Below are 71462 nucleotides of genomic sequence, written 5' to 3' on the forward strand. Positions count from 1 at the left end.
TCCTCGATCAAATAAAATTTTATTATATTTGAGCATCAATTTTGTAATAACTGGTGTACAAAATCACGAGATGCTGAATCTATTCCAAAGCGCAAATAAACATAATTGTAGTAGAATTGAATTATAGCTGACAACTCAAGGAAGAAAATATTTTATATAAGTAAAATTTTCCTTGATTTTATATTCCTAAATATTAAAAATTCCTATATAATTCATATAAGTAAAGAAACTCTAATTGATTTTGAAGTCCAAAATAGAAGAGAAATGATAATTTAAGTTTTAATGTACGCATGTTGCACGTGTCTCTAAGAGCAATACAAGTACATAAAATTGAAAGTTCTAAAATAAAAATTATGTTGATCATATTTAGGGGGTGTCTACTTTAGTGGTTCTTTATTAAATTTGTTCTAGTACATGCTCCATTATAAAAAAAAAAAGTGTCCTGAAAATTTTAAAATTATACTAATCATTTAGTTAACAAAAAGTATTCCTAAATCTACCAAGATGTTCGAAACCCAAAAACTTGTACGATAATTATTTTAAATTTTTTTTATCGATAAATATTCTTTCGTACTTTTAATATAGTATAGATATAGATAGATAGATTTAATATTATCTAAATGGTAAAATTAAAGAAAATAGACATAGCGGATAGGATAATTTCTTTACAAAAATTAGGAAATAATAAAGAACACTTCTTCAATTGTAATGTAAGAAAAAAACCTTGCAACACTCTGTCACCTCGTACGATCTTCAATTGCACTCCTCATATAACTATAAAGAAAAAGAAAGCTTATCTATAGGAGCGGACAACTGTATACGGTCGAAACCGATTTCGGCCATCGTACAACTGGTCGAGATGGGAATATAATGGACCGAAGAGCGTCTTCATAATTTCGGGATAAGATCCGAAGCCGGGTTACCTAGTTTCAAGTTTCAGGGACCGATCAATACCGAGCTCGAAGTTATTATCGAGCTCGAATCCAAATCGAACCATGATGCGAAGCAACATTATCGAGCTCGAGAGCCAAAGACCGACCAATGCTGAGCCTGAATCAATACCGGGCCCCGAGTCAAAATCGAGCTCGAATTAATATCGAGCTCGATTCAGTATCGAGCTCAAATCAATATCAAGCCTATATACAAGAGTCGTTACAGCCGCACTAAATGAGAGAATTCTCGGCAGGAAAAAGGAAAAAGTTTATTTATCATGGTTTCCCACTATGTATTTTTAATTATATCTAAAGTAGGATCCCCCACTAAAAGAGGGATGGCCATTATCTCTGTAAGGGGGAAATTGAGACATTAAGACACCATAACTCATATACTGTGCATATGCTACATATTGAGAGATTATCATTTTGAGCTTTATACATTATTTTCATCTTGCTTACTCATAAAAAATTCTCCCTTTAACCTTGTTTGTATTTTCATTCTTGATAGTCAATATTCGATATTTCCGCTTATGCGATTTGCGTCAAGTTATACCGCGTACCCTTAGAACTACGTATAAATTCAACTCTATCCGTTTTTTGGGTAAACAGTTTGGCGCCCACCATGAGGCTAAGGATAACAGAGGTTATTTGACACAAATATGTAAAATATACCATTTTACGCTTATTGTTGAAAGTGTCTTTGATTTCGGATTAGCAATAATGAACTCTCAATTAATGGCCTTACCTATCGACAACGAAGTTGGCCTTCAAGGTGAGAACAACAACTTGACGCCCAGGGCCGAAAGGTCGCTTGTCGATGTCGTTGGGGGCCGAGTCGAAGTACCATTAGACGTTAATTCGCATGTGGCTATTGAGGCAAACCAACATTCTGAACCTGAAAATAGCATTCATGACGGTACTCGATCTGCAGCTCGAGACACCCATAACGTTGAGGAAAACAGAATCAGCTTGCGTATGATTTTCGAAATATTGCAAGCTCAACAGGTAGCGATAGCTCAGTTGCAGAGTCAAACCCAGGTACCGAGCAGACCAGAGCCCAGTCCACCCCGAGAAATCACCCACAGAACGGAGCCAGCTATAGTAAGGTCAAATGAGCAAGAATCGGGGACTAATCCCGAAATTGCTAAGATACTCGAGGAACTCACAAAACGGATCGAAGCAAACGATAAAAAAGTGGAAACATATAACTCAAGGGTCGATCAGATCCCGGGGGTACCACTAGTATTGAAAGGGTTGGATTCCAAAAAATTCGTGCAAAAGCCTTTTTCCCCGAGTGCAGCTCCAAAACCGATCCCCAAAAAATTCCGCATGCCAGAGATTCCTAAATATAATGGGACGACCGACCCTAACGAACACGTCACCTATTACATGTGTGCCATAAAGGGTAACGATTTAGAAGGTGACGAAATATAATTTGTGCTGTTGAAAAAAATCGGAGAGACCCTTTTGAAGGGAGCAATGATTTGGTATCACAACCTGCCACCAAATTCCATCGACTCATTCGCCATGTTAGCAGATTCTTTCGTAAAGGCACACGCAGGGGCCATAAAGGTCGCAACGAGTTAATCAGACCTTTTCAAGGTAAGATAAAGGGATAATGAAATGTTAAGGGAGTTCGTGTCTCAATTTCAAATAGAACACATGGAATTGCCACCGGTCACAAATGATTGGGTCGTTCAAGGTTTCACCCAAGGGTTGAATGAGCGGAGTTCGATAGCATCACGTCAGTTGAAACAAAATTTGATCGAGTATTCAGTTGTAACTTGGGCAGATGTGCACAATCGATATCAATCAAAGATCAGGGTCGAGGACGAACAACCAAGAGCCCATTCTGGTTCAGTACATCCAAACAGGTCGGTAGTTAAGAACCTGAGGGACATCGATAGGGAGCCAAGGTCGAACAGATACCAATATCAACCATATACCGCAGATCGAAGGAACAATGGTTCAGGACGTAATTCTGCCAGGAACAATCGAAGAAGTGATCGAGGACAGAGTTCTCGGGGACTTATGAGAAAAAATGGTTTTGACAAGTAAGCTGATCCCACAGAGGCACCTCGGTTATCGGAATATAACTTTAGCATCGATGCATCGGGCATTGTATCGGCAATTGGAAGGATCAAAGATACTAGGTGGCCCAGACCCATACAAACCGATCCTTCCCAAAGAAACCCAAATTTTATGTGCAAGTATCATGGCACGCATGGTCACAAGACCGAGGATTGTAGACAATTAAGAGAGGAGGTAGTCCGTCTATTCAATAAGGGCCACCTTCGAGAGTTCCTCAGCAATCGAGCCAAGAATCATTTCAGAGAAAGGGATGCCAACAGAAAAAATGAACAAGAGGAACCCCAGCATGTCATTCATATGATCGTCGGTGGGGTCGACACTCCACAGGGATCCATGTTCAAACACACTAAGGTATCGACCACTAGGGAAAAACGAACCCGAGATTATGTGCCCGAAGGCACTTTGTCATTCAACAACGAAGAAGCAGAAGACATTTCTCAGCCCCACAATGACGCTCTGATAATTTCTATCTTATTAAATAAAGTTCAAGTTAAGCGTGTTTTAGTAGAACCGTCGGCCCCAGGTAAAGCTAAGTTCATTTTATTTATGACTGACTATTTCTCTAAATGGGTTGAAGCACAGGCGTTCGAGAAAGTGAGAGAGAAAGAGGTTATAGACTTCATCTGGGATCACATCATATGTCAATTTAGGATACCCGCTGAAATAGTGTGTGACAATGGAAAATAATTTATCGGCAGCAAGGTGACGAAATTCCTCGGAGACCATAAAATAAAAAGGATATTAACAACGTCGTGCCACCCTAGTGGGAACGGACAGGCAGAATTGACGAACAAGACTATCGTTCAAAACATAAAGAAAAGGTTGAACGACGCTAAGGGGAAATGGAGAGAAATTTTACCCGAAGTCCTTTGGGCATATCGAACAACATCAAAGTCCAGTACGGGGGCAACCCCATTCTCCTTAGTATATGGTTCCGAGGCCTTGATTCCAGTCGAAGTCGGGGAACCCAATGCAAGGTTTTGATATACAACGGAAGAGTCAAATCACGAGGCTATTAATACTAGCCTCGAATTATTGGATGAAAAGCGAGAAACCGCTCTCGTCTGATTGGCCGCCCAAAAATAGCGGATCAAAAGATACTATAATCGAAGAACCAATCTTTGCCATTTTAAAATCGGGGACTTAGTGCTAAGGAAAGTCACTCTCAACACCCGAAATCCAAATGAAGAAAAACTGGGTCCAAACTAGGAAGGACCGTATTGGGTACTCGAAATTGTCGGTAAAAGATCCTACAAGCTCGGTGTTATAAACGGCAAAAAACTACCAAGCAATTAGAACGTGTCGTACCTAAAACGATACTACTGCTAAGGTATGACCCTCCCATGTTCGTTTATATTTCAAAACTAACCCTTGCAGGAGTTCGACCAAGAACAGTAATGGGTTATTTACCACAAAGCCTTAGGCCTGAAAGCACGCGTTGCACTCTTTTTCCCTTCGACCGGGTTTATCCCAGATGGTTTTTTCGGCAAGGTTTTTAATGAGGCAACCGTTGATCGTGCTAACTTAGAGAAATTCAACAGTATTTGAGGCCTCTTTACAATCAACCTCGAATATTGGGGGGGCGTTACCCTCAAATATGCCAAGTTCATATGTCAAGTTCGATGCAAGGAAGTTACTTCATAACAACAGGGTTTCGATAGGAAAAATTATAAGAGCCAAATGGTCAAAATGAACCATGCTCGTGTAGTTTGCTCAATCCCTGGTACAAAACATGAACACATGTATAACGACATAAAGAGAAATTTCTTCTTTGCCGATATCTCACGTCTCAGAACCCATTCGCTATTTCATGATCTATTACGCAAACAGGCTTAAGGGTTGACCACTACTCTATAAATCGGGACTGCCAACCGAAAAATCAACGAGGCCAAGCCCCACATTAAGCCTAAGGGCTACTCTTATTTCGAGTTCGAGCAATCACTCACTCGACTACTAAGCCTACGGGCTAACTATTATTTCGAGTTCGAGTAATCACTCACTCGACTACTAAGCCTACGGGCTAACTATTATTTTAAGTTCGAGCAATCACTCACTCGACTACTAAGCCTACGGGCTAACTATTATTTCGAGTTCGAGCAATCACTCACTCGACTACTAAGCCTAAGGGCTAACTCTTATTCCGAGTTCAAGAAAAACATTCACTCAACTATTAAGCTTACGGGCTACCTTACTTCGAGTACGAGCAAAGCACTCACTTGACTAATTATGCCTAAGGGCAACTCTTACTTAGAGTTCGAGCAATCACTCACTCGACTACTAAGCCTAATGTCTAAAAATTATCTCGAGTTGGAGCAATCACTCACTCGACTATTAATCCTAGGGGCTAACAATTATTCCGAGTTCGAGAAAAACACTCACTCGACTATTAAGCCTACGGGCTACCTTACTTTGAGTTCGAGCAAAACACTCACTCGACTAATTAAGCCTAAGGGCTACTCTTACTTCGAGTTCGAGCAATCACTCACTCGACTACTAGGCCTAAGGGCTAATAATTATCTCGAGTTCGAGCAATCACTTACTTGACTACTAAGCCTAAGGGCTAACAATTATTCTGAGTTCGAGAAAATTACTCACTCGACTATTAAGCCTACGAGCTACCTTACTTTGAGTTCGAGCAAAGCACTCACTCAACTAATAAAGCCTACGGGCTACCTTACTTCGAGTTCGAGCAAAGCACTCAATCGACTAATAAAGCCTACGGGCTACCCTTCTTCGAGTTCGAGCAATCACTCACTCGACTATAAAGCCTACGGGCTAACTATTATTTCGAGTTCGAGCAATCACTCACTCGATTACTAAGCCTACGGGCTACCTTACTTCGAGTTCGAGCAATCACTCACTCGACTACTAAGCCTAAGGGCTAACAATTATCTCTAGTTCGAGCAATCACTCACTCGACTACTAAGCCTAAGGGCTAACAATTATTCCGAGTTCGAGAAAAACACTCACTCGACTATTAAGCCTACGGTCTACCTTACTTCGAGTTCGATCAAAGCACTAACTTGACCATAAAGCCTACGGGCTACACCGCTTCAAGTTTGAGCAAATACCCACTCGGTTATAAAGGCTATAAAGGTCTGAATTCGATCAAATTGCCTAAAGCCTCGAACTTATAAAAACTTTCATAATACATGAATGAAACAAGATCTTCACAAGGCAGATAATAAGACAGAGACAAATCGGGAAAGGAAAATATCTTTATATATATACAAAAGTGTTTACAACGTCCGAGCAGGACCCTACAAAAAAAAAATAGAAAAAAGTCTAAGTATCCTGGTTATCTCCGGGGGCGGTCTCTTATCCATCGGGATCCTCCCCGCTCTCAGACCCACTCTTGCTCTCATCATTATCATCGTCATCATCGGAAGCCACTCTTTAGCCCTTTTTATCTCTTCGGTGAGATCGAAACCTCGAGCATGGATCTACTCGAGGGTCACCCTCCGAGATTGGTATTTGGCAAGTTCGGCAACCCAATATGCTCGAGTTTTAGTGGTCTCGGTTGCCTCTCTTGCTTGTACCTGAGCAGCTTCAGCATCGGCCTGATAGACTGTCACGACCCCAAATTCCCTCCGTAGGAGGTCGTGATGACACCTAATCTCTAAGACTAGGTAAACCTATCAATGCGGAATAATCATAAATATCTGAAATAAAAAAAACTACAATTCAAATAATTACAACTCCCAAAACCCGGTAGAAATAAGTCACAAGCTTCTAAAAATTTATTCTCAATATTTTTATGTATCAAGGTCTAAAGAAAAATAAGGAAGCAACATAAAATGATAGAAGGTGACTCCGGAGTCTGCGGACGCTGGTAGATATACCTCGAAGTCTCTGTGCGCAGGTAACTTACTGACATCTAGACTGGTAAGATGTACCTGGATCTGCACAAAAAGATGTGCAGAAGCGTAGTATGAGTACACCACAGCGGTACCCAGTAAGTGCCAAGCCTAACCTCGGTAGAGTAGTGACGAGGTCAGGTCAGGCCCTACTGGAGAATAGATAATGACTTGGAAAAATGTTTAAACAATTTAATAAGATAAAATGACTATGAAAATGAATCAAATAGTATGTCACATTTAATGACACCAAATAATTGTAAATAATATCTCGTGGAATCAAAATAGAATTTTCTTTCAACTTTATGAAAATCACAACAATTAATCGAAGGCAACTATGGCCATAAATCAATATCAACAAGGGCACTACCGAGGTACCGCCTCGTAGTCCCAAATCATAAATAAATTTACAATATCTCATTTCCTTATCTCACCGTGGGAGCCTTCACAATCTATTTTAAAGAAAATATTTTTTCCGAAATAGCATCCCGCGTTTTAGCAATCCTTATCACACCGCATGACTTCTAGTAATTTTCCCTACTAGCCACGCGTATCAAGCCACCCTTATCTCACCGCATGCATTTCAATACCCAGACCTTATATCACCGCATGCGTATCAATATCACAATATATCACAATTTACACCTCAAGTGCCCAAATATTTTAATTTGCCAAAATAAATCAACGATATTTTTCACAATAAAGAGCTCACGGCTCATGCCAACATAAATCATCAATAATATTTTTCCACAATAAAGAGCCCACGGCTCCGTCACAATGAGTATAAAAATCTTACAAAAAAATATTCAGGAATAAATAATTTAGCAAAATAATATTTCAAAATCTTTAATACGTTGCTTCAATACCAAATTTAAAATGCCAAATACTTCATATTAATAATATTTAATTTAAAGAAAATCAATTTCAAATAATGCACAGAATAAAAAAACCAAGTTTCAACCAAACAGGTAAAACAATTAGCAGGAAAATGTCAAGCAAATTTAAAGTATACAAATCAAATCAATGATGGAGAATATAACAAGATTTAATAAATTAATTAATATGCAACAGTGATCTTCACAATTTAAAAATATAATCCTTCACATTTAGTCCGAGTACAGACTCGTCACCTCGTGTACACGACTTTCATCACCTTACAATTAATACCAATCCTAGGAAAAAATTTTCCCACACAAGGTTAGACAAGTCACTTACCTCGACTTGCTCCAATTTAATCAAGTAGTATGCTTTTTCCTCGATTTTCCGATTCCGGTCGACTCATATCTAGTCATAATTAATTCGATACAGTCAACAAAAATTATAGAATTAATTCTGTAAGAAAATACTATATTTTTCAATAAAAATCCGAAATTAACTCAAAAATGGCCCGTGGGGCCCACATCTCAGAATCCGGCGAAAGTTATGAAATATGAACGCCCATTCAACTACGAGTCCAACCATACCATTTTTATAAAAATCCGACATCAACTTGACCTTCAAATCTCAAATTCCCATTTTGAAATCCCTATGCCCAAATCCTCTAATTTCACCTCAAAAACATGTAATCTATTCGAAATATTCAATGATAATCCAATATAATTGACTAACAATGATCACATGTGACTTACCTCAAGTTTCCCCATGAATTCTCTCTGAAAAATCGCCCAAATCCTTGTTGAAAATGTCCAAATGACAAAAATATCGGAACCCCTCTGTTTTTGTAATCTGGTCAGTGCTTTCGCACATGCGAACAAAATTCTCGCACATGCGGTCCCGCATTTGAGATGAAATACCGCATATGCGGAAATTGCTTAGCCCAGCTGCCTTCGCTTCTGCGAGCTTTGGACCGCATTTGCGCCTTCGCAGGTGCGAAAAATTCCATCGCACCTGCGGACATGCCCGCACCTGCGCCTTTCCTCTCGCTTCTGCGTAACATGAGCCGCATCTGCGGCTCCAACTGGGCAGCCCTTCGTCCGCTTCTGCGAGCCACAGCTCACTTGTGCGAGTCCGCACCTGCGGTCAGTCCCTCCGCAGGTGCGATGATACTAGAAGCTGCAAATTTCAGAATTTGCCTAAGTCCAAAAATTGATCCGATTTCGATCCGGATCGCACTCGGGGTACTCGGGACCCCGTCCGAAAATACCAACAAGTCCTAAATCATCATACGAACTTAGTCGAGCCTTCAAATCACATCCAACAATACTAAAACACGAATCACACATAAATTCAAGCTCAATGAACTTTGCAATTTCTAATTTATACAAATGACTCCGGAACCTATCAAATCACGTTCGATTTACCTCGAATTTTGTGCACAAATCATAAATGACATAACGGAGGTACTCAAGTTTTCAGAATCAGATTTCGACCCCGATATCAAAAAGTCAACGCCTCGGTCAAACTTCCCAAAATTCAACTTTCGGCATTTCAAGCCTAATTCCACTACGGACTTCCAAAAGAAAATTATGATCACGCTCCTAAGTCCAAAATCACCATACAGAGCTGTTGGAATTATCAAAATTCTATTCTGGGGTCGTTTGTACATAATTCGACATCCGATCACTATTTGAACTTAAACTTTTAATTTTTCATCAAAATTCCATATCTCGAGCTAGGGACCTCAGAATTTGATTTTCGGGCATACGCCCAAGTCCCAATTCACGATACGGACCTATCGAAACTGTCAAAACACTGATCATAGTCCTTTTGCTCAAAATGTTGACCAAAATCAACTCAGTTAAGTTTTAAAGCTCTAATTCAACGTTTAATCCATTTTCATACAAAACTGTCCGGAAATTTTTACGGGCTGTGTACGCAAGTCGAGGAATGATAAATAGTACTTTTTTAGGTCTTAGAACACATAATTAATTATTAAATTTAAAGATGACATTTTGGGTCATCACATAGACGGCCACGAATGCATCCGCATTGGCCTTTGCTTTTTCGACGTCAAATTTGGCCTTGGCAAGTTCGGAGGCTAACCGAGCCTCGAGCTCCTCTATTTTTCTTGCTTGAACCGAGCCCTTCTCCTTCATGCTTTGAAGTTGGTTTTTGGCCGATGATAATTGGGCTCGAGCAGTTTCTTTTTCTGCGGCGAGACGGTCCATGCCATCTTTCCATCCCAAGGTCTCCGCCCTTATCATATCGAGCTCCTCACGAAGCTTCCCAATCACCTCAAGCTTCTGGTGCAACTATGAGATCGAAATATTAGTCGCCGTTCCAGAATCGAGCCCATGGGTTTTTAAGATTATCATTACCTGCTCGGTCAGGTCGGTCTGGTCTTGATGAGCCTCGGCCAATTCAGCTCGGAGGTCCTTGATTTCTTCTTCCCTTTGCCCGAAGAGGAGTCTAAGAGCGTTCCTATCTTCCGTGACCCGTCAGAGGTCGGCTTTGTACCGGCGCAGCTCAGCTCGAGACCGAGAACACACTTCTCGATAAACCGTTGTGGCCTGCGAAGAAAGAAGAAAAGAAGTTAGAAAAGAAAAACAAACGTGAAGGTGGTACCAACGAAGTGAGTTAAGGCTTACCCGATTCAGAGCATGTTGCACTTCGTGGAAAAGACCCAATGCATCACTAGGACCGGCAGCTTACTCGATACCGGTAAACAGATCACGAAAAGGGTCCTCTCTCTCGTGAGGCCCGTCTACTTCGAGGCCCCCCAAAGCTTGGGCCTCTCGAATCGCCCCTTCGGAAAAGGCAGGGAGAGTAGGCGAGTCTCCGATTACTATTGCCCCAAGCGAGTCGCTTGGGACGTTCTCCTCGGTTCGGAGAACTTCAAGATCGGCCCTTTCGGATATACCCACTGGTTGTCGACTTCAGTGGGAGGCATCCTCGACCTCCATTAATTCGGGGACATTGCCCGAATCCTTCTCCGATACTGCCTCAGTTCGAGGTGGAGACACACAAACCACCATCGATCTAGCTACCATTAAGGCATCAATGGTTTTCTTCACTCGGGCCACCAGTACGGAACTGTCGTCTTCTTCTTCCTCGTTTTCATCCCTTAGATGCCGAACTGATTATTCGGTCAAAGGGATGGTATTCTTCCTCGTCTTGTGAGCCGTCCTCGTCTTCGGTTTTGGATCTTCGGAAGTAGAGGCCCTTTTTCTCTTATTATCCTTTACCGGTTTTGGAACAAAGGCCGAAGCCTCTTCCTCACAGCCTCTTCCTCGCCGGACGGGGGCCTCAAAACCGCATCTTTGCCCAGGCCTACGCATTAGAGAATTGATAAAGTGTATGGAAAACACTTCGTTCGAACTATCAAAATACGAGAAAGAGGCTTACCATGATTTTTGGCCTCCCATTGGCCCTTTGACAAATCACGCCATGAGCGCTCGACGTATGTAGAGGTCGAAGCCAGGTCCCGTACCTAGTTCTTGAGGTCAGGAACTGTACCGGACATCCAAGGAACCGCTGCATCACAAAAAGAGGATATCAATGAGAAAAAAATGAAGGGGCAATACAATAGGAGATAACAACGGAGTTACACTTACGCTTCATGTTCTACTCCTCGAGAAATAGCATTTTCTCGGCCGGTATTAGGTCCGAAGTCTTCACTCGAACGAACCTACCCATCCAGCCTCGATCTTTGTCCTCGTCTATGCTCGAGAACAGAGCCTTGGTAGCCCCGCGCTAAAGTTTTATTAACCCGCCTTGAAAGAGGCGGGGGTTGTACAATAGAATGAGGTGCTCGAGGGTGAAAGGCATCCCTTCGATTTTGTTCACAAAGAAACAGATCAAAATAACGATCCGCCAAGAAGAAGGATGAATTTGGCCTAGGGTTATTTGGCATTGATGGAAAAAATCAATGATAGCAGGGTCAAGAGGACCTAACGTGAAAGGGTAAGTATACACACTTAAAAACTCTTTCACATGAGTAATAATATCTTCTTCGGGAGACGAGATTACTACTTCTTTGTTCTCCCAGTTGCAATATTTCCTTATCTGTTCGAGATGCCCCTCAGTTATCGAACACAGATACCTCGATACTGGCTCGCATCGGCCGGAAACCGACAAGCCCTTGTCGACCTTAAAATTGGAGGTAAGAACACACGTCTCGAGAACACACTCCTCAGGCCGTGGCTCCACCGGTGTTTTGTCAGCGGCATGCTGTGAAGAAGAAGCTTTTTCTTTTTGAGGAACGGTTTTTGATGTTTTCACCATTTTGGTTTTGAAGATCGAGAATAGAAGGAGATGACAAAAATGTGGTGTTTTGAAGAAAGGTTTTGCAGTGAAAACCACAGAAGGAAGATTTTGCAATAAAAATCACAGGCTTGCAGATAAACTCAGAAGATGCGAGAAAGAGCTTAGAAAATTTGGAAACTGGAGATGTAAAAGTGATAAATGGTAAAAAGAGAAGCTATTTATAGATTGGGGAATGGCGGTTCAATATCAGCAGTGGCCGACCACCGTCTGACACGCATTTAATGCTTTGGTAAACGGAACCGACGGGACATCTATCACGTACGTCATGGTCGGGTTCGATGCAAACGTCAGTGTATATCTGATCGAGCCATTGGGAAATCATATCGTTTCTCGCCACATCCTTCCCGAGAAATGAGGGGACTATATGTATATGGTCGAAACCGATTTCAGCCTTCGTACGACTGGTCGAGATGGGAACATAATGGACCGAAGTGCGTCTTCATAATTTCGGGATAAGATCCGAAGCCGGGTTACCTAGCTTCGAGTTTCAGGGACCGATCAATACCAAGCTCGAAGTCATTATCGAGCTCGAATCCAAATCGAACCATGATGCGAAGCAACGTTATCGAGCTCGAGAGCCAAAGACCGACCAATGCTGAGCCGGAATCAATACCGGGCCCCAAGTCAAAATCGAGCTCGAATCAATATCGAGCTCGATTCAGTATCGAGCTCAAATCAATATCGAGCCTATAGATAAGAGCCGTTACAACCGCACTAAAGGAGAGAATTTCGGCAGGAAAAAAGGGAAAGTTGATTTATCATGGTTCCCACTATGTATTTTTAATTATATCTAAAGTAGGATCCCCCACTATAAGAGGGATGACCATTATCTCTGTAAGGGGGGCATTGAGACATTAAGACACCATAACTCAGATACTGTGCATATGCTCCATATTGAGAGATTATCATTTTGAGCTTTATACATTACTTTCATCTTGCTTACTGATAAATCATCCTCCCTTCAACCTTGTTTGTATTTTCATTCTTGATAGTCAATATTCGATATTTTCGTTTATACGATTTGCGTCACGTTATACCGCGTACCTTTAGAACTACGTATAAATTCAACTCTATCCGTTTTTCGGGTAAACAACAACAATAATAACAAAAACATACCATGTAATCTCGTATAATTAGATCTGGGGAGGGTAATGTGTACGCAGATCTTACTTCTATCTTGTAGAAATAGAGAAATTATTTACAATAGATCCCGACTCAAGAAAAGCATAAGCTCAACAGTAATGGAAAAGAAAAACAATAGTGTAGAAGCCATGAGAACGAAACAATAACAACAACAACAAGCTATTAGAGCGGGTAATTATCTTTAATTTATTTCCTTTTTATCATTAATCTGCTTAGATTGATTCCCAGGAAAAAAAAATCTACAGAATAGATCAGTTGAGAATTGAGCATAATTCTCATTTGTTAGTAGACTCACTAACCTTCTGTGTTTGGTCACAACTCACAAAGAAATCCTAGAATTTTGGGGAGCGCGGGATCCCAATAATAAACTTTAAGACTCCCTCCAAGTTTGAGATATTTCCCTCCAAGTTAAGCGCCAAAAGACATTTTTACCCACTCTGGTCTGCTTTTACCAAAATGTCCCTGTAATCCTTTCTTTTTTATTTCTCAAGATCAACGAAAGTTAAAATATATTATTTGAATTTATTTTATAATTTTCGGGCAGATGGGCAGCTCTTCACTTTCACCTATGTCATCTGTGAAAAACAATTGATTCGAGTTTGAAAATCTAGGTATTTGCTTCAGAATATATTATTTGTATTTATTTTATAATTTTTTATTTATCACATATATAAAATCTTAGTTAAAGCTATTGAATTTAATTGAACTCAACGTGCACTATAACTCATAATCTTGTTGAAAATGTACTAATATTTTATTATGCCAAAACAACGATAACAACTACACTTAATTGTACACATATTTAACCTAAATTAAAACATCCAAAAGAAGAAAAATACCTGTTGTACTTTCTGCCGGAAACAACTAACCAAAATGTTTAACTTTTTTAAGATCCAAGATTCAATATTTTTGCTACTTCCATTTATAACAAAATTAGAAAAGGGAAAAATATTCTTTTCTGCATCATTGAGGATTCAAAATAGTTATTTGGACATTGATGTTGAAAAAAGTACTCCTTGAAAATTTAAACATATTATTTGAAATTGATCAATTGTGTATTAATATGTCTATGACTACTACTTAGTAGAAAAATCAAAATTTGTGAAGAATAATCATTATTTCCTTTTAAAATTTTTTTAAGAAAAATATTTCAATACTGAAATTTAGTTCTCGTTTGGCCATAGATTTTGGCTTTACTTTTTTAAAAAAAATTTAAAATATTATTTGTTTATGAAATATGATCATGTTTTGGGAAAAAAAATTTCAAATTCCCAAAAACTAGTTTAGGACAGTTTTTAGGTGAAATTTGTTCTTCCACTCACAAAACTTCAAGTTTTCTTCAAATAAAATGCATGTCCAAACACAACTTCAACTTTAAAAAATTATTTTTCAACACAATTTTAATTTTTTAAAGTTTCAATTAAATTTATGTCCAAACGCTAGTTTAGTGTTTTGAAACATCAAATATGGCCAAAGGGCTTGCGTCAAACCAATTGCAAAATAAAAATTTGGAAAATAAACTCTGCCCGCTGCCCGAACCGTATGAAGAAGAAGTTGTGCATTACCACCACTTCAAGAATGAATCTGTTACCAGTAACGCCTTCATAATAATAATACGAAGTACAAAAGGGGCAAATCAACGTAAATATAGACCAGAGGTTTCTTCTCAGGTCAAAAGCCCACCTTATACCAATAAAGCCCGAATCAGAAAATTCTTTGAAATTAAAAAAACAAAAAAGAAATTATATATCTACACAATACAGTGAAAGAGAGAGAAAGAAATAAATAAGAGAAGGCGAAATATAGAGATTCGTCATCTGCTAGGAGTATTTTCTTTTTTTTCTTTCTTTCTCTCTGCGAAATCAACAATTCCGTTCGATCCCCGCCCTTCCTCCTCTCTACACAATCACACCTCAAAGCTTATTAATTCAACTCTTCGATTCGACTCGGAGCTTTGACTCAGCTCTGCTTTTCGATCTCTCAACTCAGCTCTCTCCCAATTTCAACTGGTATGTTCTTCACATTCTAAACCCTAACTTTCTGTTTTTTTTTTCCCAATGATTTAATCTTTCAATTACAACTGTACATACTGTTCTTTCAAAACCCTACATTCTATTTTTGTTCTTAATTTGATGGATTTGCGTTGATTCTTCGATTGTTTAATGTTTTTTGTTGTTTGTGGATTTCTAGGGTTTTTTTCACCTGCGGAGATTGGAATTGTGCAAGCTGAATTACTTGAATTTGTTTGGGAGCAGCATGAGCATAGACAACCCTGGCGAAGAAAAAGATTATTAGGGTTTGGTTCTGGCGACTGTGTTGCGGTTTTGGCGGTGGGATAGAGAAGCTCTGAGCTTTCCATGGGCGATGGAGGCGTTGCATGTGTGCCTATACAACAGCATATTATGGAGCGTTTCTCAGTTTGTGGAGGCAAGAGTAAGAACAGCAGCAGCAGCAACAACTTCAGTACTCCTCCATCAGCAAATTCTACTTCAAAAACTGTGAGGAAGAAGATGAATGGTAAGATGACGAAGACGAAGAAGGAGAAAGGAGTAAACTTGAGTTCCAAGAGTAGTGGTATTAATAAAGAAATTGAGTGTAATGGTGACGTTGGTAAAGATGAAGTCGAGGAAGGTGAATTGGGTACTTTACCTGTTGAGAACGGAGAATTTGTTCCTCCTGAGAAGCCTTCTTCTCGAAAATATGAGATAAAGAGTGAAATTGAGAAGGGGGAAAGTGCATCTGATGTTAAAAGGGGCGATTTTGTCAAAGGAAGGTGGCGCAAGGCGGAATGGGAGAAAGGTGACTATATTTCTAACAGAAAAGGGGAGCTTGATAATCCCGGGTATGAACCAGGTGAATTTGTACCTGATAGGTGGCGGAAAGGTGATGGGGCAGCTGCAAGAGATGATTTTAACTATAGCAGAACACGCAGGCATGATTTTGCCAAGGATAAGGGTTGGAAAGGGGACCATGAATGGACAACGCCACCTTTAGCCAAGGACAAAGGATGGAGAAACGACCGTGAATGGACTCCACCTTCTGCCAAGGACAAAGGATGGAGAAATGATCATGAATGGACGCCACCTTCGGCCAAGGACAAAGGATGGAGAAATGATCGTGAATGGACACCACCTTCTTCAGGTAAGCATTCTGGGGAGAAAGATGTTGGTAATAGAAGTGGTGGAATTCAGCATGTGAAAAGGTTATCTAGATATGAACCTAGCATTCCAGAAAGGAATCCAAGGATTAGTTCCAAGATTGTGGGAGAAGAAGGCTCTTCCAAGATCGAACTGAAGAATGGCAATACAAGAGAATACTTTTCAGCTAATAGGTTGAAACGGCATGGTACTGATTCAGATAAAAGTGACCGTAAGTACCGGGGTGAGTATGATGACTTCTCAAGTTCAAAAAGCAGGAAACTTTCTGATGATGGAAGTCGAGCTGTATACGCGGCAGAGCATGGTTTGCGGCGCTCTACTGAGAAGTTGCACAGGAATGCACCTTCTAACCGGAGCATTCCATCTGACAGGTATTCTTCCAGGCATTATGAGACATCTAAAGGTTCTTATGACGGACATAATAGCAGTCCTCGTCATTTGGAGAGGTCCCCACGTGACCGGGCCCGTCATCTTGATAACTGGGATCGGAGCCCAGCCCGCCATCTTGATAACTGGGATAGGAGCCCAGCCCGCCTAGAAAAGTCTCCCTATGACCGAGGCCGTCACCTTGATCACAGTCGGTCTCCTTATGACCGGAGCCGTCATTATGATCACAGAAGCAGGAGTCCTAGTTATTCAGAGTGGTCCCCACAAGATCAAGGCCGCCACCATCATCGTAGGGACAGGACACCAAACTTCGTGGAGCGGTCCCCACTTGATCGGAGTAGGAATGTTTATCATCGAGACAGTGGTCGGAAAAGTGGACCAAGTGATAGAAGGGAAAATCAATTTGAAGGCAAAAGGCATGAAGGAAAGTGCAGCAGCCAAAAGGATGTGAGTGTGAAAGATCAAATTGTTAAGGATTCTGAGGTTGGAAGCTGTCCTGAAAATAGTAACTGCTCAATTGTTAAAAGTGGCAATCATCCGGTAAACAATGAAGGTCTGCCTCAATGTCCTGCAGTGAATACCTTGGAGCTTCCACAGGAAAATGGAGCTGTTGAGGAGGTGGCTTCTATGGAAGAAGACATGGATATATGCAATACCCCACCACATGTTTCAACTGTGGCAGAAGGAGCCACCGGAAAGTGGTATTACCTTGATCAGTTTGGCGTGGAACAGGGGCCTTCCAGATTATGCAAGCTGAAGTCACTGGCGGAAGAAGGATATATTGTGTCTGACCACTTTGTCAAACATGCAGATAGTGACAGGTGGGTTACTGTTGAGAATGCAGTTTCCCCGATGGCAACTGTAAATTTTCCATCAGTTGTTTCAGATGTTGTTACACAGTTGGTGAGCCCTCCCGAGGCTCCTGGTAATGTGTTGGCAGATAGTGGTGATCTAGCTCAATTCGATGATCTGGCACGTGAGGATAGCTTTGCCCCTTTGTTAGAGATTGTATCATGTCATGCGGATAGTTTGGCTGCATCTGAGCCTTCAGACAAACATCGTATTGATGAGAGAGTAGGGGCACTATTAGAGGGATTTTCTGTAATTCCTGGCAGGGAACTTGAGATTATTGGTGGTGAGTAATTCATTCCAAGAATTATCTCTCTTTTCACAACAGGGCTTAAGTTTTTTTTTCTTATAACACTTAATTTTTTTTCTTTTTCTTTTTCTTTTTTTTGCAATTCTTTGCTGCAGAAGTGCTGCAAATGTCCTTCGAGCATGTGGAGTGGGAGAAATGGGGAAGTGCTGAAGGTAAGTGGTTCTTTTGTTTCTATTTCAACTCTATATATGGATGAAGGTGTATTGTTCTCCCGTGTTCTCGATAAAGGAAGTTATTTGTCATCTTTTAATGAAGCTTAGGTGTCGGAGTATCTAGCTCGTGGGGCATTCAAAAATACGTCAGTAATATGATAAATATCTTTGTTATGGATAAAAGACTCGTTATATACATTCTTTCTGGTTTCTGTATCAAAACTTGGGCTATGCGATTGGTTTATTTTGTTTCTAAATGTGTTTTCGCTTGGATATATCTGGAGCTTGGTTTTTCCATGACTGGTAGCTTTAACATGACATTTTCTTTATATGCTTTTGGATTGCTTTAACCGCAGGGGTAAAGTTCTATTATTTTGTGTGCATAGGCTGTATAGTTTATTTCCATCTTGTAGATAAGGAACTTTATGATTAAGTATGTATTGGTTTCTCTTATGTAGGCGAACACTTTGTTCAAAGTTCTGATGAGTGCTTGTTTAGTTCGGAGGCGCAGAAGGAATCCACAGAACCAAGGACCAGTGTACCGTCATCCTGTGACAGGGAAAATGATTTAAGCTGCAGTGACACTGCTGAATTGTTTTCTGGTCTGTGGCCATGCAAGGGTGGGGATTGGAAAAGAAATGACGAAGGTACACAAGATAAGTTGTGGAAAAAGAAGCTTGTTCTTAATGATGGCTATCCTCTATGCCTCATGTCAAAATCTGGGATTGAAGACCCGAGATGGCTGCAGAAAGATGAATTGTATTATCCATCACACAGCAGAAGGCTTGATCTCCCATCATGGGCTTTTCTCTCTCCGGAGGAGTTGAATGATAGTAATGTTGTCGGAAGACCCAGTCAACCTAAACCTCCAGTGTTAAGGGGTATTAAAGGAATGATGCTTCCAGTGATCAGGATAAATGCATGTGTAGTTAAGGAGCATGGGTCATTTGTATCTGAGCCTCGCACTAAAGTTAGAGGGAAGGATAGGCATCCTCAGAGGTCATCACGACCATATGTGGCGACAGGTGATACTAAGAGGTTGTCAGAAGAAGGCATGTATCACTCGAAAAGCAGGCAGGACCAAGAATCACATGGTTCCCGTAAGAGCAGCGCGCCCTTAAATATTCCAAAGGATCGTGTTTGCTCAGCAGATGAGTTACAATTACATTTAGGTGAGTGGTACTACCTTGATGGTGCTGGGCATGAAAGAGGGCCTTTCTCGTTGATTGAGTTGCAGGTATTGGTTGATCAAGGTGTTATACCAGAAAATAGCAGTGCTGTCAGAAAGGTGGATAAGATCTGGGTCCCAGTTGCTTCTAGTGCAAAGACATCTGATCTTTCAAAGATGTGCCAAACACCTAGTGAGACTCTTGGAGCTTCTGTGTCAGAGTTGACGAGTTCTCTACAAAGTGCACCTAGTGGTGTTCCCTGCACATTCCAAGGCATACACCCTCAGTTTATTGGGTATACCCGAGGAAAGCTTCACGAGTTGGTAATGAAGTCTTACAAGAGTAGGGAACTTGCGGCTGCTATTAATGAGGTCCTAGATCCCTGGATAAATGCAAGACAACCAAAGAAAGAGAGCAATCCAGGTATGTGGTCCATGCTCCGGAAGATTCCCTTGTTTGCTTTCATTGTAAAGTGATTGGTTCTCTATAATGTCTAATTCATGTACCCACTTTCTGTTACAACTTTGCTGCATGTATGGGCTGCTTCTTTCCTCAATTTCTTTGGACCTCATCCTCCCCTTCGGTCCTTCCTTCATGTCCTTGTATGCATTTGTGATTTGAAAGACTATTTTTGTTCCGAATTATGTAAAAAAGTCACAAAGCCAGCCTGGATTCAGAATAAGACATGCTTGTGCGATTCACAAATTATATTCTAATGGCAGTTACATATTCTTTATAATGTGGCCTATTGTGACACAAAAGACTCTGATTACTGAACTAATTCTTCTTTCTCTGTCTGTTTTTCTCCCCTCTTTGTATGTTACTTCTGATTCTCTTAAGTATCTCTACCTGACAGATTTCCGTGCCAGCAAAAAGGCGAGGTTTCATGGAAGTGAAGAAGAGTATGAAATGGAAGAGGACATATCAGGATTCCAGAATGATGAATGCCAATTTGATGACTTATGTGGTGATGAAACTTTCAATAGAGAAACCATTACCAAACCTGGAATCGAAAGTGGAAGCTGGGGTCTACTGGATGGTCGTGTGCTTGCTCGGATCTTTCATTTCCTTAAAGCTGATGTTAAATCTCTTGCTTATGCTGCTTTGACTTGTAAGCATTGGAGATCCACAGTAAAGATTTATAAGGGTATCTCCAGTCAGGTTGACCTGCTATCTGTTGCTTCCAGTTGCACTGATTCCACAATGCTGAAAATAATGGTATGCTTTTGCTTTCATGGCATTGGACTGCTCATCTCTTCTCCTACTAGCTCCCTAACAACAATACCAACAAGTGGGGTCTGGGGAGGGTAGTGCATACGCAGCCTTACCCCTACCTTGTGAAGGTAGAGAGGCTGTTTCCGATAGACCCTCGGCTAAGTAAAGATGAAAAAGAAGCAGTAGCAACAAACATTAAGAAAGTAGCTCCTACTAGCTCCCTAATTGGAAATATTTTAAGAAAGTAGAAACTTGTCAAGAAATTATGATTCCTTCAAGAGTAACACATTTTTTGTTTTTTTTTTCCGTCATTTTGCAGAATGGTTACAACAAAGAAAAGATAACTTTCTTGGTTTTGCGTGACTGTACTGGCATAACTCCCAGAATGCTTGAGGATGTTCTTCATTCATTCTCTTGTTTATCCTATATAGATATTAGAGGTTGCAGCCAACTTGAAGATGTTGCTGTTAAGTTTCCAAATGTTAACTGGATTAGAAGCAGGAGCTCAAATTTGAAAGTAAAGAGCCTCAAGAACATTTCTGATAAAACTTCATCATCCTATAGAACTTTTAATAGTCAGGAGAATCAGATGGATGATTCAATTGGACTGAGGGACTATTTGGAAAATTCAGAAAAGAGAGAGTCTGCCAACCAGTTGTTCCGCCGAAGCTTGTATAAACGTGCGAAGGTTTTTGATGCTCGAAAGTCCTCCTCCATTCTGTCTAGGGATGCCCAATTGAGGCATTTGGCAATGAGAAAATCGAGAAATGGTTTCAAGAGGATGAAAGAATTTCTCGCTTCAAGTCTAAGGGAGATAATGAAGGAAAATACTTTCGAGTTTTTTGTTCCAAAGGTACTATTATATCCTCTTTGCTTAGCTGCTTTAAAATACTGTTTGAGATGCTTCTAAACCTTGTCCACCTTTCCTTTAGGTTCGAGGAATTGAGGAGAAAATCAAAAGCGGATATTATGCTAGCCGTGGCTTGAGCTCTGCCAAAGAGGATATAAGTCGAATGTGCCGGGATGCACTAAAGTAAGTTTCATATTACGTATTGTGTATGATTCTTTAGCTTCACTGGGTCTTTGCAATAGCTGAATTGTGACTTTTCTGTTTTGGGAGAAAAATGCATATTTGGTCCCTCTATTATATCCTATTTGTACCTTTGATTCCTCTACTCAATCAATCAGTCAACTACGACTCAATCCCTAACGACTCGGGATCAACTGTATTAATCCTCTCTCAGTTGTTCCCAAATTAACTTCAGGAAACTGTGTCAATTTAGTCGAATAATAAACAAAACTAGCTAAATTCTAGTAACTTCGTCAACCTGTGATCAATAGTGATCGCCTTTTCAAAAGAGGCATATTTGTGTTTAGATCTCTATTTTTAAGGAATAGTATGTTCCTAAAGGAGTATGGATCTGATAAAATCACTATTCCCTGTTAAAGATGAGACCTAAAAGATGAAATACTCCTATAGACAATGGTTCACATTCGTCATGAGTCCTGGGTTTATGGAACAATTAAAGCCTTGTTTCTTTAGGATTTGAGTGACTGCACACTCTTACTGAAGGCTAAATGTGCAACGAGGGAGCTAGTACGTACATCAAAACGACTTTCATTTCCTTCAGACAATTGAGGAACCTAGAAAGTCGTCAAAAGTATTTACATCAGTCAATCTTGATGTTACACCTAGAGTACAGAACTGTTAGGCTCTAATTTAACCAAGTGTACTGCTGTGTATTTGTTTTCAAAACACCTGAAATTTATTCCTTCCATCCTGACGAGAAATGCATAGAGGGACAGTGTTCCTACCGTCTTTAAGCTGCTTCTTCATTCTCTGCCCATGTCAACTGATTATAGCCACTGCCAATATTGCTCGATGTACCCAGTGCACCCCAAGCACATTAACGAACAGAGTGACATGTTCCATGTTCTAGGGGATGCTTTGTCTTCCACAATGTTTTCCAAGGCTAAAACTGCATTTTTCTGTTTTAGGTTTTGCGCCTTTCCCTCTTTTTGGCTGATGCATGAAGGGTAAGGTGGTTATGGAGGAATCACATACTTGAATTGTTAGTATTTGTGGGAAAATTGTTCTGTTATTGGTTTGGCACTATTGTTCTATTTTAACATAATTTGTGATAATTTTTATTGATATGCTGCGGCTCAGATCTAAAAATCGTGGTGATGCCAAAGACATGAATCACATTATTGCATCATTTATCCGTCTTGCTACTAGTTTGGAAGAAGGTCCCAAGCCATTTTGTACAAGAGATGAGATGATGAAGACTTGGAAAGATGAGTCACCTCCAGGTTTCTCTTCTAGTACAACAAAGTACAAAAAGAATCCTGCTAGAATGTATGAAAAGAAATACTTCAGCAGAAGCAATGGATCTTCCTATGTCAATGGTGTTTCTGACTATGGGGAGTTTGCCAGTGACCGAGAAATCAAAAGACGTTTATCCAAGTTGAGTGTAAAATCCTTAGATTCAGGAAGCGAAACATCTGATGATCTTGGCAGATCTTCTGGTGATACCACAAGTGATAGCGAGAGTACTGCTTCAGAGACAGAAAGTGACTTGGATTTAAGATCAGAATGTGGAACTGCAGAATCAAAAGAAACTTATTTCACTCCAGATGATGGGTTTGATTCTTTGGCTGATGATCGCGAATGGGGTGCTCGCATGACAAAGGCCAGCTTGGTTCCTCCGGTAACAAGGAAATATGAAGTCATTGATCATTATGTTATTGTCGCCGATGAGAAAGAAGTGAAAAGAAAGATGCTGGTTTCTTTGCCGGAGGATTATGCTGAGAAGCTTAGCGCACAGAAGAATGGCACTGAGGAGTCTGATATGGAAATTCCTGAAGTGAAGGATTATAAACCAAGGAAAATGCTTGGAGATGAGGTGATTGAGCAGGAAGTCTATGGTATTGATCCATACACTCATAATCTTCTTCTCGATTCCATGCCTGATGAATCGGATTGGTCTCTCCTGGACAAGCATTTGTTTATTGAAGATGTGCTCCTTCGTACTCTTAACAAGCAAGTTAGGCGCTTCACTGGCAGTCATACACCAATGATGTATCCTCTGAAGCCTGTTTTCGAAGAGATTCTGTTAAGTGCAGACGAAAATCAGGACAAGAGAACTGTACGGTTATGTCAATTCATCCTGAAGGCCATTGATACTCGTGCGGAGGACAATTATGTTGCCTATAGAAAGGTGAGGATCACAAATACTAGTAGGTATCAATTTTACATTTTGGGCCTTTTACTAAATGCACATCCTTTCTTCCAACATTTGATGGATGTGTCTGTCAGGGTCTTGGGGTTGTGTGCAACAAAGAAGGTGGCTTCAGTGAGGAGGATTTTGTCGTCGAATTCTTGGGGGAGGTAAGAACAAAATGTTTAATTCTTGATTATATTTATACCTACCCATTCCTCCAGCTTTTCTGAGTATCCTTTTGCTTAATGATGCTTTGAGAAGTGATCATGCATTCTGAAAGATGACCTGAATTCATATATCTCTTAACGAGACATACAGGTTTATCCTGCTTGGAAGTGGTTTGAAAAGCAAGATGGAATTCGCTCCTTGCAGAGGAATAACAATGATCCTGCACCAGAATTTTACAATATATATCTTGAGAGGCCAAAGGTATCATTGGTTGATATGGAGGGTTCATTCTTTTGTCTTTTTATCTTCAAACGTTTTTCTCCAACCCTATTAATAATTTCTCTTGTTAGGGTGATGCTGATGGGTATGATCTAGTTGTTGTTGATGCAATGCACAAAGCAAACTATGCTAGTCGAATTTGTCACTCGTGCAGACCTAATTGTGAAGCAAAGTAAGTTTTGTCCTTCGCTCTAGTATTATGGTTTCCCTTAAGAGGTGTTGTGTGTGTGTATATGTGTTTTATGTATTATCCCTCTTTCTTTCCCCTTACCGGATTTCAACTAACATCTTTCTCGTGATACTTATGTACCTTTTTGTGAGCAGAGTAACAGCTGTTGATGGTCAGTATCAGATTGGAATTTATAGTGTACGTCCAATTGCATATGGTGAAGAGGTCACTTTTGATTACAATTCTGTTACAGAGGTGAGTTTTAGAATATGTTGAGGATCTGTTTAGCTTGAAGGTAGAGCCTTTTTCTTTTCTCTTTTGTGGATAATTTTTGTTAAATGATGATGTTTCATGCTACAGAGTAAAGAAGAGTATGAAGCTTCCGTCTGTTTATGCGGCAGCCAGGTCTGCCGTGGAAGTTACCTGAATCTTACAGGCGAAGGGGCCTTTCTGAAGGTACATTCTACATCTAATTTTGATGAACTATCTCGGTCTAGGGAGCTCCTTAAGCTCTTACTGAGGTTTTTGGTGTTTTAGAATTTTCACTTTTTGTGCTTAACATAGCATGCTTAAATCATTACGATGGACGCCTATTGTTCCAGTGCTATCACATTTGTTGGATTCAGTTTTTCATGCCTTTTCAGCAGTTCCACTTGTCTGTCTGCAGGTGCTCCAGGAGTACCATGGGTTACTTGACCGACACCAGCTGATGCTAGAGGCATGTGAAGTGAATTCAGTTTCTGAAGAAGATTATATTGATCTTGGTAAAGCTGGACTTGGAAGTTGTTTGCTTGCTGGTTTGCCAAATTGGTTGATTGCTTATTCAGCTCATTTGGTATGCTTTTGCACCGAATTGATTATGGATTACCATTGTATCATCTCTGTGCATTTTCTGAATTATCTATTGTTGTTGAAGGTGAGATTTATCAATTTTGAGAGGACGAAACTTCCTGATGAGATACTTAAGCATAATTTAGAAGAGAAGAAGAAATACTTTTCAGATATTTGTTTGGAAGTAGAGAAGAACGAATCTGAGATTCAGGTAAGGATGCTGTCAGCTGGAGTTTTATACTTGGTTTATATTCCCTTCTCCATCTGCATGTGCGTTGGTTTCTTTTCTCTGTATAATCTTTCTTGAATGATACAGGCTGAGGGTGTTTACAACCAAAGGCTTCAGAACTTGGCTCTGACACTTGACAAGGTTTGTCTTTCTCCTTTTTGACCAAGTCTTTCCTTTCATTTTTCTTGTTTAGAGAATGGCCAGTGAAATCTAAGAGTTGCTGGGTGCTTTGGCAGGTGCGTTATGTAATGAGATGCGTTTTTGGTGACCCGGAAAAAGCTCCCCCTCCTCTTGAGAGGCTCAGTTCGGAAGAAGCTGTTTCTTTTATCTGGAGAGGAGAGGGGTCTCTTGTTGAGGAGCTTCTTCAATGCGTGGCTCCTCATTTGGAAGATAGTATGCTAAATGATCTCAAGGCCAAGATTCGAGCTCATGATCCATCCAGGTCAGATGATCTTGAGACGGGCCTTCGAAAATCTTTAATATGGTGAGTGGTGTCATCCATGGTGTCCTAGCTATGCACTTTTTATCAAAAAACAAATTTCTTGACTTGCTGTTTCTTGTTCTAGGTTAAGAGATGAGGTCCGAGATCTTCCATGTTCATACAAATGTCGACATGACGCTGCTGCTGACTTGATTCATTTATATGCTTACACAAAGTGTTTTTTTAGAATACGAGTATGTGCTTTATCCTATTGAAACTTCTTTTGCATATCATTTTCACTGGACATTGTGTTGGTTTTGACCTGTATATCTTCTCTCTTTGCAGGAATACAAGACTGTAACTTCACCTCCTGTATATATAAGTCCTTTAGACCTGGGACCCAAATACACTGATAAGCTGGGGCCTGGTGTTCACGAGTATCGCAAGACATATGGCGAGAATTATTGCTTAGGACAGCTGATTTATTGGTATAACCAAGCAAATGCAGATCCAGATAATTGCCTTTTCAGGGCGAGCAGGGGTTGCTTGTCTTTACCTGAAGCTGGCTCTTTTTATGCTAAAGTTCAGAAGCCGTCCCGCCAACGTGTTTACGGCCCAAGGACTGTGAAGTTCATGCTATCTAGAATGGTACGCTTTATATTAATTTCAGCAGAGCAACCTCTTTATTTTGTGTAGTGTGTTTTGCTAAAGAAACCTACGGGTGGATATGCCAGAAGCTATATGCAAAAGAAACCGACAGCTAGATGTATATGTTTTAGTAGGTGAATGCCTTCTGATCGTAACATGCCTAACATCCTTTTGGAGTACTCTAGAATATCAGTGTCCTGGTTGTTGGTTGCTATGCTGTTTTGGACTGTGCTCTTCTTTCTTGGTGTGAATTTTCTTACCAAAGTATCTCATTGTTTATCTCGGCAAAAGTCTAGCATCTAACCTAAAATTTAGTAGGCAACATGGAGCAACCAGTGAATATTGTTACCCACGTAGGAAGTTATTAATTAGTAGGAGGTTATGCTACTTGCTTTTAAGTGGAAATGATATACTTGAAGTGTAGCTTCAGTCGATTTCAACAGTTAAATTATTATACTAAGTTGCTTCCACTTAATGCGAGATATATTCTTTTGCCAGGAGAAGCAACCCCAGAGACCATGGCCAAAAGATCGGATATGGTCATTTAAGAGTAGTCCCAAAGTATTTGGCAGTCCTATGCTGGATGCTATTTTAAACAAGGCTCCACTAGAAAGGGAAATGGTACATTGGCTGAAGCATAGACCTGCAATCTTTCAGGCCATGTGGGATAGATGAAATTTTGCAGGCATCAGGAGAGCAGCATTAGAATGCTGCTGTGTAGGATACTAATTCCTTAGAGAAAAGTGTTCAAGCTGTTAGTATGCAATTAGAGTCCCTGATTTCGTGTTTTTTCCTCACTTGATTCTTATGTACAGTTTTATTCAGTCTTTCATTCTTGAGCAGTTTTGTAACATGTAATTCTTTATTATGGAAAAGAAAATTAGTGAATGAGTTAGTTCCTAATCTTTAATTAGATGGAAATGACTAGAGCAACTTTGTTGTCAGATGGACGTGTATATTTGAGTGTAAGGTACGTGGGTTAGTGACACAAACGAAGAGAATCTATTCAACTTCATACTATTTACCAACCCTCATGGGTAAGCTGCATTTTATCGTTTTAGGTGAAATAATTTGGTTCTTTTGAGTTCAAAAAAATTGTCAATTCTTGCTGAAATCTCTTAAAAGGTGGATAGATTCCCCCCCCCCCCCCCCCCACCACCACGTACACACAGCTCTCAAGGATAACGCTAATTTTTTGGTGTCCAGTCATCAGAAACCGTATTTGCCAGATCCAGGTCCTGTAAAACAGTACTTTCTACAGTGACGTGTACCCGAATCCCAACATAATCATTCCCTTTCCTTTTTTCTGTTTCACTTCAATTTCTATTTTAACCCTTATCCAGATGAGCTAACATCGGATGAGGATTTTTCCACACTATGGCACGAGCCAACCGCAAGCCTACGTTTCCACCGTTGGATCAAAGTCCATCTAACGGCCGAAAAATAACCCGCCAAAAACTTGTAAAAAGAAAAGAAATTCAAATGAAACGGCATAGTACAATTAGAGACAGACTCAACAGTAATCACAGCTACTTGTCAGTTATATGCCTCTATTCGTTTGCCGCCACGTGTCCCTTAGCCCCTCGTAGCAGTATATATGTACACACAGCAACGAGATGCAGAATCACAGATACCATCATTTTATAGAATCATCTCTTTCATTTCCCCCCCGTGTCTTTCTGCGTGTATGTGAGAAGTTTGTTGAGTGCGTGTTTTCTGTGAGCTATGGAGAGAAAACCTCTACTTCAACCGGAGTTCAATGCCGGAGAAGCGTTTCTGCCACTTATGGCGTCTGATGAAGCCTTCATCAACGGCTTGTACAACGGCCTGAGCTATCAGTCCGTTTTGAGTTTGAGCCTCGACCACTACAATCACGGCGAAGAAGTGAAACCTCTATCACTTTCATATTTCCACCCTTCTCTCGCAAACGATATACCATACGCCGCTGCTGCTTCTCAAATGCAGCAAAGTTCGGCGACTTTTGATTTCTCTACTACTCGAGATTTTCCATGGCTTAAGGAGACAGAGAGTATTCTCGATGCTGATCAAAAGCTGAAATTACCGAAGCTGGAACCAGTAACGGATAATCTCCAGTTGTATCCGTACAACAACGAGATATTTTTGAATGAGCCGCCGTTCAACTACTTCTCTAACAGTATCTCCGACGACGGCGGCTTGGGCTACGGCCGTCTTCCAGATCTCCGTTGCCTAGAAATGCCAAACTATTTGGATTTCCACCTCGGTGACTCATCGTCCACTGTAAACCGAGTCGAACCTGTTAATTCACAAGTACTCATGAGTAACCAGCTCACCATGCCAAAAAGCTGCAAACAGTCTCCTTATGCTTCATCTACAACTCGAATAAGAAGACAGAAGCTAAGCGAGAAAACACGATCTCTGGAGAAGCTGTTGCCATGGGACAAAAAAATGGATACGGCGACAATGCTAGGAGAGGCGTACAAATACGTCAAGTTCCTACAGGCGCAGGTTAGAGTCTTACAGAGTATGCCTGTGCTGGTAGAAGGAGGTGCTTCGTCGTCTTCCTCTGGTTCCGAGGACAGAAATGGAAAATCCAGCTATGTAAACGAAGTGAAGGCGAATAGTTTTTATGGGCCATTGGCGAGGCTGGATAGGCAGCAGCTTTTACAGGTGGTACTGAACTCGCCTGTGGCTCAGACGTATCTGTACTCCAAAGGCTGCTGTGTTTACTCGGCTGAGCAGTTACTTCAGCTCAGGAAAATTGCTCAGAGGAGCGCTTTGTACCGCCAAATGCTGTTTTACTCCGGCATGTTCTCTTAAGCCAGACCATTACCCAGGTGCTTTAATTTGAATATTAAACTGATCCTTTTTTTTTTTTCCTCTCTGAGAGAAAGTGAAAATATAGGCTATATGAGTAAAGGAAAAATCTGTAGATGTGTGAGAATTAGGAACTACATTGAATAGGAATCAGTTGTTTGGAGAGGGAAGTAGTGTTAGCCGTTAGGACTTAGGATCAGTAGACGAGTAGTAGTAATAGCTTTCAGTCTATTATTCTCTTTTGCTAATCATTACATGTAAGCACGTGATATGAATCGCTTTTGGCAACTTCTTCACCTTTAGGCTTTATCTATTGGATTCTAAACCCTCAACCCCATTATGGTAGATGATGTCCAGCTATTTTAGCATCGGTTAAAAAAACTACCCCAACTTTTAGCATGAAAATTGAAGAGGATACTAAGATGAAAATATTTTTTTCTCGGAAATGATATTATTCAATATAAGTTGCGTACTACCTTTCTTCAAAAGAGAACAAGATTGAAACTATTATTATATGGACAAAATCAAACCGTCTTATCTTAATTGTGTTTTTATGAAATTTCTAAACGTGTAGTTTGTAGTAAAAAAATATACTCATTAGTTTTATATAATGTCTAAATATATAAATTGTATATTTAAAATTTAAATACACACACTCGCATACTCGAATTTCCTTCAGATCAGTATTTTTCCACTTGGTCTCTTCAAATGATATTCTAGCAGGAAAAAAAATGTGAAGGGAAAAGTTTGAACACATGCGATCGTTGTAAAAAACAGAAAATTTGGCAAGGGAACCTCTTTGGATATAGATAGCTACATCAATGTTCAACTGCTCCACAACCCACAGCTAATATTACTATCCACTGATCAATAAAAGCAGAGGAAACAGAATTCTCAGGAAGGCTACTTCCCTAAAGTATTTCTTTTCTTCAAATGTTAAGCCATCAATGCGTTATATAACCTAATATTTCGGTAGAATTTGCTGATCCCAACACAATCCTCCTGAAATATACAACTACGACGTTTAAATCCAAGCAATCTTCACTGACCGTGCTGCTTCAATTATGTTTATCACTTCTCTTGAAATATATTGCTACAAAATTGGTTTGGATGCAAAAGAAAGATTAATAATCATGTACTAATGGATTCAAAATTCAGCTATCCGAGCCATGCGAACTCCTTGGCACAAATAGAGCAACTGGAAAGGTAAGAATCGAAACTGTTGAGACAAAATCCAGTATTCATTTGTCAAACTCCCAAATGACTCCTCCATCGTCTGCGATCAGAGAGCAAATCAACTTAAAAGACAAACCAACAAATAGAGGAAAAGAGAAAATTGCTGTATAAATGGAGAATACAAGATAAATCAAACAAATGATGTGCTGCACTTGAAAAGGTTTCTGAGTGTCCATGGGATTCAATTGAGAGTTTTCTCTACCATTGCCAGGCAGTTTTCAAATCAAAACGCCATTTAAGTGGAGTTGGCTGCTGGGGAAAACTTAACAAATATGTTTTCCTTGATTATTAGACAAGGATAGACACTTGTAAGCAAAAATGTTCTCAAATGTGTGAAAGGTCAATTGCCATCTTTTAAAAAATGTTCAAGCAAGCATGGATCACCAAAAACGTGTAGAATGATGGATGGGGCAGAAAAGCATAAGAAGGTAAGAGAATAACTAGCAAGGAACCAATAACCACATTTCAGGGAAAGACAGAACATGATGTAATCAAACAGTTAAAAGAATAATAATAACTAGGAGTACTTTCTTTGAATCATGAAATCAGAGCAATCCATGATGCTTTCTTGTTGGAAGTTTGATTTTATGGGAGAAAAAATGGAGTATAATTGATGCAATGGAGATGTGCCTGGAGAACTACTCTGAGTTCAGGTCTTCAGGAATATGCTGTTAATCTTACCCTTTTGCCTTAGGCACCCCACAAGGGCTTTTTGAGGGAGATTATTTCCATATAGTCGGTGTGAGTCATTCTCAATTGCACGAGAAGAGAAGTACAGAGTAGAAATCTTATGACAAGCATTTACGGCGTCCAAACAATTTAACAGCCAAATCTGAATAATTGAGCAATATCCTCAAGTATTTTGATATATCCTTTAGAACGAATTATATGCATTACAACATAACAAATGTTTTCTGGGACCCCCCAAGATAGCTCGTTGGCTTTATATGCTATCAATAAGAATGGACAAATAGCACCTCACAATTTGCCTTCAAATAGAGCTCGTAAAAGAAGCTAAAGGCTTTCCACGCTATGATGTATGCTCAAATACTAAAACTGGAAACGGATGACATATACGCGATTCAGTCTATTTCGAATTATAGTAGTAAGTGATTACCTTTTATCTTCTTGTTGATCCATACTTCAAGCAGCATTTTGTGTTTACGGCCCAAGGACTGTGAAGTTAATTCACAAGTACTCATGAGTAACCAGCTCACCATGCCAAAAAGCTGCAAACAATCTCCTTATGCTTCATCTACAACACGAATACGAAGACAGAAGCTAAGCGAGAAAACATGATCTCTGGAGAAGCTGTTGCCATGGGACAAAAAAATGGATACGGCGACAATGCTAGGAGAGGCGTACAAATACGTCAAGTTCCTACAGGCGCAGGTTAGAGTCTTACAGAGTATGCCTGTGCTGGTAGAAGGAGGTGCTTCGTCGTCTTCCTCTGGTTCCGAGGACAGAAATGGAAAATCCAGCTATGTAAACGAAGTGAAGGCGAATGGCTTTTATGGGCCATTGGCGAGGCTGAATAGGAAGCAACTTTTACAGGTGGTACTGAACTCGCCTGTGGCTCAGACGTATCTGTACTCCAAAGGCTGCTGTGTTTACTCGGCTGAACAGCTGTTTCAGCTCAGGAAAATTGCTCAGAGGAACGCTTTGTACCGCCAAACGCTGTTTTACTCCGGCATATTCTCTTAAGCCAGACCATTCCGATTCCCAGGTGCTTCTATTTGAAAATTAAACTGATCTTCTTTTTTTTTTCTCTGAGAGAAAGTGAAAATATAGGCTATAGGAGTAAAGGGAAAATCTGTAGATGTGTGAGAAATTGGGAACTACATTGAATAGGAATCAGCTGTTTGGAAAGGGAAGTAGTGTTAGGACTTTGGGTCAGTAGACGAGTAGTAGTAATAACTTTCAGTCTATCATTCTCTTTTGCTAATCAATACATGTAACTATGTAAGCACGTGATATGAATCGCTTTTGGCAACTTCTTCACCTTGATCTATTGATTCTAAACCCTCAAACCCATATGGTAGTTGATGTCCAGCTATTTTGGCATCGGTTCAAAAACACCTCCAATTTTAGCATGAACATTGAAAAGGATACTAGTAAGATGGAAATATTTTTCTCGAAAATAATAACTATTCAACATATGTTGCACACCGACTCTCCAAAAGAGAATAAGGAGGAAACTATTATTATATGGAAAAAATCAAACTGTGTTATCTTAATTGTTGTTTTATGTCATTTCTACATGTATAGTATGCAGTTAAAAAAATGTTGTTTATGGACTAATGGCTTCGTTATATATAATGTTTAAATATATATATATCATCAGCTTTCATGCTCATTTTCCGTTGTTCAATTGCTCATGACATTGGTTTTCCCGTACGACACTGACAATCTAGTCTAGCGTACGGCGAGGACCTCAGTTAGCGCATAGCAACCGCACTGACATCGGTTGCTTAGCCTTACGTCGCCCTTCCAAGGAACTTCAGGAAGGCGCCGCGTAACAGTGGTGTCTTTGCAGTTCGCATTCATAGAAGGTTTGAAACCTCATGCTCGTATGGAACTGCAAAGACAACCAACTGTTACGCGGCGCCTTCCTGAAATTCCTTGGAAGGGCGACGTAAGGCTAAGCCACCGATGTCAGTGCGGTTGCTATGCGCCAACTGAGGTCCTCGCCGTACGCTAGACTAGATTGTCAGTGCCGTACGGGAAAACCAATGTCGTGAGCAATTGAGCAGCGGAAAATGAGCAACTGATGATGAAAGCTGATGATTGTATTGATGATGATGATGAAAGCTATTACAAGATGCAATGCGGTGTCGGGGGGAGAGACACCAGTACAGAGAATTGTTTGAATGCTTGAATGTTTGAATGCTTTGGTCCCCCTTAATAATGCTTAAAAAAAAATAAACCAAAGTTACATGAGTTGACCTCTGCTCAATTGCTCACGACATTAGTTTTCCCGTACGGCACTGACAATCTAGTCTAGCGTACGGTGAGGACCTCAGTTGGCGCATAGCAACCGCACTGACATCGGTTGCATAACCTTACGTCGCCCTTCCAAGGAACTTCAGGAAGGCGCCGCGTAACAGTTGGTATCAGAGCTGTATCTTCTGCTGATATGTTCTGTGGGGCTGCGATGAAGGTAGCATACTTGGAAAACTGGTCTACTACCACCATGATGGTTGCATGATTTCCGACCTTGGGTAATCCTGTGATGAAATTCAGGGAAATGCTTTCCCAAGATCTCTGTGGGACAGGTAGCGGCTCCAAGAGTCCCGCTTGTGCTGGGTGATCCGACTAGCAGTGCAAAAATGCAAGGGTCATGTCAAGGCTATCAACTCTCCATCTCAGCAAGTGAGTGGAATAGCCAAAGAAGCGCCAATCCAGCTTGGCCCATACAAGGGAATATTCGACCTACGCATAGCTATCATCGATGACTTCGAACTGATAGTGGGATTGGAATTCCTCAGGCAGACCAACACCATCCCGGTACCATATGCCAACATGCTCCTAATGATGGGAGACAACGGGGCCAAACCCCACACCATACCGTGCATATCCAAGAAGATGGCCGCTGAAAACATCACGGCCATGCAGTTTGAGGGAACCAACAGACCTGAACCCACGGTTCCGGCTGCCCTCAACATCATCAAATAGGCATCACATCATCGGGGTCCAAGAGCTCATGGCGCCCCTCATTTATATATATATATATATATATATTTAAAATTTCAAAGTTGATGTTCGAATTGACACTAAAATCACACTTGCGTACTCGAATTTCATTTATCAAACTAGACAGACGGAGCATGAAGTTACCATTTCCTTCTAGATCAGTATTTGCCACGTGGCCTCTTTAAATGATATCTTAGCAGGAAAAAATGTGAAGGGAAAAAGATTGAACAGTTGTAATCGTTGTTAAAAACAGAAAATTTGGCAAGGTAACCTCTATGGATATAGCAACATCAATGTTCGATTATTCCACGATCCACAGGTAATATTACTATCCATTGTTCAATAAATGCAGATGAAATAGAATTCTTAGGTTGGATATTTGCCGGAAGTCTCTATTTTCAAATATTAAGCCATTATTATGGCGTTATATAACCTAATATTTCAGTAGAATTGGCAAATTCCGACACAATTCCCCTGAAATACACAACAAATACTATGCTTCCTCACTGACCATACTGCTTCAATAAAGTTCATCTCTCATGAAATATATAGCTACAAAATTGGTTTGGATGCAAAGGAAAGATTAATAATCATGTACTAATGGATTCAAAATTCAGCTGTCCGAGCCACGCGAACTCCTTGGCACAAAAGAGCAATTGAAAAGGTATGAGTCGAAACTGCTGAGAAAAAATCCAGCATTCATTTGTCAAACTCCCAAATGACTCCTCCATCCTCTGCGATCAGACAGCAAATCAACTTTAAAGTCAAACCAACAAATAGATTAAAGAGAAAATTATTGCCGCCCACCCAACCACTTAAACTAAAAATAGCCGGTTGAGGTATAATATATACATAATTTATGTATTATATGTGTATAATTATGTATAATCATTGTATAATCTATGTATATGGCTAGAAAAAGTAAACAATTAATATCGTCGGCTTTAAGACACCATTTAAGTGGAGTTGGTTGCCGGGTGAAGCTTAACAAATATGTTTTCCTTGACTATTAGACAAGGATAGACACTTATACGCAAATGTTCACAAATGTGTAAAGGGTCGACTGCCATCTTTTGAAAAATGTTCAAGCAAGCATTAATTTCTAAAAATAAGTGGAACGATGGATGAGGCAGAAAAAAATAAGAAGGCAAAGGAAAAACTAGCAAGGAACCAATAACCACATTTCAGGGAAAGATAGAGCGTAATGTAATCAAACACTTAAAAGTATAAAAATAACTAAGAGTGCTTTCTTTGAATCCTTGTCAACAGGGGTATGCTCCGTGAAATCAAAGAAAGCTATAATGCTTTCCTGTTGGAAGTAAGATTACCGATTTTATGGGAGAAAATAGGGAGTATAGTTGATGCAACAGAGATGTGCCTGAAGTACTACTCTGAGTTCAGGAATATGCTGTTAATCTTACCCTTTTGCATTTGGCACCTCACAAGGGCTTTTTGAGGGATATTATTTCCATATAGTCGGTGTGAGTTATTCTCAATTGCACGAGAAGAGAAGTACAATAGGAATCTTATGACAAGCAAAACGGCATCCAAACAACTTAACAGCCAAATCTGAATAATTGAGCAGTATCCTCAAGTATTTTGATATAACCTAATTATATGCATTACAACATAACACATGTTTTTGGAGACCCCCAAGATAGCTCGTTAAAGGCTTTATATGCTATCAATAAGAATGAACAAATAGCACCTTGCAATTTGCCTTCAAACAGAGCGCGTAAAAAGAGCTAAAGGCTTTCCATGCTACTAACGTATGCTCAAATAATAAAACTGGAATTGGATGACATACACACGATTCAATCTATTACGCATTATAGCAGTAAGTGATTACCTTTTATCTTCTTGTTGATCCATACTTCAAGCAGCATTCCTGCACCAACACCAGCAGCAATACATGACCCGTAAAAGGCGATGTTGTATGGTAAGGATCTTCGTGGAAGAAAATAATACTCAGGAACTTGACGAATCTTTTTAGGTAGCCGTTTCTTCACAGCTGGTCCAATACCAGATTCACTACTTTCTGTTCCACTCAGACTTTTCCAGTCCATCTCTTTTATCGAGTCTTTTGGCTGTTCGACACCCATTACAGGACCCTAGCCTGGTACCCTGTTTGTAAATAAAAACAAAAAGGTTTCAGAAAGATTAGAGCCTGAATCTGAAATTCAGGGAAGTCTTGGCACACTAGCACGTTACAGCATTCGCTCATACAACAGTACATCTATGGTTGAAATTTTGGTTTCATATTGAAGATGGCTGAACCGTCAAATAGTTTTTAAGCTAACTTTAATTTATGATGATGGTGTCCGGGCCAACTTGTGTGCACCTCGATTATTCTACCGGATACTTCCTCTCCCACCAGCATAGCTATCAAGTAACTCTACCCACCAATGCTTGAGCAGATAAGAAGCACTCAGCTAGTCTGTTTTGCCTCCACCGAGATTTTAACTTATGACCTCATGGTTCTCCTCCTACTTTATTTACCACTAGGCCACACCTTTGCGTTAGTTTGTAAGCCAACTTACAACAATTAAGGCACATATCCCCGCCTATTCAGTTATTCTGAACGACAGCAGGAAACTCGTTTCATGGAAATGAGATTATGTTCCTAAATGATCTGCATATCTTGGCGGTAAGCAAGTCTTGGGTTTTCAAATCTGTCTTGTTATTATTTTAAGCTCATTGATTCAGATTAGTGAATCAGCGTTAACCAAAAATCTGGATCTCCAAGCCACAAGCAAATTGAACAAAAAATAAAGTTGAGCAACTTCATTTATCAACATATAAGCTTGTCCCCTATATTAAATGGATATAGAGAACAGTAAAAGTGGTTGATTCAATGTAGCTAGCAAGAAAACTAGCATCATACTGTTGCTCCTTTCAGTTATACTCATTTGCTTCCTTCTGAACATCCTACTCTGAAAGCCCAAATTCAATTAAAGCTTTTGTTAGCATTGGAAAATGAACAAGTCCCACTCCTATTAAAGATAGTAAGTAATAGAGTTTTCACTTCTCACTATTCTAATAGTAAGTCTTTACAAAACATTTCAACTGTTAAAATCAAGATCTACAAATGGACAAATGATATGAAATGGACTAATAATCAACAGTGTCCTTTGAAATTAGTGACGAGAAGTAATTATGCGAATCCATAAGCGAAAGAAAACGAAAGCTTAAGTAAGATTTTTTTATTCTATGTATTAGCAGAAAAAGGGATTAGGGTTTTTGAAAAACTTACAGCTCGATTTGAATCAAAGACAGATATTGCGAGGAGAAGAACAAATTCAGCGCAGATTTGCTCGCGTGGTCGACTCTGGAAAGTAAACTGGCAATTACTTGAAATAGGCCGGCCAAAATCACTCGGGTTTTGGGTCCGAATTTTAATCCCGTTAACTCAACTGGTAGTAGTCCCTAAGGTTTATTGTTTAAAGTTAATTAAAAATATCTCTATCACAACTATACCCGCAAGTTAATGGAGGGGCCACGTGGCAGCTATTTAAGACATCTATCTGGGTTTTTTTAACTGACCCGACCCAAAACCCGCTACCCGACAAAATCCAAACCTCCATCAGCAACAATGGCAGGAAGTCGCCGTCAACGCACTTCATGGCCACAGCAAAAAGCAATACCGCACGATATACAGTGCAAAAACCACATCGACACCTTCAAGAAGAAGCTAGAGCAACTCATGTCAAATATGAAATACACAAATTAGATTAGAAGCTATATTTTACAATTAGGAGCAAACAAGAAGAGGAAACCACAGAAATGCAGTTTGAATTAGCGAAATTAAGTAGGAACTTGAACAGATCAAACAATAGAAACATGAAATAGGAAACCGCATTGAAACTAAGCTTACCAGAGGGGAGAGGAGCTGAGCGAGAAAATTGATTAGAACCGATGCAGAGCTGAGAGATTCGATGGCAAATGCCCTCTTTCTGTTGTCTTTTTTATCTGTTCCTCTTTGTTCTTTTTTTTTTTTCCTTTCTTTTTCGATTTGTCGAGCTGATAGATTCAGAAGAAGATGCTCATGCACTGTCCAATCTTAAAATTGAGATCAAAACGCTTTCGAGATTGACTCGTTGCAAGCCTGCAACAATCCGGAGAAGGTACCAAGCATCAACAATCATGTTTGAATTCGAGCGGGTTTTGGGTCGGGTCGGTTTTAAAAAAATCCGGATAGACCAAATGTCTTAAATGGCTGCCACATGGCTCCTCCATTAACTTGGGGATATATTTGTTCAATAGTAACAGTGTAGGAGTATTTTTAATAGATTAGTATAAATACAATTTTAAACATTATTCAATCGTAAAGAGATATTTTGACCTTTTTACCTATCTTAAAAAGAATTTAAGTTAATACAGTCAAACCTTTTGCAACAGTCTCATTTGTTCCGATATTTTTGACTGTTATAGTAAAGTATTATTATAGAAAACACATAGTATAACGTAACATGAAAAATGATTTCAAAGAAAACTTGGCTTTTACGGTAAAGTATTGGTATAGATGTTTGATTTTATAGAAAAGTCTCACGGTATTTAATACACAAAATTATGGTGTAATTTAACATGTTATATATAACAAATTATTTATTTCTAAATTTTATTTGTGATATTTATTTAAGTAATTTGATTATATAAGTATTTCTTGTACTGGTAACGTACCTATCTTAAATATTTCTTGGTTGATGCTATTATATTATATAAAAAAGACCCTTATTTAGAAAATTGGAGGTTTACTTTACCTAGTGATTTATTTCCAATTACACTGATATCTTTCTCTTACTTAGCCAATTTTAAAGTGATTGAAAAGATTGTCCACAATGATCAGAATGTTACAATATGAATGATATTCTTGTGATTTCAAATTTCCTAGTCTCATTACTAATTCGACCAAATATAATTTTTCCTAATCCATGTTAGCTATGTGAAAATATACAAACAAACGAAATGAAAATTACCATTTCAAATTAATTTACTTCCATTCTTTTTAACCCTCCATGTTACACCTCAACCAGACATGGAGATAAAATATTTGAAATATAGAATGCAAAAATCCATTAGATTAGTTAAAAAATACTCCTTCTGTTTCAATTTAGATGAGATAGTTTGACTTGACACAAAATTTAAGGAAAAAAAAAGACTTTTGAAACATATGGTCCTAAAAGCTTAAGGGGTAAAAGTTTTGTGAGACCATAATATTTGTGTGGTTATAAAAACTTTTCATTAACAGTAAATTAAGTAAAATGAAAAGTTTAAAGTTAAATTATTTCTATCATTCTTTTTGGAATGTACTAATAAGAAAAATATGTCATTTAAATTAAAATAAAGGGAGTATGTTTCACGCTCAATAAACTTGCGATTGATTTTTACTCCTTATTCTGCATTCGTTTCCAAAAAGAGGAGAGATGAATATCTTTAATCATAAATATTAAAAGAATATTTGAATTCACGTGCGAGACGCACCTGAGAGTTGATCCCATAACCTATTTGTCACACCATTGCAATCTAATGATTCAAATTGATATTTATTTGGATGTTTGATAGTACTATAGAAATAATTAATATGATGATGCCTGCCATTGATGCTAAATTTTTTTTTACTAGACCGGACTAAATAGCAGTGGTATAGGTATCATTGAATGATTGTCAAACAATAATAGGTTCATTCTTTTTTAACAAAGGAAGTATAAGACTATAAGAAAATTATTAAAATCAAACAATAAAGAATTCTTAAAGAAATTGAAATGAATTAGAGATAATTGAATTGATTGTTGATGATTGGTAGATAATGTCCACCACTAAACAAAATATTTCTAAGCTTTGTGTAATACTCCGTAAATTCGGACTAGGTGTGGGCATGTTAAATGAGTATTAATGTTATATTTTAGACATATGAAGTCCTATCGAGATGAGTATAAGTAGAAATAGTCGTTTGGAATCAAGACGGAGAGTGAGCTGCATAAGATTCGATAAAATCGACTAAGTTTATGGAAGGTCTCACTTTCAGCCTGATTTCATGGACTTATGTTAGGAATTGGAGAAAACTCAAAACATGAAAGTTGTAGCCCTTTGGAATATCTTTCCAAAGATATATTGTGGAACTCGAAGGGATCTCTGTGTAAAAGGTTGTGTGCATTTTACTGGACAATGCGCAGTATACGCGCCCAGGTGCACGCCCGGATGGTCCCGTGCGCGGCCGCGCACTTGTGGCAGTGCTACTGCGCTGTTGCATGTTCAGGTGCGCGGGAGCGCACCCGGGGGGTCATTTTATAAGTCCTACTTCGTCCCCCACAACCCCAAAACACAAAAACTTGCTCTAGAAAGGGAAGCTCTCAAGAACCTAACTCCTTAAAGGTCCCTCCACCATCCAAGGTGAGTTCTTATAGTGATTCTAAGTTAATTTTAATTCTCCAACACCTTATTAACATGGGTAAACCCTTCAAATCATTAGATATTCAATTGAGGCATCATTGTTGAGAGAAGAAACCCTAGAACTCGAATTCAAGATGATTGAACTTCAAAAAGGTAATGTCTTCACCCTCTAATTGATTATATCATTGGATTAGTGATTATAGACTCTATGTTCATGAGATATGAGTTGATGGGTTTGATAGAAAAGTATGAACAATTATATGTTTGGGTTATTGATTATTGATTATTGGTTAAATGTGTTATTTATCTTATGGGTGAAGAAGAATGATATCGATTATAAGAAATTTTGAGATTTTAGAATGTATCTAGTAGCAAGAGAATGGCTTGTTGGGCGTAGAAATACCATTAATAAGGGCTATGAGGCTTTATACCCATATGGTATTTGATAAAATGCCTAAGTGACCAAAACATGAGTATTATTCCTAATATGGAATCCCTTTGACTTATATTGATATAGATTAAAGTTGAAAGGATTGACGAATGTTGTATTACGCTCAAGAGTAGGAAGTTAAGGTATGTGAGGTTAACTCTCTATGTTTGGGAATGTTAATGATTCTCCTTACACTATGTTTCTTTTACAACGTTACTAATTGCCCTAGAAATATAGTTAAGCCTAGTTCCTTGAATATTGTCACGACCCAATTTTCCCTCCTTTTGGGTATCGTGATGGCACCTAGTCTTAGAGACTAGGTAAGCCTAACATTAATTGAAACAACAACATTATTTAAATAGAAATCTCTTACAATTCCCAAAACCGGTAGTATAAGTCATAAGCTCTACAGAGTTTGCTACAAATTTTTAAATACAACTGTTTGGAAATAGGTAAAACAGTGTGAATACCAAATAGGAAGGTGACAATGAAGCTTGCGAACACAGCAACAGGTTTACCTTGAGTCTCCACAACAATAATCCGCACAGCTAGCTAATGATCAACTAACTTTGAAATAACTGGATCTGCACAAAAATGTGCAAAAGTGTAGAATGAGCACGCCGCGGTGGTACCCAGTAAGTATCAAGACTAACCTCGGTGGAGTAGTGACGAGGAACAGTCAAGACACCCACTGGTCTAATAAACTGAACAAGTATAAGTATATGAACATCAGAAATTTGATATCTACATAAAGACTATGCAATATGGCTCACGATACAGTAATGACAATAAGAAAGGAAATAACAAGTATCAGCGGAATACCATAAAAATGATAGAGAAAGGTGAATGGAACACAACCTAAATCTGGAATCACAAATACAGCAAGGACAAGTAATAACTCAGCAACTATAACCGTTTTTACATCAGGTTTTAGTCATCAAACTCCACGAGGTACCGAACCTCGGACAAATCACAACTCACGGGTCTCAATACCTGAAACCTAACACTTGGCATCTTGTGCCCTCATAACACCTCATAACTGCACTGATGACTCACGTGCCAATAGAGTCATTCTCACATAGAAGGCAAGTAAATAGGGGTGAGCATCTATGCTCAACAATATCAAGAACACCTCTTATCCGATAAGAGTGCTTAACTACGTGTATGCTTGTGCAAGTGTCCTAACATAGTCCATACCAGTAAATAAGCATAAGGAAAAAGAACGGACATCATGTAGAATATTTTCTCACAGCTTTCACAAGATAAAGTTAACACAGGTAAGTGTACCACTACACAAATATCAACAACAAGAATGCCCCCAGGCCATCGCTAATCATCACAAATCAATCCCCGACATAGCCCACCTTGTCTCTCCACGTGTGCAATAATAAAGTAAGTGCCCGCCTTGTCTCGCCACACGTGCATAATAATGTTCCCACCTTATTTCGCCACATGCGCAACCCACATATATATATCTCGCCTTGTCACGCCGTATGTATATATATATATATATATATATATATATCCTTCCTTATCACGCCGCATGTGCAATTATCAATAGTAACAATAGCACGGCAGAAACCTCGTGCAACCCCATAATAACAACCGCACGACAAAAACCTCGTGCATCACAATAACCACAACCGCACGACAGAAACCTCGTGCATCACAATAACCACAACCGCACGACAGAAACCTCGTGCATCACCACAACAAGTACAACAACAACAATGAAAATAATACAAAGTACAACAAGTAAATCATCTCAAGAACTTCAAATCACAAAGAAACGGTAGAACCAATTCACAAGGAATAACCACAGTGAAGAATGCTAGGCGTAAAGAGAACAACTCAACAAGGAAAAACTAATATGTAGCAATGATCCCACAATATACATTTCAACAACAGGGAAACTAACACGAGTCAAATAATTCCAAATAATTCTTTTAAGGTTGAGAAATTATGAAGGATATTCAACAATTCAATTAAGAATAAGCAGCGGAAAGATAATCATAGCCTCAATTAAGGCTGAACAATTATAGGATGAGATAATAATAATTCCAAATAAAGATAAGTAGTTATGAAAAGATAGCATGACAATAGAAAAGGTAAAATCTTCAGTTAAGTCAAATAAGAGTCAAATAGGCAATAAGAGTGAATCCTGAAGCAATTAATTCTAATTAAAGCATGTAGAGGTGAAACTAGTAATTAGGAACTTAATCATATCAAGAACAACTTCTTACTCAGTGAATATAAGGACATAAGAATCCAAAAAAGCCAACTTTCCACAATAAGTCCGAGCACGCACTCATCACCTCGCGTACGTGGACTACAATCAACATAGAAGACTCAAATCCTAAGGGGAAATCCCCCACACAAGGTTAGGCAAGATACTTACTTCGAACCAAGCTCAATCAGTCTGTAAGAATGCCCTTTTCTCAATTATCCGACTCCGAATGGCCCAAATCTAGCCAAACACAATTGCATATCATGAATACAACCATAATAGACTCATCTAATTAATAAAATCAATACTTAAACAAAAATTACGAAATCCGCCCTAAAAAGTCGACCCGGCCCACGTCTCAAAATCGGGTAACAGTCACAAAATACGAACACTCATTCACTCACGAGTCTAACCATACTAAAATCATCAAATTCTGATACCATTTTGTCCCTCAAATCGTGATTTTTCATTTTGAAATTTTCTTCAAAAATCACCATTTTCCTCAACTCAAAACACAAATTAAATGATAAAAATAAAGATAGAATCATGGAGATAAATAAATTCTAGGTGAAGAACATTTACCCAATCGATTTTCTTGAAAACCCCACAAGGAATCGCTCAAAACCGAGCTCTACAAGTCAAAATGTGATAAAAATGGCTTAACCCTCGATTTGGAAAACTTATATTCTGCCCAGGTCTTTGTGCATCGCGATCGCGGAAGAGGAGCTGCGATCGCGAAGAGGAAATGGCTACTACCTGGAATTGGTTATATGCGATCGCAAACAAGCACGTGCGATCGCGAAGAAGGAAAATAATGGCCCAGTAATTGGGCTACGCGAATGCGAAGGAGGGGGAAGGCAGGCTTCCACGATCGCGGAAGGAGTTATGCGAACGCGAAGAGTAACGGCCTCCAGTGCTTAGGGCCTGATTTCTACTACGCGAACGCGGACTGAGGGACGCGAACGTGATGAAGGAAATGTGCAGAGCTACGCGATCGTGAGGCGTACTATGCGAACACGAAGAAGGAAATTGAGGCGGTTAGCAGAGACACTTCGCGAACACGAAAGGATCTTCGCGATCGCGAAGAAGGGCATCAAACACCAGAATCAGCAGTTCAAAAATAAGGAAAAATGACCCGTAACCCATCCGGAACACATCCGAGGCCCCCGAAACCCCGTCTAAACATACCAACAAGTTCCATAACCTAACACGGACTCGCTCGAGGTCTCAAATCACATCAAACAATGCCGAAAATACAAATCGCACCACGAATCGAACTTATGAACTTCCAAAACTTTCAACTTCTAAAACTCGTGCTGAAACCTATCAAACCAACCCGGAATGACGTTAAATTTTGCAGGCAAGTCCCAAATAACATAATGGAGCTTTTTCAACTCTCGGAATCGCATTCCAACCCCGATATCAAAAAGTTCACTTCCGGTCCAAAACTCCAAAAATTCGACTTTTGCCATTTCAAGACTAAATCAGCTACAGACCTCAGATTCACAGTCCGGACACGCTCCTAAGTCCAAAATCACCCAACAAATCTAACGGAACGGACAAAACACCATTCCAGAGTCGTCTTCACACAGTTCCAACTACGGTCAAAAATCCTAAGACTTAAGCTTCCGTTTTGGGGACTAAGTGTCCCAAATCACTCCGAATCATTCGGTAACTGAATTCAACCACACACACAAGTCAATATACATAATATGAAGCTACTCAGGTCCTTGCGCTGCCGAACGGGACTAAAATTCTTAAAATGACCGGCTAGGTCGTTATATCCTTCCCCTTTTAAACAAACGTTCATCCTCGAACGTGCCAAGAATCGCCTCGAAGTCTTCAAATCTCTGAAAACACAAATTCAACATACACCCGAGGGCGACCACGCCACCCCAATCCATATAAGCCTAACGATGCCATCCCAACTGTAATTTATCCTTTCTAACAACACTGATAAGCTTTAGAGTCAAAATTCCCACCTTTCATTTATCTTCAAAAGATTCGATTCTAAATCCATAACCGGTATCAGTCTCAACCAGCTGTAACAACTCATGCCTACACCCACAAGGTACGACCACACAACATGACACACCACACATAGGCCCATGATAACATTTCTGATCACAATAGCTGCCCATAATCAAAACCAGTACCGATAATTAGCCTCATGTCCGTTAGAACCCTGTTTCAAACCTCTACAACACTGACAACGATGCAAGAAACATGAAGACCTCTTAACTATACACCCGAATCAACAAGTCACAACTAATACCACCGGGCACACACCCCGCAAGCTAAAACTCAAGAAGCACATAACGAAAATGACTGAATATGTAAAACGAAACACATAAGAGAATTATCAAACAAGCCCGACAGGCACAACTCTCTAACAGTACCATGCTACAAATCAATTTAAATAGGAAAAATCAAAGTACATGAACAAATAATAAGGATCTCATCTTGGTATAACTCTCCACCGCGGCACGCAACCCAGCTCAAATATATCAAATCACATGGAATCGCGAGGGTCTCACCCTCAACTATGAATCACAAGCCGAATACACATCATACCAATTGAAATCTTTCACTAACTCAGTTCTACTAATAAAATCACAACACTTACTGAACTCTCACCCCGGTAGAGTATCAAATCACAAATCGTAATCAATTTACTCAGGAATCACATCAAGCCTGTCATAATAGACAACATGAATTCACTTCTAGTCTCGTAACTTTCAATAATGAATAAAAACAACCGATAAACATGACTGTCATTCATAGAATCTCCCAACAGGGGAAAACACATAAACATGATATTAAGTCATGAACTCACCCATAGGTGGGACAACAAATAGGGAACTCACCCCGATAAGCAAAACCGAATCAAAATACGAATGGTGCCCCTCTATAACAAATCAAAATCATACCTGTATGACATCATCTGGCGCAGTGGCCTCAAGCCTACTATATGAAACACATCAATGGGTCGGGCCTTCCCCTTTTGGGCGCCCTCTACTCGCCTGAATACTCCACTGTGACACACCTGTCCGGAGTCTAGGACAATCTCTCACCTTGTGGCTGGTATCTCCACACTCGAAGCAACCTTTCTACTGACGTGGCTGTGGGAACTGTGCGGTATGGGTACTCTGAGACCCATGAGCACCCGAAATACTATGCGAAGCTGGAAGTGTAAACTAAACTGGATGACCCACAAAACCTCTACCATGTCGTATCCTGCCTCCAAAATAAGGACCAGTAGATCTCTCCGGTCTACGAGGCCTCCTCGCCTCCCTGTCCTCTCTCTCCTGACCTCGCCTATTCTCTCTCTCACGACCCCGCCTGTCCTTTCTCTCTTGATCCCACATGCCCTCTACATGGAGAGCGATCCCTACCACATGCTGAAACAAAACATCTGACTCTAACTCCCGAGCCATGCTGAACCGAATATCATGCCTGAGTCCCTCAATGAATCTACGGACACGCTCTCTAATTGTGGCGACCAAAGCAGGTGCATGCCTGGCCAAATCAGTGAATCTCACGGCATACTCTGATACTGACATGGTGCCCTGGCGCAGCTACTCAAACTCCGCGCGCCATGCATCTCGAAGGGACTGAGGTACAAACTCTCTTAGGAACATCTCTAAAAACTGAACCCATGTAAGTGAAGCTGACTCGGCTAGGCTACCCAACTGATATGCCCGCCACCACTGATAAGCCGCTCCCCTGAGCTGGAACGTAGTAAAAGCAACCCCGCTCGTCTCCACAATACCTATAGTACGGAGAATGCGGTGACACTCCTCCAGAAAACCTTGTGCACTCTCTGAAGCCAAACCACTGAATGTAGGAGGGTCATATTTCTTGAACCTTGCAAGTCTAAGCTGCTCTTCCTCAGATGTTGCTGCCCTGACCACAGGCTGAACTGGAACCACATGTTGTGTTGCCATGACACCTGGAACCTGACCAACATGAACTCGTTTCACTGGGGTGTGGGCGGCGGGAGTCTGGGCTCCTCCCCCGATCTGTGAAATAGCTGGTGCAACCGAAATCAACCTCGCCTGAGCTAATGTACCAAACATGCTCAAGAACTATGCTAAGATCTCCTGAAGTCCGGGATAACAGCAGGCACCTCCGGTACCTGCCCTCTCCAATGGAAGGAGTTATGTGAACGCGAAGAGTAACGACCTCCAGTGCTTAGGGCCTAATTTCTACTACGCGAACGCGGACTGAGGGACGCGAACGTGATGAAGGAAATATGCAGAGCTACGCGATCACGAGGCGTACTATGTGAACGGGAAGAAGGAAATAGAGGCGGTCATCAGAGACACTTCGCGAACGCGAAAGGATCTTCGAGATCGCGAAGAAGGGCATCAAACACCAAAATCAGCAGTTCAAAAATAGGGGAAAATGACCCGTAACCCATCCGGAACACACCCGAGGCCTCCGGAACCCCGTCTAAACATGCCAACAAGTTCCATAACCTAACACGGACTCGCTCGAGGTCTCAAATCACATCAAACAATGCCGAAAATATAAATCGCATCACGAATCGAACTTATGAACTTCCAAAACTTCCAACTTCTAAAACTCGTGTCGAAACCTATCAAACCAACCCGGAATGATGTTAAATTTTGCAAGCAAGTCCCAAATAACATAATGAAGCTGTTCCAACTCTCGGAATCGCATTCCGAACCTGATATCAAAAAGTCAACTTCCGGTCCAAAACTCCAAAAATTCGATTTTTGCCATTTCAAACCTAAATAAGCTATAGACCTCAGATTCACAGTCCGAACACGCTCCTAAGTCCAAAATCACCCTACAGAGCTAACGAAACCGACAAAATACCATTCCGGAGTCGTCTTTACACAGTTCCGACTACGGTAAAAAATCCTAAGACTTAAGCTTTCGTTTTGGGGACTAAGTGTCCCAAATCACTCTGAATCATCCGTTAACTGAATTTAACCATGCACGTAAGTCAATAAATATAATACGAATCTGTTCAGGTCCTTGCACCGCCAAACGAGACTTAAATTCTTAAAACGACCGGTCGGGTCATTACAAATAGTTGCAGAACTTTTATTCTCTAGCTTCATAACTCGTTCATGACTTTCATTCTGAACATTATGAGCTCAGTGCGCAATCAATATAGACTTGGGTTTGATACCCATGAGTCTCAGTCTAGATTACTCAGTATGTCATAAACAATTAAAATTTCAGTTTTCATAAACAGTTTAAGAATACATGTGTAACGACCCGATCAGTTATTTTGAGCTCTAGCATGCCGTTCGGTGGTTTGAGGCCTTGAATAGCTTTACTTTGGGTATTATGACTTGTACGTGTGGTCGAAATTGAACTTCGGGAAGTTCGGAGTTGATTTGGAAAGAAAATTCTAATTTCGGAAGCTTTAAGTTGGAAGAATTGGCTAAGGTTTTACTTTTTGAGTAAACGACCTCGGAATCAAGATTTGAAAGTTCCAATAGGTTCGTATGATAATTTCGGAATTGGGCATATGTTCGGGGTTGAGTATCGGATCACCCGGGAGCATTTCAGCACTTATCATAGAAGGTTGGCATTTTTGAAGGCTTAAGAATTTCCTAAGTTTGGTTTGAAGTAGGCTTTGATGTTATCGATATCCGCTCGGGATTCCGAGCCTTAGGAATGAGTTCATATTGTGATTCATGACTTGTACGCAATGTTTGGCTTCTTTCCGGAATGTTTTGGTATGGTTCGGACGCGTTCGTCGAAGTTTGAAAATTTGAAAGTTAAAGAAGGGTTTTGATCGTCAATCCGTAGTTTTGATGTTGTTTGGCGTGATCTGAGGCCTCAACTAAGTTCGTAATATATTTTGGGACGCGTTGGTATAATTGGTTAAGGTCTCGAGGCCCTCGGGTGGATTCCAGATGGTTAACAGATCAATTTTTGTACTAAGGGGATGCTGGGATTTTTTGGTTGCTGGTGCGATCGCACCTACGTATTGAGGGCCGCAGGTGCGAGCCCGCATGAGCGGCGCTGGGTCCGCAGAAGAGACAATTAGACTGAGCTTGGGTGGCCGCAGATGCGAGGCTATTTCCGCATCTGCGAGCCCGCAGATGCGAAGGGTGCTCCGTAGAAGCGGAAAACGAGAGAGGCAGCTGGGTCGCAGAAGTAGAGGGATATCCGCACGTGCAGAAGCGTAGAAACGTGTTGGGGACCGGAGAAGCGGTCGCGCAGGCGCGGAAATAGGTCCGCAGAAGCGGATTTTTCCTGGCTTGGAGGGAACCACACATGCGATGGATTTTTCCGCAGGTGAGGAGCCGCAGGTGCGGAAAGTCGTCTGGGCAGAGGTGTTCTTTTAAAAGCGAGATTTGGCCCATTTTCTCTCATTTTCACTTGGTTGGGGCGATTTTGGAGAGCTTCAAGGGGAGATTTTCATCTAGCAACACAAGGTAAGTGATTTCCACCTATTACAAGTTAAATATATGAGTTGTATATGGATTTAAGCATGGAAATTAGTAAAAAATTAGAATTTTGGTAGAAAACCTAAAAATTGGTATTTTTAGATTTTGACCACGAAATTGAACATGGAATTAGAAATAAATCATATATTTGAGTTTGTGGTGTTATGGGTAAAGTTTATCTTCGAAAAGTTTCAGAATCCGGGAACGTAGGCCCGATGGTTGGCTTTATCGACTTTTAGAGCGGGGTTGAGAATTGTTTAAATTGATTAATTATGGGTATTAGAATACATTTCGATTGGGTTGCACACTGTTTGAATAGTTTTGGATCGACGGGCTTTGGTTCGAGGTGTTATAGAGGCTTTGGAGCTGGTTATGGAACTTCAGAGCAAGGTAAGTCTCCTGTCTAACCTTGTGAGGGGGAAACTACCCCTAAGTGATATTTATTGTTATGTGCAATTAGTTGTGGGTGCTACGTACGCACGAGGTGACAAGAGTCCGTACGTAGCTAAAGCATGTTTATGTCCGGGTAGACTTAGGATCTTATCATGTAATGTTTGAATTACTTGAACTCACTCTGTTGGCTTAATTAATTGATGTTATAACTGAAATTGATTTAGAAATAAATATATGCACACTAGGTCAAGCCTTAATACTTTGAGTTTTGGGCGAGTTATTTGAGAAATGGTAAAGATTATATTCATTTTATGCTCATGTGCAATATTGTGAACATGTGTCTCGCAATTCGATAACTTCCTTCTTTTTCTTGTGGAGTGGGCTGAACGCCTCAGTAGTATATAAATGCATCTATGGTTCGTGCCGCATGACCCTTGGCAGTGGACACATTATTTCGGATCGGGCCGAATGACCTCAGCAGAATCGTGCGTCATATCACTAGTAGTCCGAATATTCATGAGCTAAACTTTCTACTGATGCCCGGTATTTTATATGGCATTCCTTACTTATTTGATAATGACACTTGACATTTATCTGAGCTGTTAATGTAGAATACAAGATTTAGAAATTTATGCTTTGAAAGAAGAAATTGGAAGATTATGTAACTTGCAGATTTACCCCATCATTTCCGTATGCCTCATATCTGATTATATTTTATTATATTACTTTATTGGACCTTTAGTAAGTGTCGATGTCGACCCCTCGTCACTACTTCTCCGAGGATAGGATAGATACTTATTGGGTACGCGTTAATTTACGTACTCATACTGCACTTCTGCACTAAATGTGCAGGATCTGACAGGTTCATTGATGATCATCTTGGCGCGTAGGCGCACCTGTTGAGGAGACCTCATGTGAGCTACATTCCGGGATACGCATCGTAGTCCACTAAGTCTCCATTGTACTATTTATTTTATTCTGTCTTATTATATTCGGGACATATGTTGTATTATTATTGTACTCCTTAGAAAATGCTCATGCACTTATGACACCAGGTTTTGGGAGTTCCTACGGGTTGTTCGTTATTGTAGTTGTGTAAACTCTATTTCATACGATTTAATTAAGGAAAAATTATGATTTCAAAATACAAAAATGGGTAATTAAGTTGATCAATCACCGTTGGCTTTCCTGATAGTGATGTTAGGCGCCATCACGACCTTTAGCGGATTTTGGGTCGTGACAGCTTAGTATCAGAGTGTTAGGTTCACTTAGGTCTCACGAGTCATGAGCAAGTCTAGTAGAGTCTTGTGGATCGGTACAGAGATGTCTGTACTTATCTTCGAGAGGCTACAAGACTGTTAGGAGCACTTTCCTTCTTGATTCCTCATCATGCGATTTGATTCCACTGAGGCTTGTGCCTTTAATCCCTTCCTACTAAATCTCATGCGACGTGAAACGCTTGTTATTAGTTGGGCATCGAGGAGTTGTAGTAGTACTACAGACGTGGTGCAGGATGTTTTCCCTGCATGTTCAGGCAGGCTATTATCGTCGCTTTGCGGAAGGATGTTCTATCATTTCAGCTCAGTAGTTGTATTTTTGATGGTTTGAGGATATGCATAGATTGCTATGATGTTCATGCATCGTTATCGCGTAGTAGTGATGTAATGGTGGGGTGCTCGTTTATGTGTTGAGGCAGTGAATGACTTGAAATGAGGGTTTTTTTCAGTGCATGATTTAGATGTTCAACATTTAATTCCAACAAAGGAAAGACAATCGGAATATGGATGTTCAAGTTTGATTGATGAAGTAACGAGACTTGGTATTTTCGAGCGTGGTGAAATTTTCATTGTGATGCGGTGTCGTCATCCTTGTTTGAACGCATTAAGGTTCGCTGGTGGCATGGTATTCTTGATTTTGCATCTGGGGCAGGGTGTTGTGAAATGGTGCCTGAGGGGCGATTGTCAGAGATAGCGGTGTGCATCGCTTTAGAATCGAATTAGTATTTCTAATGTTGATGGCTCGAGAAAGATGATCTTCTAGGAGGTTTAGAGTTGGTGGCAATTCATTAGCTCCGGTACTACAAATAGGGAGTTGGTATAAGGCAGCAGTTGGGTAGCAAAGTATGAGGGAGGACATGGTGGGAAGTGTCTCGCGTAGTTGAATTACTAGCAGGTCAAGTATAATCAACAGAGGTCAGGAATTTGCTTAAAGGAGATGGTTTGACCGAAGTGGGAGCGGCAGAATAGCATATGGATTCTGTGGTAGGAGAGCCATGTACCTTGTTAAAGTGTGGAACGGTTTAGGAGTCGTGATGGAAGGTGATTTGGTCTACGGATTTTATTTGTAATGATGGTTACCGTACGAAGAAAGATTGAATATGGTAGAAAGGAGTTGCTTGAAATGAAGAGGGGTGCAAAGATTTAATTATCGTTTCTGATGCAATATGATTTGAGTTTGGAAGGTATTGTTGATCTTTCAGTTGATGTCAAGGGGGAAGGAACAGATTTATACAGCTGGTGGGCAAGCATGGGCTCAGGAGAATTTACTGATTACGTGGTAGATGTACCCAGTGCAACGTCGTTGGAAGATGTTGGTAAGGAATTCCACATGTGGGTTATCTCCTGTGAGCAGGTTAGCGATTGCGTGATGTTGATGAAGCTTCTATGTGATTGTGACTGATGATTCAGAATGTTCATGAAAATCTTAACAAAAGACCTCGAGAAGTTTGGCGGGTTAACGGTGAGAGATCATGGTAATTGAGAAAGAGGAATCGTTGTGGGTTTTGCATTATGTGATGGTAGCTTAAAGCTAAGTGGCAGAGCCCCACCGTTTACGATTGGATTGCGTGGTTGTCTGCTTATGCGGTTTCCAGTTATCGATGCGTTGGCGGATTATGTATAACTAAGAAAAAGGAACATAATAGGTGATTCAACAAAGAATTTGATGGATGTGTGCTATATTCAGCTTTATCGAAGCATGTTCAAGTTTTTGGGGAAGACTTAGAGCTTATGATTTTGTGGAGGTGATGTACAAGGAAAAGAGTTCAGCCGGTTGCTTCTTTGAGAGGGTATTCATATGCTAGTAGAGCATTGGAGTTTGATTATATTTGGGACCAGGTCAGAGTGGGTGACTCTCGACAACTGTCCTAATGGGTTCAAGAATTAAAGTGCAGTATTAGAGGAAAGGAAGAAATAGCTTTGGACTCGCGAAAGGTCTTGCAGAATGGGTGCACCAGTTGGAGATGCTATTGTGCGCATAAAGAGGTATGAGATGATTCATGGGTATTGAGTCGATGTGGTCTCGCGATTCGGGTCACTCGGGATGAGTGCAGATTGAGTTCGTTATGTTGTGAATGGAGCTATTATATTTCTAAGTGAGGTCAAGGGTAAATTGAAAGAAGTTGGGTCAGTTAGTAATGGTTGAGTCGGCGTGATTGTGGCAATGATCAGTTCCTTCGGCGTGTAAAGTCATACATGTAGTTTGTGGTTGTAGTGCGGGCTTGACAACCACCATAACTTGATTGATTTAGGAGGTATTTGATTCAAATGGCCTTGTTGTGTAAATGGATTGCGGAAGAGTCATGGCAGTTTAGGTCACGACTTGAGATTTGTATTTTCTGCGATTTGGGAATTCAGTTGCGTGTTGCATTGGTTCTTCTGAAATGAGCTAAGTGAAAGGTTTCTAGCCAATGAAGTGGTTATTCCACTAGTAGTTCAAAGGTTATGGTGAATACGTGTATTATCGCGTAGCGGCATGATAGGTGAAGTGAGCGACATGGGAATTTGAAAGTTGAGGATCAAGGTTGCGGTTCGATGTCGACAAGACTGTCATGAGCTCGGATGAGCTAGGGTGAATTCATATATTCAGAGTAAGCAGTCATTTTCTTTAGTGTCACCTGAGAATGGTGTTCTGTGGAAGGGGCATTGTGTATTGATTTGCTGGTTCTGGAATTGCTTTACAGATTAAAACGGTTGGTGGTATGGATATGCATACTTTGCTACCTGGTGCGAAAGGTCATGTGAGAGTATCCTATGGGGAAATATGTATCAGTGTGACATGTGAGTCACTTGATTGTTAAAGATTGAAACCAAGCATGAAGATTATGGTACTATCGTTAATGCAAGAGTTTATGCCTGAGAGGCGTTCTATTCCTTGGGTTGTGGACCGTGTGAGTTTATTTTGGATGTGACGACTGTCCTTATGTGTCGTGAATAGGGCCGTTGTGGATCCTTGGAAGGTTATTGGTCCAGTGTGGTATGATCGAAATCGGTTTGAGGTCCGTTGGTGGGTCTAATGTGAATGTGTGCCCTACGTCAGGTCAGACGTGTTCATTCGTCATAGCATTACTTACGGAGGAGTCGTCGGGCATTGGATGTTATTCACGTCGTCAGTTATTCCATGTAAATCTCTATTGTGCCATGTGGGTTGTGAGGCGACTTGATTATTCGCACACGTGTTGAGGTCCTGTGTAGCTTGTGGTGTTATGTGAGCAGGTGGCTCTCGAGATGCATGTCATCATTGCACCTTAGTTATGCTTGGGTTTCATAGCGTATGGTGCTATCTGTCTCCCCAGGATTTGTATTATGCACTTGGCGTGCTTGTGGCCGATATTCAGGCATTTTGTAAATATAAGCGTTACGGCTTGATGTGTGTGTTTTCTTCTTGATTGTTATGTGCAGATCAGGTGGCACGCTGTCACGGGTATATTATTTGGATCGGGTTGCATGCTGGAACATTGTCATGTTTGGATCGGGTTGCACGCCACAATAGTGTCATATCGATTCGGGTTGCACACCGCAACAACTAGATGTTGAGCATAGCTCCTTACACTTATTTTGTGTGTCTTGTTTTTCATCCCTAAGGTAGGTTCACAGCATCTATTTGGCCGTTTTATTTGTTACGTGGGCTGGGTAGTCCTTCTCCAGAGTTCGTTTTTCCTTATGTATCACATTCGAGTTGTAGCTTGTTGGCGCGTTGTGGGCGTTATATAAGATTTTTGGCAGTGTCTGAGATGGCTTATTGCCTGCGCAGCTTGTACTGGTGAGATAGGATTATTGGATCTGAAATTTGTGCAATCAGATTTATATAAGGTACATTAAAGAGAAAATATTGTTATTCAGTTCAGAATGAGGTAATGGTTTTTGTAAGGAGGAGAGACTCTATGAATTATTGATTCGGCAGGTATTTATGAGTTTCTACATGTCTCTTTCATCGTGGCAGTATTGCGAGAGTTGGAACAGGACTAATATGTGTCATGAGGTGTGTTGTGGGTATCAGATTCGTTAAATTGCAGCTATTGTGGTCAGGGGATGTTACTATGGGCAACCGACTTATGTGGTGCATGGTGTGATTTCGACATAAGTGCATGATCATGTTTTGGTGCAGTGTGTGGTGATTGGTACGGTGTTCGTATGTTAGAATCAGGTCTTGTAGAGAAATTCATAGGTTGGAATTTAGTTCTAAGGCTTATTGACTAAATAAAAGGAAGGATCTTCAGTCTGACTCGAGCTAATGTGTTCAACTGGATTGTGGTGGCACTGGTAGGTGCACGAGGTGTTAAACAGTGTAGAGTCTTTCAGTTAGCAGGTTTATGGTTATTTAATATGCCAGTATTTAGTTATTCAGTTACCAGATCTCCAATTTTCAACGTATCCAAATAAAGGTGACTTGTGAGTATACAGTGATGCCTATGGGTGCTAAAAGAAAATGTAAGCAACAGTGATTATAGTGAAATCTTCGCATATTTTAGGTCCGGATTAAGACCCAAGACTCACTGGACGGTGCATGAAGTGATTTATCAGATAATGGTATACTCTGAAGGATAAGTTTGTACATAGTAGTGTATTTGTATGTGTTTTACCTCCGAGAACAACTTCATTTAATTCTTGGAAATTGAGCCACATGTTGGATGATGATAGTTTAGATGTCAGACCCCATGGTGTAACAGGTTAAGGATTTAATCGCAACGGGCACAAAATTGATCACCATAGTTTTGGACAGAAAAGATCCTAAGGGCAAAATACCTAGGTGGCAAACATGTTTGATATTACCAAAGATGTATTTTTCGCACGACTCATGCAGATGACTAAGAAGATATGATATACGAAATGAGAACCAAGAGCAACCGATATTGAATTTCAGGGAATGATTTTAAGTTGTTCAGATTTGTTCAAATCAGAACTAGAAAGTACCACGTTAGTAAGTTACTATAAGAAACATCTATTATTATGAGATAAAAGATATGACAGTTCTCCCTTAGATTATGTGACTAAGTGTTTATCCCGGATGTTTATAGTCTGATAAAATTTTGAAGTGTATAAAAAGTTTGGTGTCAGATATTCCAATTTCGTTCAAGACAGATAAATTCCCTAAGTGTGATCCATGTACATAGTTTAATAAAAAAAGATAGTATGCGACCGTAGAATAGGGTCGGATGGTGAGGGAAGTTAGGAATGACCTTATGCTTCACTTTAGTTATTCAAAGCAGAAGAAGAAAACGTGATGCTAGCAGGTGATTAGTAAAAGAATAGTAAGTAAGTTTTGACTAGATACAGTGAATTAGCAATTTCAGCAGAGCTAGTATAGGTAAGATTTGATTCACTTAGCCAGGTTAACTCTAGTGAGTGGAAGACAGTTTGAAATACCGAACACGTGTTAGAACTCAAAGAGTTTAAGTTAAACCCGAAGTACAGTGACAGTGGAAAAAAAATCAGCTAGGCAATAAGAGAGCAAACTACAGAAGAATAGCCTTTAAGAGTTATCGAAAAGGGGTTTCCCCAAGATTGATAATGTGAGCAGAGTTAAATCATCAAGATTGTGTTTGATAGTTGTGAATACATTAGCTTTCTATTTATGTAAGTAAATTAGTTTTTCCTAGTAAGGAATCTTGCTCATAAGTAAGTCGGAAGATGAGTCTTCATTGACGTAAAGTGCAAAGAATTACAGAAGATAAGAAAATTTGTTCGGATCCCAACAAAAGAGAATGATACACAAGTACAAGACCTTAACCTTTGTTCTAAGGGAGAGATATGAAAATCGTCAATAAGTCTGGTTGGAGATTTGAAACCCACATAGTTAGCATGATATATGAAAATTATGAAATCATGCCAGTTAGGTATCATGACGGTAGTGCCATTGCACGAGACTCTAATCTTCATAGTACGGGTCAAGACTTAGCTCACAACAATGTTATAAGTATTTTCAGGAAGTACCTTAAAAAGACAATCAAGTATGGGAAGTATAGCTCATGATTGAGGCAAACAAGAGAACTATGATGAAAGAAGTTCACCGCTTAGCCAAGCTAGGAGTTCGACTTTCGGATTCCAAAGATGGTGGAGTTGTTGTCCAGAACAGGACTTGTTCCTCCTTAGTAGCCGAAGTGAAAGAGAAATAAATTGATGATCCCTACTGGGTACAGCTTAAAGAAGGGATTCACAAGCCTAAAAGATGGCTTTTGAACAAGGGGATGATGATGGTACTTCGAGGTACCAAGGCAGACTATGCGTTCCAGACATAGATGGGCTCAAAGAGCGGATTATGTTTGAAGCCCAGAATTTCATGTATTCTATTTACTCATGTTCCACAAAGATGTATCATGGTCATAAGGAGATTTATTGGTATAACGACATGAAAAGGAACGTCCCAAACTTTTTGGCCAAGTGTCCGAATTATCAGCAAGTGAAAGTCGAGCAGCAGAAAACCCAATGTTTACTATAGAATACATATATTCTTGAGTGGAGATGGTAAATATGGACTTTATAACAGGATTATCTTGCTCATTTTGAAAGCATGATTTGATTGGGTGATTATAAATCGACTTACCAAGTCAGCACACTTCTTGCCAGAAAAGACCACAGATTCAGCAGAAGATTATGCCAAGTTGTACATTCAGGAATCGTCTAATTACATGGGACTCCGTTGTCTGTCATTTCGGACCGTGGTGCTTAGTTTAAAACAATTTTATAGAAGTTCTTTCAGAAAGGATTAGGCACAAGTTTTTCATCCTCAAAAATATGGCCAGGCAGAGCACATTATTCAGACATCTACCATTCTAGTATCAAGATGGAATCGAACGAAGCTCTGTATGGGTGAAGGTATAGATCGCTAATTGGTTGGTTCAAAGTTGGCGAAGTAGAGTTGTTGGGACCAGATTTGGTCTATCATGATATAGAGAAAATTAAGTTGATTCATGTGCGTTCGAAGAAAACTCAGAGTCGCCAAAAGTCATATTCGGACGTGCGGCGTAGAGACTTAGAGTTCCAAGTTGATGATTGGGTGTTTCTGAAAGTTTCGCCTATGAAAGGCGTTATAATATTTGGGAAGAAGGGGAAGCTTAGTCCCCGCTATATTGGGCCATATAGAATCCTGCAAAAGATCGGACAAATAGTTTATGAGTTGGAGTTGCCATCAGAAATAGCGGTTGTACACCCAATACTTCACGTGTCATGTTGTGACATTCAAATTTCCAGTACTTAGATACTCATGTCAGTTTAATATTCAGATACTCAAGTCAGTTCAATACTCAGATACGCATGTCAGTCTAGTACTCAGATATTCATGCTAACTTAGTACTTAGATATTGATGTCAGTTCAGTACTCAAATATTCGTGCCAGTTCAATATTCATATATCCACGTTAGTTCAGTATTCACGTATCTATGGCAGACCAGTATTCACGTATATATTTCATGTTATGCACATTATGATGCCCTGTGAGGCTTGTGTTATGCTATGATAGCTGGCAGGTGTTTTGGAGAAATGTTAAAGGTAACTAACCTTTTCATTCAGACCTTATATTATAATATCCATGTCTTTCAGTATTCGGTCAGCTCAATATTCAGTCAATGTAGTAGTCAGTGAGTTCAGTATCTCAGCAGTTCATTAATTATGTATTCATTCAGTTTAGTATGCAAATGTTCATGAAAGTTCAGTGTTCACATGTTTCCACCAAACCCGCTTAAGGTCCAATGCTAGCCATAGTTACAGTCAGGACAATCATTCGTCCTCGAATGATCCCAAGGGGGAAATAATATAATACTCCGTAAATTCGGACTAGGCGTGGACATGTTAAATGAGTATTAATGTTATATTTTAGATATATGAAGTATTATAGGGATGAGTATGGGTGGAAATAGTCATTTAGAATCAAGACGGAGAGTGAGGTGCATAAGATTCGATAAAATCGACTAAGTTTAAGGTAGGTCTGTCTTTCAGCCTAATTTCATGGATTTATGTTAGGAATTGGAGAAAACGCAAAACATGAAAGTTGTATCCCTTTGAAATATCTTTCCAAATATATATATTATGAAGCCCTAACGAATCTTTGTACAAAACGTTATGTGCGTTTTACTGGGCAATGTGCAGTATGTGCGCCAAGATGGTCCCGTGCGCGGCCGTGCACTTGTGAGTGCTACTACGCTGCTGCACGTTTAGGTGCACGTTTGGGCCTTCAGGTGCGCTGGAGCGCACTCGGGGGGTCATTTTATAAGCCCTACCTTGTCCTCCACACCCCAAAACACAAAAACTTGCTCTAGAAAGGGAATCTCTCGAGAACCTAACTCCTCAAAGGTCCCTCCACCATCCAAGGTGAGTTCTAATGGTGATTCTAAGTTAATTTTAATTCTCCAACACCTTATTAACATGGGTAAACCCTTCAAATCATTAGATATTCGATTGGGGCATCATTGTTGAGAGAAGAAACTCTAGAACTCCAATTCAAGAGGATTGAACTTCAAAAAGGTAATGTCTTCAACCTCTCATTGATTATACCATTGGATTAATGATTATAGACTCTACGTTCATGAGATATGAGTTGATGAGTTTGATAGAAAAGCATAAACAATTATATGTTTGGGTTATTGATTGTTGATTATTGATTAAGGGTGTTGTTTATCTTATGGATGAAGAAGAATGATATTGATTATAAGAAATTTGAGATTTTAGAATTTATTTAGGAGCAAGAGAATGGCCTGTTGGGTGCAGAAACACCATTAATGAGGGCTATGAGGCTTTATGCCCATAAGGTATTTGATAAAATGCCTAAGTGACCAAAACATGAGTATTATTCCTAATATGGAATCCCTTTGACTTGTATTGATATAGATTAAAGTTGAAAGGGTTGGCAAATGTTGTATTACGCTCAATAGTAGGAATTTAAGCTATGTGAGGTTAACTCTCTATGTTTGAAAATGTTAATGATTTTCCCTACACTATAATTTTTTTACAACGTTACTAATTGCCTCAGAGATATAGTTAAGCCTAGTTCCTTGAATAGTTGCAGAACTTCTATTCTCTAGCTTTATAACTCGTTCATGACTTTCATTCTGAACGTTGTGAGCTCAGTGCGTAATCAATATAGACTTGGGTTTGATGCCCATGAGTCTCAGTCTAGATTACTCAGTATGTCATAAACAATTGAAGTTTCAGTTTTCATAATCAATTCAAGAATACATGTCTCAGACTAGTCCTATTTAGTATTTCAGTATCATGTAACTCAATATGATTCAGTATTTCAGCATCACATATTGCAGTATGATTCTCAGTTCCTGAATTTAAATCCCTGAATGTTGAACACATGTATTTGCGCCTGAGGCCGTAGTTTATATGCTTTATGCATATTTAGGCCTGAGGCCATAGTTTATGCTTTATGCATGTTTGGGCCTGAGGACGTAGTTTATGCTTTATGTATTTTTGGGCCTGAGGCCGTAGTTATGTATACGTATACTTGGGCCTGAGACCGTAACTTGTACACATATATATTGGGCCCGAGGCTATAGTTTATTCAGATAAACAAGTTGTTCATCATTCAGAAGAGGGAGTATTCATATCCTTACTTCCTTTGTTCAGTTATCAGTTATCATTTCAATTATCAGTTATCATTTCAGTTATCAGTTATAAGTTATCAGTTATCAATGCAGTTTCAGTTTTAACGGTTATCATTTCAGTTATCAGTTCGCTAGTATCAGCTCAGTTTCAGTTTCAACATTTACAGTTCTTTCTTTTAGTTGCTTTAGATACCAGTGCAATTCAAATGTACTGACGTCTCTTTTGCCCGAGGCCCACGATGCAGGCAATAATTTACAAGTTGATGATTCAGAGTGCTAGGATTCTCGTACCAGTTATTCGGTGAGCCCCAGTTCTTTCGGGACATTATCATTACTTTGCAGTCCTTCAGTATTTTCAGACAGTCAGTGTTTTCAGTACTTCATTAGAGGCTTCATAGACTAGAGTAACAGTTAGATAGAGTCGCAAGCTTTTCATGTTAAGCAATGTTTGCTACATATATGTTTCAGAATTATATTAGTGTTTCTGCTTTTTGATTTATATCATTCAGACTTTCAGTATATCAGCATGTGCTAGTTTATCTTCCGCATTCAATATGTTATGATATCACATGTTGATTTAGTCAACCAGTTGGTTCGCTATATCACATGTAGTTAGGCACCGAGTGCCGTGTTACGTCCAGGCTCAGGTTCAGGGTGTGATACTTTGTTGATTGTTATGGACTGTGTCTAGAATTTGTTGTGTCTAGACATGGTACTCTGGTAGAAGATCCAATCAATTGCCGAAATTCTAGCATGTGCACAAAGTAAGTTCCAATTTTATATCTGACCCAATTTGGTTGGGAATTAGAAATAGCCAGATTTACGATAGCCAATTGAAAATTAGTCATAGTTTTAAAATTAATCGAAATTTAGCGACTTTTTCATGTGAAAATAAAATCCGAACAAAAATGCCCTGAAAAATCCGTAAAAATTCCAGCATAACATGTTGGAATTCAAATTTTTTACATATGAAATTTCAACACAATTATACTGGGATTCATAATGCGGTGGAGCTCCAATAGAAAATACTAAAAGTTTATACGCAGGAGTTCCATAATCCAACATATTATGCTGGAACTTTTCATATTTACTTTTGTCCAAATTTTATCTCCGTATTAAACGGTGACTACTTTTCAATAACTTTGCAAGCACATACTATCTTTCAATAACCACCCGTAAAAATGGCTATATCATGCCATTTTGACAATTTGGTTCCAATATGGATCTTTACATAAATAACTGACCAGATTTAATATTTAATTTTTCTAGCTGGTATATATTAATTATACACGATTATATGTATTATATAAGCATTATACATATATTATACATAGCTGACTATTTTTAGTTTCAGTGGTTGGTGCGATTATATAGATCTATGTTGCGGACTCTCCAAAATGATGCCACTCGTATTGAATCCTCCAAAATGTCAATATCTAAACAAAATAATTTTTTTCCATAGTCATTATATGTATACAATACAACAACAACAACAACCCAGTATAATCCCACTAGTGGGGTCTGGGGAGGGTAGTGTGTACGCAGACCTTACCTCTACCATGAGGTAGAGAGGCTGTTTCCAATAGACCCTCGGCATCCTTCCCTCCAAGAACTCCCCACCTTGCTCTTGGGGTGACTCGAACTCATAACTTCTTGGTTGGAAGTGGAGGTTGCTTACCATCAGAGCAACCCCTCTTGTCTAATGAGCAAAAAGTGGCTTCTCGTACTGTCTAATCTTGTGGGGAACTGGCTTTTTAGTTGTATGAAAGCCTATAGATTCTTGCTTCTTGCTCAAGGAACACTGATGCTAGCTTGTGCAAACTACTTAAAATATTCTTGTAGATCTTCTTTTCTCCCTTTCGATCCTTTCCTTTTCTCTAGCATCGTGATCGTATTATTTTATTAATATAAGCTTATGAAATTGAGTAATTTAGATGAAATTATAAATATTACTAGAAATTTAGGATTTAAAGAAAATGGTTTTCAAGTAATGTACTTGGAGTTTATTCAGTAGGAGGGATTTATACTTTAATACTAGAAGATTTAAAATTAATAGAATTCAGATCTCTAAGATTTCAAATGACATGTTTTCATAAATTCAAAATAAAGAATGAAATGAATCGTGATTTGAGTTTGTCCTAAATCAAAATTAGATAAATTTACCAATTCTGAGGTGTGGAGGGTAAAGTAATTTTCTGTGTACCTTAATTTCAAAGTAAAAAAAGCAAATGGAAACACACCGATTTACATTTCATTAATTGATAGATGCCTAAGCCACATTATTCTTTACTCCTTAGCTGGTTTATACCCAACTTTTTTTGTATGCAATATAGGGAATCCCAACAGAAGGAAAAAGTAGGCAAAAAAGCACAAACAAAGCTAGCATTGTATGGACAAAAGAAGCTTTTCTTAAAAGCTACAGATACACTTTGGTATTATTATGTTTTATACCATTACTAAGAACCCATTTCAATAGATCTTACTATTTATACTAAGGTATATCTAATGTAAATACAGTTGTATCAAATTGCTTTTACTCTTTTCACATCCCAGAACTAAAGAGAGGGACTAACCCTGAAAACATACTACATTTTTCCTGTTGAAAGTCCTTGCCTTCTTTTTGTTTGAAGGTCCTAGAAGTTTATGAAAAAATGGCTAAGATGTTTGGTATTTTTGCATGCTTACTGATTGTGGCCTTAGACGCGATAGCTGGGATTCTTGGAATCAAAGCAGAAGCAGCTCAAAACCAGGTATATCTCCTCCAAACAGCAATGCAAGCATGACACATCCTCAAACCCCCATAGAAAAATTTGTGTTTGATCGTATCTGATTCTGTTTTGAGTTTAACTTCTTCACACTGATATAATAAAAGAACTTTTTTACCATCAGATTTACTACATGTAACTGTCCACAATAGGTGAAACTAGTTATTTGAAAAATAAGACAATTATATACTCCCTGATAGTAAATAAATATTTATATTATCAGTATATATAACTCAGGTTTTGTTATTGTTTTGTGGATATTGAAACAGGAAAAGCACCTGAGGTTATGGTTGTTCGAGTGTAAAGAGCCAAGTCATGATGCATTTGTACTAGGTGTAGCTGCAACTTGTCTTCTTGCAATAGCACATGTTCTTGCCAATCTTCTTGGAGGTTGCAGCGTTTGCGCTACTGATGATATTAAGAAAGCACCCCCAAGTAGGCAACTATCAATGGCTTGTCTTGTTTTTACTTGGTATGTCTTCAACCCCTTCATTCATCAATCCTGGAAAAGTACTTTAAAACCAATCTTGTTATTTTGTTTTGATTTACTTTGGTTATATTTGCAAGGAAATGCGGGAGGGTGTTAATAATTGATAAACTAACTCCACCTCAATATCTAGTTCAAGGGGTGAAGATTGCATAAAATTATATGAGCAAACAAGAAACAACAACACATTTCCTCCACTAAGTCAAGTGTTTGTTTATTTTCATATTTATTGGTATAATAATATCTTGAAGAGTTCCTCGTTGGGTTGGGGTAAAGGTAATGGATATTCAATCAAGAATATTGTCCATGATTTGAGGCAAACATGTTACCGTGTAATCAAAAGGACAGAATTCAGAAAATTAAACCTATCCTACTTTTTGACAAAACCATTGAGCAGAAAAGACTTAAAGAGTCAAAAAATGTCCCTACATGTTGCTAATATGCTTTCGGGGGGTTTTCAGGATCATAATGGCAATAGCAATGGGACTGCTTGTAATTGGGACGATGGCAAACAACAAGTCAAGAGCTTCCTGTGGGTTTTCACATCATCACTTCTTCTCTATTGGTGGAATTTTGTGTTTTGTCCATGCCATCTTTTCTGTTGCATATTTTACCACAGCTTCAATGATACTCGCCCCATAGTCCAATATTATGAACTTCTTTTCCCACGGCAAACCCTTTTTTAAGATTGCAAGTTCTTGATTTTCTACACATTTCATTTTTTTTTTTTTAGTTTCGTCTTCTTTCTTGGGGCTGTCAGATAGTGGAATATATTTTGGTAGAGTGAAACTCTCTGGCTTAGCCTATGATTGTGGATCGTAGTTAGAAGAATTAGTATTGAAGACTATTATTGATAATCAATGTTCTTGATATGTTTTTTGCTAAGGGCTATATCGTTGTTTGATTGAAAAATGTATATTTTTAGGCACTCTGAAAAATAATGTAGCCGAAAAAATGTATATTTTTTTGTATATATGTATATTATATACAAAAAATATACTATATATTTTATACATTTTACAATTAGTTTCTGCAGACCGGCCAATTCTCTATTTTGCTCGTTTAATTTGAGCATCACATGCCAATGCGTTTGGTCCAAAATGGCTTAGTTAGCAGAACAGGAGAAAAGGTCCATTGTCGCAACAACTTATGGTTTCTAAGTTAATATAGAGCCAGCCTCACACTTTCAGTTTTAAAATTAAAATATTCTTTTATTTGGTAATTTAAACTAAAATATTAAACCTCTAGAACTTATTTTTAGCCACTTACTCTTATTGATTATTAGCCAAATTTATCAGCTACACTGAATGGTCTTAACCATTTGATCATGCTCATTTTAAACTAACAACTCTCACTGGTAGGCCCTTATCATCAGCTTAAGAAAACAAGTAAAGAATATTAAAATAAAAAATTGAAACTCTAGAAGGAAAGAATAATTAAGAAATAGAAAATGAACCGTCAAAGGAAAGAATATAGAGCAAAATAAGCAGCTAACACACCAATATATTAGCCCATCCTAAAGATACTGTTATGACTAAGATCACACCAGCTGTATCAAGAGAAAATGTATTCTGATGAATTCCAAAGAATTGAATGAGTGCTGCAAATGCTACTCGCTTAAGCACCACATACTTATTTTAAAAGAAATACAGAATGATGCACTAAATATATGATTTATATAACAATAAGCTCCGTCAGAACAATCAAAGTTTCATGACTGCACATAAACGTGAGCATTCCAGCTATGAATAAAATCTAGGGGAACCAGAAATTTATACAAGGGGATTCAAAAAAATTCTAGGATGTCAAGCTGGAAGTCGAACCTATGACCCAAAGTAATTTCGAAAACAATTTACTACTATACTTGAATTCTTCTACATAACAAGGGGATTCAACAGCTCGGGTATAACCAAAAAAGATCATTTCTACTCTATTTACATAGTATAATTTTCCAGCGAATGAAGTCCAACACCTTTTAACTTAAGCAGCAGAAAAACTCAGCATATAAGATAAATGTGCATCAAGTACAACAACAATATCAAACCCAGTGTAATCCCACAAGTAGGGTCCGGGGAGGGTAGTGTGTATGCAGACCTTACCCCTACCTTGACGGTAGAGAGGTTGTTTCAGATAGGCCCACTGCTCAAGAGAGACATAAATGTGCATCAAGTAAATATCCAAATCCAGCAGCTGAAGTAAAAGTTTCAGCAAGCACCAACAAAGAATGGTGCAAAGTAATTCTATTGGGACAGAGGCCAGAGGAGAGAAGATGAAAGGGTGGGATGTTGCACCATAAATAGAATGAAGGTGGTGAAGTGAGATTAGATGGACTTATGGTGCTTAACGGAACAATTTGGATATCTAGTTTCAGTCTCCCGGGAAAAAGGTACGACAGACAGATATATAACCATACAACTAAACTAGGATGGCTGACATGAAAAAAATGCTACAACGGTTCCGTGCAATACAACTTACTTAAGGATAGAATGATTACATAATTGACAATATTATATGGCAGCAAGTGTCATCTCACAAGGGCTCAAAAAGTTCATAAAAGTCGACGAAGAACAGATTAAAAGAGACGTATGATCCTATAAAGCTGGACAATTCTTTTTGATAAGGTAAATTGGAAAAAGTTACAGTGCAGGTAGCACATATAGAGGATAAAGTGAGAGAAAATCGCCTGAGATAGCTTCGCCATGTCTTATGCAGACCTCCAAATGCACTGGTCTATAGGCTTCACAATACGATAACTGAGATTTTAACAGGGGATAAGATACACCTAATCTCACATGGAGAAAAGTCTCTTAACACCTAGGTCTTTTGAAAGCGATGTAGACCTAGTTAAGAACAAAAAAAAAATGGAAGAATAGATCTTTATGAGTGATGTAAATTAGTTGAAGGACAACCCAAGCTCAAAAACTGAGAAAAATACCATTTAGGTGTTTCTTTATCTGGAATAGGAAATGACAATTGAACTTTGTTCTGGTGGAATTTCTACTTCATCTGCTTGCTTCCACCATACAGATAGGATGCATGATTTGCAATATATAACGTCAATGTCACGAAAATTTAGGAATATGTATGCATTTCATTGCAAACTTTTCATAGAGCTAATCACAATCGAACAAACAGAGGAAGCAAAACTAAAGATCCCACATAAACCATTTCACTTGTAATAAAACTAAAGAAGCAATAACATGTACGAATAAACCTAAAAAGAAAATCTAACTTGCAGGATCAAACATAAGTTCATTAACACGAAGAACAAATTGTCTTGAGAGACAAGAATATATGAAACAAAAAAGTAAAAGCTCCAGACTCGGTACCTAAATGTTTGCATCAAAAAGAACAAAATAATCCATCAACATCTAGTTACCTCTCCTTGCATCAACCACCAATTTGTAATGCTCTCTAATCAAATCTAAGCGCTTGAGCATAATGTCATTTTCATCATCGTGCAGTTTCTTCCACTTCTCCTCCAACACCTTAGCCTTGTCACTACCAATCAAATTCATATTCTCCTTAAATATATCAACACCATTCGGAAAGATAGCAGACATGGCCGGCATACTAAAGGATGCAGCTAAATTTGGATACTTAGACCGAAAATCCCGTTGATCATCACCCTTTACCACAACATCCTCCTTATCTACCTCTTTTACAGCGGCCCGTTTCTCGTCTTCCTTAGGCTTCTCATCATCCTTCGGTTTAGTAAAGGTACTAACTTTAGCACTTTTCTTAGGTTCAGAAGTACTCTTCTTAACAACATCAACAGTCTTTTTAGCTTTCCCATTAGTGCCATTGTTAACATTCTCATTAACTCCATTAGTATCACTAGTTCCAGCACCACCCCAAATCTTCTTAGAAAACTCAAACATTAAATAATCATGAGGTTTAGAGAAAACAGGGTCGTCACTAATTTTCACATTAGTTAAAAATTTCTTTTTTAACCTTCTAAGCTTATCAGTAACTTGACTTTTTGAAACTTCAACTTGCAATTTCCCTTTAATAAAGTCATGAAAAGCAGACATATCAGTTGCATTTGGTTCAGAACCTTTTTGGGCTTTGAATTCAGCCATACCTTTGAGTATAGCAAGCTGATCTTCATCACTCCATAGCCTGCTAGGTGTAGTAGCAGCTGATTTCTTCTCCTCAGAAACCTTACTATCTTCTTCAGAAATCTTGGGCTTTTTATTGGGCCTTGATTGTTTTTCTTTTTGGGCCTGTTGTTGTTGGGTTTCTTGAGGCCTCTTGGAAGTGGGTTTTGATGGGGATTTTGCAGCGGATATACTGGGCTTGACGGTGAAGTCGGAAGCAGAAGGGGAAGGTTGGGATTGACCCGAATCGGAATCGGAATCGGATCCTGACCCATCTTCAGTTCCGGACTCAGAAGAAGAAGAAGACTGAGGTTTGTTTTGTGGGGTTTGAAGGGGTTTTTGGGAAGTGGGTTTTTTTTCAAGAGGAGGGGCTGTTTTGGGTTCTTCTTCTTCTTCTTCACTTTCTTCTTCACCAGATTCTTCTTCTTCGGATTGCGCTTCTTCTTCTTCTTGGGATTCTTCTGCTTGTTGTGTGTCCTGTTCTTCAGAAGAGGAAGCAGAAGGAGGCTGGTCTACTAAGCTAGATTTGCTTTTGGGGGCCATAGTTTTAGGAAGAAAGAAGAGAGCAAAGGAATAGTAGGAGATTTTTGGGTTTTGGCCGTCAGCTGCCTTTATAAAGGTGAACTTGTATTGTATAGGGTTTTCAACTTATATGCATGTCAAGGTGCTAAAATTAAAACGCGTGAATATGTGTATTAAGGTTAAATATTTGAATTTCAATACACATCTGAATATTAAAATGTGTATTAAAATCTGAATATTAAATAATTAAAACTGTTTGATTTTTAATATTTGAATATATAAAATTTACCTTTATTTGAAAATTAATAAACATAAAATTCAAATAAAATACTAATTAATCTAATATTTTATCAATAAAATATATAATTTTTTAAAATATGATAAGATAGTTGCTGGTGGTAATGGCTAATAATAGTGCTTCTGAATGCCGACTAAAAGCGGTGGTTGGAGGTAGATTTGGTTGATGGTGGTAGTTTAGGGTAGTAGCTAGTGGTGATTGGTAGTGGTAGCTACTTTGATTGAGGATGGTGGTGGTGGGTGGTGATCGTTAATAATAACGAGTGTTGGTGGTGGTAGTTGTGATAGAGGAAGATGGTGATGGGCGGTGGTAGTTTATAATGATGGACAGTGCCAGCTATGGTTGTTGATGGTAATGGGGTGGTTAGTTGTAGTAGTTGAGGTGGATGAGTGTTAGTTGTCATTGAGAATGGTGATGTTGAGAGTGGTGGGGATGGTGGGTGGTGGTAGTCGACAATGGTGGCAGCTATGATGAGGTTGATGGGGCGGTAGTTGAGTATAGTGGTGGTGGACGGCATGGTGGTAGTTGATAATGGTAGGCGATGGCGGTTGTTAATAATAAATATGGATGATAGCATCTTAATAAAATTAAGTCTCTGTTACAGATTTTAATCATACAGACCTATTCAGACTCATTAAGTGATTGTGAAATAAAAAAATAAACACACTTAACGATTAAGATCTGAATAATTAAGATTCGGATTTTAAAAATAAATACACTTAATGTCGGAAATCTGAATAATTAAGATTCAGACCACCATTAAATGCAAACAAATGAGGCCAATATTTTTATCAATTACTCACTCCGTCGAGGATTCGAAAAATACTTAGCATACATCTAGTGCACCACTGCACATGTTCCTTTTATAATGTAAAGTTTACCATAATACGTAGGAGTAATTAAATATGTATTTTATCTTAATTTATCATTTAATGATAACAAACTATCACAATTTAATACATGCATTGTGCTTGTATGTGTTAGGCTGCCTACATACCTACGTAGTACTTTCTCAAATCCTAGTTGACGTGGGATGCTTTGTTCATCAACGTGTCTTTATATTGCATTGGATAAAAATTATACTATTGCTTTTAATGTCAAGAGATTGTGAGTTCGAGTCACCCCAAAAGCAAGGTGGGGAGTTCTTGGAGGGAGGAAGCCGAGGGTCTATCGAAAACAGCCTCTCTACCCCAGGGTAAGAGTAAGGTCTGCGTACACATTACCCTCCCCAGACCCCACTAGTGGGATTATATTGGATTGTTGTTGTTGTTGTGTAGGATAATTTATTGCTTTCTCTATCAGTTGCGCGATCTGAACCTATGTGATCTATCCATCATTATTGTATAGGCCAAAATCCGCCTTAAGTATATTTAGCATAATGCGACATTAAGGAAAAAGTCGGTCGAGCTCGAACAGGAAGAGGCAAGATTCGTGGCCGAGATGTCAACCATGACCAAGGTCGTGCATCGTGTAAAGAATAATGACCGCTAGTTTTTAAAATAGGATATTAGAGAGAATATTCTCTGCACTTATACTATTAAGGTTTGCTAGGGATATGTGTCAAATATATAAGGAAAAAAAAGGGAATAAGGGCATGTAATATTCATTTGATAGGAACATTTTTCAAAGGAAGATTCTCTCTCTGACAAAAATACAAAGATCACTTTTTTTATCAAGATTCTTGCTCATATTATTTCACACCTTTTTACCAGATCCGAGGATTGATCAAAGAAAATCTCGGATCTATCTGTCATTCATCATTGTCATGAGAAATATTCGTCCAATCCATCCATTATTGGGTGAATCATTCCTCATATTTACTTAAATGCATTTATTGTTATTTATTGCTAGTTACATCTTCATTATTACTCACTCTTTAAGAATATTTTGTACTTATTGTCATCAACCTTTTATGGGATCTGTCCCCATCTCCCACACGTTTTTCAGATTTGAATCTAGAGTTATTAACTTTAACTAGACTTAACCTATTATTACTTAAATTTAATAATTTAGCCGAAAGTTATACTTTTTGGTCGAACAGTTTGGGGATTTTGTGGGGATTTTCTAGTTAAGTCTTTTAGTTTCTTCTAGATCTACAATCGACACTGGTCACTAACGTAAAAAAAAAAAGAACCTTTTTCTCTTTACATGCATAGATCTAATATGGCAGGAGAAGAAATAATGAGAATAATGAGTGACCTCCCAACCAACCTCATGATCATCATCCACGAAAGCTCTGAAGCAGTGGACGAGGACACGACGCCTAATGCCTCTTCTAGGCGAGGTGGATCACCCCTCCCCACTGCAACATCACAAAATCTCTTGGTAAGACAGCCTCCACATCCGTGGGATGGCAGGCACCACCGGCGATAAAGAAGCTCCTTGAGGCCTGGCTAACCGATACACTAACCCGCGTCTTTCATAAG

At 39.3% G+C, this 71462-nt stretch overlaps 6 protein-coding genes and 1 long non-coding RNA gene across 8 annotated transcripts; 4 read left to right on the top strand and 3 right to left on the bottom strand.

The window, feature by feature from the left end:
* Window positions 1–15005: 15005 nt before the first annotated feature.
* On the top strand, window positions 15006–27325 carry LOC107799314 (histone-lysine N-methyltransferase ATXR3). Its single transcript, XM_016622410.2, has 20 exons — window positions 15006–15240; window positions 15422–17911; window positions 18031–18087; window positions 18546–19679; window positions 20113–20474; window positions 20791–21324; window positions 21404–21504; window positions 22642–23692; window positions 23791–23862; window positions 24014–24124; window positions 24214–24314; window positions 24467–24566; window positions 24672–24767; window positions 24979–25146; window positions 25228–25353; window positions 25459–25512; window positions 25608–25855; window positions 25938–26046; window positions 26138–26440; window positions 26939–27325. Exons 2-20 carry the CDS (start codon window positions 15589–15591, stop codon window positions 27113–27115), a joined length of 7227 nt encoding a protein of 2408 aa, XP_016477896.2. The 5' UTR covers window positions 15006–15240; window positions 15422–15588; the 3' UTR covers window positions 27116–27325.
* A 583-nt stretch (window positions 27326–27908) lies between these two features.
* Window positions 27909–29542, top strand: LOC142168710 (transcription factor bHLH117-like). The gene has a single exon (XM_075229474.1). It carries the CDS (start codon window positions 28166–28168, stop codon window positions 29237–29239), a length of 1074 nt encoding a protein of 357 aa, XP_075085575.1. The 5' UTR covers window positions 27909–28165; the 3' UTR covers window positions 29240–29542.
* A 458-nt stretch (window positions 29543–30000) lies between these two features.
* On the bottom strand, window positions 30001–31799 carry LOC142168712 (uncharacterized). Its single transcript, XR_012698608.1, has 2 exons — window positions 31590–31799; window positions 30001–30512 (listed from the first exon to the last, which is right to left on the bottom strand). It is a non-coding gene; the product is annotated as an uncharacterized LOC142168712 (long non-coding RNA).
* A 5-nt stretch (window positions 31800–31804) lies between these two features.
* LOC142167841 (transcription factor bHLH117-like) lies at window positions 31805–32176 on the top strand. Its single transcript, XM_075227999.1, has one exon. It carries the CDS (start codon window positions 31805–31807, stop codon window positions 32174–32176), a length of 372 nt encoding a protein of 123 aa, XP_075084100.1.
* A 2283-nt stretch (window positions 32177–34459) lies between these two features.
* LOC142173004 (uncharacterized) lies at window positions 34460–38291 on the bottom strand. Of its 2 annotated transcripts, none has more exons than XM_075237490.1 (3): window positions 38040–38291; window positions 36015–36289; window positions 34460–34899 (listed from the first exon to the last, which is right to left on the bottom strand). In XM_075237490.1, the coding sequence occupies exons 2-3, from the start codon at window positions 36265–36267 to the stop codon at window positions 34865–34867; spliced, it is 288 nt and encodes a 95-aa protein (XP_075093591.1). In that variant the 5' UTR covers window positions 36268–36289; window positions 38040–38291; the 3' UTR covers window positions 34460–34864. The 2 variants fall into 2 exon arrangements, with proteins under 2 accessions (XP_075093591.1, XP_075093584.1); XM_075237483.1 differs by lacking the exon at window positions 38040–38291 and adding an exon at window positions 37419–37787.
* A 25192-nt stretch (window positions 38292–63483) lies between these two features.
* On the top strand, window positions 63484–68824 carry LOC107812564 (protein VASCULATURE COMPLEXITY AND CONNECTIVITY-like). The gene is made up of 3 exons (XM_016637710.2): window positions 63484–63614; window positions 63899–64101; window positions 64578–68824. Exons 1-3 carry the CDS (start codon window positions 63516–63518, stop codon window positions 64756–64758), a joined length of 483 nt encoding a protein of 160 aa, XP_016493196.1. The 5' UTR covers window positions 63484–63515; the 3' UTR covers window positions 64759–68824.
* On the bottom strand, window positions 67270–68840 carry LOC107812566 (STOREKEEPER protein-like). Its single transcript, XM_016637711.2, has one exon. It carries the CDS (start codon window positions 68757–68759, stop codon window positions 67488–67490), a length of 1272 nt encoding a protein of 423 aa, XP_016493197.1. The 5' UTR covers window positions 68760–68840; the 3' UTR covers window positions 67270–67487.
* Between the last annotated feature and the right edge of the window lie 2622 nt (window positions 68841–71462).

The sequence above is a fragment of the Nicotiana tabacum genome, chromosome 2, assembly GCF_000715075.1.
Source record: "Nicotiana tabacum cultivar K326 chromosome 2, ASM71507v2, whole genome shotgun sequence".
Lineage (NCBI taxonomy): Eukaryota > Viridiplantae > Streptophyta > Magnoliopsida > Solanales > Solanaceae > Nicotiana > Nicotiana tabacum.

Coding starts and splice junctions, on each gene's coding strand:
- LOC107799314 (XM_016622410.2), top strand. CDS start 15,589: ATGGGCGATGGAGGCGTTGCATGTGTGCCTATACAACAGCATATTATG. Junction 17,912..18,030: donor GGAACTTGAGATTATTGGTG/GTGAGTAATTCA, acceptor TCTTTGCTGCAG/AAGTGCTGCAAATGTCCTTC. Junction 25,147..25,227: donor TTGCTTATTCAGCTCATTTG/GTATGCTTTTGC, acceptor TTGTTGTTGAAG/GTGAGATTTATCAATTTTGA.
- LOC142168710 (XM_075229474.1), top strand. CDS start 28,166: ATGGAGAGAAAACCTCTACTTCAACCGGAGTTCAATGCCGGAGAAGCG.
- LOC142167841 (XM_075227999.1), top strand. CDS start 31,805: ATGGATACGGCGACAATGCTAGGAGAGGCGTACAAATACGTCAAGTTC.
- LOC142173004 (XM_075237490.1), bottom strand. CDS start 36,267: ATGGGTGTCGAACAGCCAAAAGACTCGATAAAAGAGATGGACTGGAAA. Junction 34,900..36,014: donor GATCAACAAGAAGATAAAAG/GTAATCACTTAC, acceptor GTCTGATCGCAG/AGGATGGAGGAGTCATTTGG.
- LOC107812564 (XM_016637710.2), top strand. CDS start 63,516: ATGGCTAAGATGTTTGGTATTTTTGCATGCTTACTGATTGTGGCCTTA. Junction 63,615..63,898: donor CAGAAGCAGCTCAAAACCAG/GTATATCTCCTC, acceptor ATATTGAAACAG/GAAAAGCACCTGAGGTTATG. Junction 64,102..64,577: donor GCTTGTCTTGTTTTTACTTG/GTATGTCTTCAA, acceptor GGGGGTTTTCAG/GATCATAATGGCAATAGCAA.
- LOC107812566 (XM_016637711.2), bottom strand. CDS start 68,759: ATGGCCCCCAAAAGCAAATCTAGCTTAGTAGACCAGCCTCCTTCTGCT.